At 44.9% G+C, this 71,665-nt stretch overlaps 1 protein-coding gene across 2 annotated transcripts; it reads left to right on the forward strand.

The window, feature by feature from the left end:
* On the forward strand, positions 6,458 to 51,758 carry ERICH1 (glutamate rich 1). Of its 2 annotated transcripts, XR_001297353.2 has the most exons (7): positions 6,458 to 6,556; positions 15,190 to 15,336; positions 26,658 to 26,792; positions 33,541 to 34,035; positions 36,399 to 36,593; positions 39,856 to 39,985; positions 50,928 to 51,758. XR_001297353.2 is itself a non-coding variant. In XM_013975370.2 (6 exons), the coding sequence occupies exons 1-6, from the start codon at positions 6,535 to 6,537 to the stop codon at positions 39,927 to 39,929; spliced, it is 1,068 nt and encodes a 355-aa protein (XP_013830824.2). In that variant the 5' UTR covers positions 6,458 to 6,534; the 3' UTR covers positions 39,930 to 40,337. The 2 variants fall into 2 exon arrangements, 1 of the variants encoding a protein (XP_013830824.2); XM_013975370.2 differs by lacking the exon at positions 50,928 to 51,758 and having other exon boundaries at positions 39,856 to 40,337.

Here is a 71,665-nt window from a genome sequence, read left to right on the forward strand (position 1 = left end):
CTCTCACAACCTGCAACGAACTGGAAAATTTAGCCATGTCGTCTATTTGGATAGCCAGGGGGAAGGAAAGTTACCACGGCCTAGCGTGAAGCCGCGGCACGGGTAACCGGAGACCACCTGGCTTCCTTCCCGCTTATGGCAGCGTGTTACCTGACCTTGGCAAGTCCCGGAGCCCGGGTTTCCATAAGCCTGCAAAACGAAGCTTACCACGTCTCTAACTGGGCTGTTGTGAAGTTTAAATGAGATTAAACAAACAAACAAACACGTGAAAGCTGCTAGAATAAGAGAAAACACCAAGAAGAAAGTTTATAGGAAAATGGACAGGAATTAGAATAGGAATCAGTTATCCCTTCCCCCTGGAGAAGGGAATGACAACCCACCCCATTATTCTTGCTTGGAGAATTCCATGGACAGAGGAACCTGGAGAGCTACAGTCCATGGGGTTGCAAAGAGTCAGACACGACTGAGCAACAAACACAGACAGAATAGGAATAGAGAATCAGGCGACCACAATTATTTGGGATAAGACTAACCAATCTTTTATGAAAATTTCAAGGTCTTTAAATAAGAGCACTGTCTCCATAATATTTCTTCATATAATTGATCACTCCCCTTAACCAACTGAAGCTTATCTTCACAGCAGAGTTCCAAATGCTGAGGGAGTGGATACAAGATGAACTAAGAAAACCTGCCCACAGTCACATTTCTACTTAGTTTTTATCTTCCAACTTCTCTCCTCTGTCAAAACCAATGAATTGTATGTCTCAAACCTCAACCACAAATCTAAATTCTAGATCAATTTTTTACTTTAAAATATACTTTCCCTTTAGTTCCCTCCTCTCCATATTTGTCCTCATCCTTTCATCTTTTTTAAGTGAATTAATTTTATATTGGAGTATAGTTGATTCACAATGTTGTTTCAAGTGTACAGCAAAGTGATTTAGTTATACATATACATGTATTTATTCTTTTTCATATAGGTTATCACAGAATATTGAACTCCCTCTATATAAGTAGGTCCTTCATCCTTTCATCTTAAAAAAATTCATTTATTCATTCATGCAAGAGCAAAAACAAAAATAAGAAGAGTGTGCTGAGTGCTCAACATGTCCATCCATATGTGAGCACAACAGAGAAGCCTTCTCTGGCCCCTGGAGCTTCCAATCACTTTTTTAAAATAACACAGTAACATACAATCACAAATTATAATTACTTTTCTAAAGGAGAGTAGAGGGTGCTATTCAATATATAAATGGCAATCACGCAGCTCTAAGATGAGAGGAGAACCTTTTGTGGAAATCTTCATTAAGGCTTTATCTTCCTCTGGGTTCTCTCACAAGCAGGTTGTGAGATGTGGCTTTGGATGCAGGTAGTTCATTTGGGAGGGTGATGCAGGAAATGAGAAAAGAAGCAGGAAGAGTGAGACAAGGAGCAAAGGAATGTTAATAGGATATGTTATCAAGCTGGCCATCCCTGTGGAGAGTGGGATCTCAATCTGGCTGGGGATCCCCAGAAGTGCCTGCCTTCAGTTGAAGCTGGACATTTTTCCATCTGATTTCCATCTGCCAATAATTGCCTGTTGCTCCCCCCACCCCAGGTTCCTTGACTGAGTAAGTCTCACAGCTTCAGAGAAAGACCTGTAGGGTTTACAGTGCCTACAGGTGAGTGCAAGGGTCTCTGCAGAAGAACCAGCATGCAGTCAGAAAGCCACTTCTATCAGAGCCCTGAAGAAGGAATGGGATTCAGGTAAGAAGAGAGCAGGGCAGGGATATGCTTTCAGATAGGAGGAAGAGCAGGTGTGACGACCTAGGGGAAGAACAGTCAGAGGGAGCAAGAGAGAAAATATGAGTGCATCTGGAGAACAAGTCAGGGGTGTTCAAAGGACACTTTAAGGACTCTGAGTTGTATCTTATATAAGGTGAAATTTGATGTAGGATTTTTAGCAGGGAAATAAGATGTTCTGCATAGGGAATCATGTCGTCTGTGGACAAAGTTGTATTTCTCCCTTATCAATTTATATACCTTTTCTTTCCTTTTCATGTCTTATTGCATTACCTAGGACCTCCAGTACAATGTTGAAAAGGGGTGAGAAGGGTATCCTTGCCTTGTCCCTGTTGGTGGCAGGGTGGCATCTAGTTTTTCACCATTAAGTATGATGTTGTTGTTGTTTTTCAGTTGCTGAGTCATCTCTCTTTGTGAACCCATGGACTGCATCATGCCAGGCTCCTCTGTCATCCCCTGTCTCCCAGAGTTTGTTCAAATTCATGCCCGCTGAGTTGGTGGTGCTCTCTAACCATCTCATCCTCTGCTGCCCCCTTCTCCTTTTGCTGTCAATCTTTCCCAGCATCAGTGTCTTTTCCAGTGATTGGACTCTTCACATCAGGTGACCAAAGTCTTAGAGTTTCAACTCCAACATCAGTCCTTCCGATGAATATTCAGGGTTGATTCTCTTTAGGATTGTCTGGTCTGATTTCCTTGCAGTCCAATGGACTCCCAAGAGTCTTCTCCAGAACCATTCCAGTATGATGTTAGCTATAGGTTTTCTGCAGGTGTTCTTTATCAGGTTGAAGAAGTTCCCTTCTCTTCCTAGTTTGGTGACAGTTTTATCATGAATTTGCGATTTTTACTGGATTTTGTCAAATGCTTTTTCTGTAGCTATTAATATGACCATATGATTTTTCTTTTAGTTTGTCAATGTGATGGGTTACATCCACTGACTTTTGAAGCACAATGAGATTTTTTAAAGGGTATTTTAACTGCTATGAGGAGAAGAGATGGAAGTGGGGTGGGAGTGAGGAAACAAAAGTGGGATTGTGGAGATCAGTTTAAAAATGCCTGGATAAACCATAGTGAGAGATGATGAAGACATGAACCAGGCAATGTAAGTAAGAAATGATGTGGGAAGGACACACTTGCTGTGATTTTTTCAGTGGGTCATGGGGGAGAGGCAAAGAGGAGAGGATGCCAATGAATCCCAGGTCTCTGCAGCTGGGTGGGTGGGTGGTGCTTCTGGGAGGCCACTGAATGGTACGTGGACACTGCCAAGTGTGGGCTAGCTCCGGAATGTGAGGTTCTATGACTTCAGCAAGAGCAGTTACAGTGGCGGGGGATAGAGACACAGCTGGGCAGCAGAGTCAACTGAAGGTTGAGACTGACCTTTGATGGAGGTGGGGACTGACTTTGTGGTCAACTCTTTTGAGAAGTTTGGGTGTAAAAGAGATGAAAGGAACAGGGCTGGAGGAGGAGAGATGGTTTCTGGGAAGATCTTGGTGTATGGTTAGAAAGACCAGAGCTGCTTGACACTGCTGGGAAGCTGAGGTAGAGAACAAGGTCATGATGAGACCTAATCAAGGACAGTATTCTGGACATTCCCTCTCTCATACACCATCTATTGTTAAATAGACTTAATTTTTTTAGAGTAGTTTTAGGTTCACAGAAAGATTGAGGGAAAGGTACAGAGATTTCCTATATGCCCTCTTCTGCTACATGTGCACATCCTCCCCTGCTATCAACATCCCCACTACATGGTCCATTTATTACAACTAATGAACCTATGTTGACATGTCACTATCACCCAGAGTCCTAGTTTACACGGGGCTTCATTCTTGGGGTTGTATATTCTGTGGGTTTAGACAAATGAATAATAACGTTTCCACCATTATAATATCAGAGAGTAGTTTCACTGCCCTAAAAGTCCTCTCTGTGTCTTCCCTCCCAACCCAATCCCTTGCAACCACTGATCCTTTTACTCTCTCCATAGTTTAGTGTCTTCCAAAACGTCATAGAGTTAGAATCATATACAATCTGTAGCCTTCTCAGATTGGCTTCTTTCACTTAGTGATATGCATTTAAGTTTCCTCCATGTCTTTTCATGTCTTTTGATAGCTCATTTCTTTCTAGCTGAATAATATACCATTGTCTGGATGCACCTCAGTTTATTTATCCATTCACCTGCTGAAGGACACCTTGGTTGCTTCCAAGTTATGGCAATTATAGATAAAGCTGCTATAAATATCTGTGTGCAGGGTTTTCTGTGCACATAAGTTGCCATCTCATCTGGGAAAATACCAGGGAATGAGATTGATGGATCATAAGAGTATGTTTCATTTTGTAAGAAACCCCCAAGCTGTCTTCCAAAGTGGCTGCACCACCAACAATGATGAGAGTTCCTGCTGCTCCACCCCCTTTATGTTGTCAGTGTCTGGATCTGGGCATTCTCTTGGATGAGTAGTGGTGTCTCATTGTTTTAAATTGCAACCTGTGATGACATATATAATGTGGAACAATACTTCGGCCACCTGATGCAAAGAGCCAACTCATTGGGAAAGACCTTGATGCTGGGAAAGATTGAAGGCAAAAGAAGGGGGCAACAGAGGATGAGATGGTTAGATAGCATCACTGACTTATTGGACATGAGTTTGAGTAAACTTCAGAAGATAGTGAAGGACAGGGAAGCCTGGCGTGCTGCGGTCCGTGGGGTCGCAAAGAGTCGGACACAACTTAGGGACTGAACAACAACAACCTTCAATATGCTTACTTATCATCTGTCTGTCTTTGGTGAGATGTCTGTTAAGGTCTTTGGCCCATTTTTAAATTGTGTCATTTGTATTCCATTATTCATTTTCAGTCTCAACTTAATCAGACCTCTCAGCACATAAATTTGGTGTGTACGGCGAGTGTATTTTCTAAACAACTCTCTTTCAATTATATGCGTGTACGTGTGTTCTGTCTTTACAGACCCTCCAGCTGCTGCCCCATCCTGGGTCCAATAGAGAGGTCTGCATCCAGTATCTTGCGTTTCTCTCCTGCAGTTAATTCTCTCTACTGAATTCCCAGCAAGCTTCTGCCTCTGCCACTTCAACAAAATGACTGTAATCAAGGTCACTGAGATCTTTCACTAGATGAGTACTGTTGTCTGTGATGGGTCCTCATTATCACTTCTGACCAGTGATGACATGGCTTGGCTTCAGGACAGTTCACTGTCCTTCCCTACCCCCTGCCCACTCCCTCCTCATCTCCCTACCTTGCAGGAGTTAGAACCCCTCAGAGCTGTACTTGAAATACTTCTCTGTCTACACTCCCCCTTAAGGCTTTAAATGCACCTGCAGCCGACTGGCCCAGCTGTCTATCCCATCCAGGTCCTTTCTGTTTCCTCGAAAATCACTCAACTGCCTGATCCATGCCCACATTCACACATCCAAGGAGCACCCCAAACTGCACGCCACCCAACAGTGACTGCCCCCCACCCCCAGGAGGTTTCTCAACTCCTGGGAACCACTCCAGCCTCCTGCCACAGCCACTCTCAGTCAGTCAGAAAACCTCTCTTGCCCTGTCTTCACACGAATCCAGATCCAACCACCTCTTCCCACAGCCACCACCCTGGCGTTAGCCACCGATGGCCTTCTCACTGCTGTGGACTCGAGGTGCCCCTGCTTTCTTCAGTCTGCTCTCAGCTCAGTGGCTCGGCCAGCTTCTTCAAAGTGGGTGTCAGATAGTTTCACTCCTCTGCTGCAAACCAGCATATCCTCCCCCTAATCTCCTGCACCTACACGACCTTGCCCAGCACTGCCTGCTTTCCTGTCTGAGGGCACTGTCACTGTCCCTCCTCCCTGGGCTCCTGTCGCACCAGTGCCTGCTGCTCCAGGGCTGGGCTTCTGCTGACTGTCCTTTGCCTGGACATCGCGAGTTTTGCTCTCCCAAATTACATTCGAGGAGGCCTTCCTGACCCCCTTCTACCCAGTCTGAAACCCCTTCCCTGCTTTTAAGGAGGAACCCCAGCTTCCACAGCAGAGCTCCACACAGACAAGCTCTCAGGAAATAATGTTCTCCAAGAAACGGACTCAAGGAAGAGGAGTAAACTATAAACCAAGGTCCCGGAGTAGGTGAGATGGTTGGACGGGAGCACAAAGCACAAATCTTAACAGTGGATAGAAGAGATCAGCGCCACAGGGATCCGGGGTCAGTGGGCGGCTCCCGGGTTCCCTTCTTCCCGGTTTCCTTTCTGCTTTTAGTCCCAGTTTCTTTCGCACCTCAGGGCCCTGGACCAGTGGGCCCTCAGCGGACCCTTCCTACTGCCCGCATCCCTGGGCAGCGCTGGGACCCAGAGTGACACTGCAGGCGGTCACCCAGGAGCACAATCCCGCCCCTCGCTGACCTCCTCCCAATGACCCAGTCCCTGACTCCCCTCCTGCTGACACCCCATCCACCTCCCGCTGACGTACCCACCCCCTTCCAGTGACGCTCTTCTGATGAGCCCATAACACCTCATCCCCTCCAGCAGATTCCCCCACGGTCCTTGTCAGCTTTGCCGGGTTCACGGCCTTCCCTCCGAGCATGCTCGGAGTACTGGGCCGTGCCGAGCGCGTCAGAGCCAATCCGCAGCCGGTGCGCGACTGATTGGCGTCCAGAGGGCAGAGGCTCCGGATCCTGATTGGGCAAGCCTGCTGTTGTGGGCGGGTCTACAAAGGCGGAGGCCGGAAGTGCAGCAGAGTTGGCTCCTGCCTGGGCTGGGGTCCCCGGGGGCGTGAGGCTGGCATGGCCGCGCTGCGAAGGCACGGTAGGCGGGACCGGGTGTGTCGGGGGACCGGTGGCTTTGGGGAAAGGGGACCCGGGGCTGTGGGGAATGGGGAGTCTGAGGCCTCGGGACTGTGGGGACCCGAGGCTGTGGGGACGGGGACTGTGAGGGACGAGGGAGTCTGTCCTCACAGATGGGAGCTATGGCGTGGGGCGTGGGGGTTGCTGTGGGGGTCGGGACCCGGGACTGTGGGGATGGGAGCTGTGAGGGACAATGGCCGTGAGGACTGGGGCTCTGAGGGACCCGGGACTGTGAGAGATGGGGGCTATGGCGCGGGGTGTGGGGGTTGCTGTGGGGGCCGGGACCCGGGACTGTGAGGATTGGGGCTCTGAGGACAAGGTCTGTGGGGATGGGGGCTGTGAGGAACACAAAGCTTTGAGAGGCGGGGAGGGGGTCTGTGAGGGACGGGGGCTGTGAGGCCTCGGGAGTGTGAGGACCGAGGCTCTGAGGATCCGGGGCTTTGGGAACGGGGGCTCCGGGCACCCGGGACTGTGAGGAACTCGGAGTCTGAGGCCTCGGGACTGCGGGGACGCGAACTGTGAGGATACGGGACCGTGAGGGATGGCGGCTGTAGGAGTCTAGGACCTGGGACTATGCAGGACGGGTGTGAAGACCTGCCCAAAACCCCACATTCAGACTCTCAAACCATTTAAGTGCAGGGACCCTGAATTTCTGGGGACATAACTAGTGTTTATTAAGTGATGGCATATTTTTAACCAGCATCAAAGGCAGAATGGGACTTTCCTAGTGGCTCAGACTGTAAAGAATTCACCTGCAATGCAGGAGAGGGGGGTTTGACCCCTGTGTCAGGAAGATTCTCTGGAGAAGGGAATGGCAACCCACTCCAGTATTCTTGCCTAGAGAATTCCATGAACAGAGGACCCTGATGGGCTACAGTCCTCGATGGAGTCCCAAAGAGTCAGACAGGACAGAGCAGCCAACACTCAAAGGCAGAATGGATACATTTAATTGGCTAACCTGGCACATGCTTTAGAATGAATGTCAGAGATACAGGGAACTTCAGACACCTCATGGAAAGCTCAGCGAACTTCAGACACCTTGTGGAAAGCCCAGCGAACTTCTCATTACCTAATCAACAACATTAAAATGAGAAAAAAGGGAAGGTTATGTTTTCCTCAGTTTTATTCAGATATGATCAATACACAGCACTGTATGGGTTTTAGGGGTACAGCATAGTGACATGATGGGCTATATATTACAAAGCCATCACCCAGTAAGATAACATCCATCACCTCATATAGTTACAAAATCCCTTGTGATAAGGACTTTTAGGACCTACTTTCTGTCTTAGGAAATATGCAGCACAGTAGTGTTAGCAGTAATCACCATGCTGTACAGCTACATCCCAGGACTTATTTACTTATGATTGGAAGCTTGTACCTTTTGACCATCTTTACCAATTTGTCCCATGCCTCAATCACCTCTGGTAACCATCAGTCTATTCTCTGTATCTGTGAGCTCCTTTCTTTTTTTTTTTTAAAGATTCAGCAAATAGTGAGATCTTGCAGTATTTGTCTTTCTTTGGCTTATTCCACTTAGCGTAATGCCCTCAGGATTATCTGTGTTGTTGGCAATGGCACTTTCCTTCTTTAGGGCTGAATAGTATTCCGCATCTTATTCATTCATCCATCCATGGACACTTATGTTGTTTCCATATCTTGGCTATTGTGAATAGCTTCAGTGAACATTGAGGTACATGTGTCTGAATTTTCAAGTTAATGTTTTCATTTTCTTTGGATAAATACCCAGATCCAAAAGTGGAATTGCATATCGTATCATAGTTTAATTTTTAATTTTGTGAGGATCCTCCAGACTCTTTTCCATTGTGGATGCACCAATTTTCATTCCCACAAGCAGTGCACAAGGGTTTCCTTTCCTTCACATCCTCACCAACATTTGTTATTTCCTGTCTTCTTTGATGATGGCCATTCTGACAGGTGTGAGATGATATCTAATTGTGTTTTGATTTCAATTTCCCTGATGATTAGTGATCTTGAGCATCTTTTCTGTGTACCTGTTGACCACCTGTATGTCTTCTTTGGAGAAACGTCTGCTCAGTTTCTTTGCCCATTTTTTACTCAGATTATTTGGGGCCTTTTTGCTACTGAATTGTATGGTTCTTTATATATTTTAGATATTAGCCCCTATCAGATTTATAGTGTGCAACTATTTTCTCCCCTTCAGTAGGTTACCTTTTCATTTGTTGGTGGTTTTGTTTTGCAGCTTTTTAGTTTCTTTTGTTTTTACTGTTGTTGTCTTTGCTTTTGGTGTCAAATCAAAAAAAAAAAAAAATCTTCACTAAGACTCCTGTTGTCAAAGAACTTTCGTATGTTTTCTTCTAGGAGTTGTGTGGCTTCAAGTAAAGGTGCAGGTTTTGGATATGCTTCTCATTTTACTTGGATTAGTTCAGGCCATGATTATTTTCTTTCCTTCTCTCCATTAAAACAGATGTGTTTTTGCCCTTTGAAAGGAAAAGCCCAGTGGCAACTATAGTTAATATTTGCATAAAATAAGGTAACTAATTTCTCTGTAAGGCAGAATATGGAGAAAAGTAGATAGCATTCCCAGTCTGCTTCCTCTGTAGGAGAACACTGCACCTCAGTAACAGTACTGGAGTAGAAGGAACGGGTTCTCTATCTTCAACTGTGATGAGGCAACTTTGTGAGTTGCCTTCAAGTGTCCCCTCAGCCTACCCTGCCGGATCCCTTGCATCCTTGCATCCGGGTATCCCTTGCCCTATCCTCGAATTCTTGTTTTGTCTTGGTGACAAAACAAGAGCAGTGTTTGCTCTCCGCACAAAATGATCACAGCCTTACGTGCACTTAAAATGTTTCAGAATGGCTAATGGAATAGTAATTGCTGCTAAAAACTGTGAGGAACAATTTTGGACAGAGTTTGAAATATTTTTAAGTGTTAAAGTTTTGTAAGAAACTGAGTGTTTAGAGTCTACTGCTTAGATGGGGAGGCCACCTCAGATCGGTCATGGCGTAGGATTCCAGTTATGTTCCATTTGAATACTATTTATAGTCTTATTTTGAGAACTAGTTTCCTCTTAATTAATATTTCAGAAAGCTTGCCAACTCTTGCTTAATCTTAGCTAATTGTTTTTCCATTTATAATTCTATGATGAAACTCATTAAGAAACTATCATTCATTGAATTTGCATATATATTGAGCTTCTCTTTCTTGTGAATTAATACAGTACTATTATCTATGTATTCTTTTATTCCTAGGCAGCCTTTTCATATTACAGGACAAAAAACCTGTATTGAATATTGTGGTGGAAAAAGCTATAGAGAGGTTGGCAGATAAATATACTCTTTACTGAAAATAGGAAATTGAAAATACTGTTTAAGATTCCAAGAAATACCTTAAACTTAAGAAAATTTAAAGTGTCTCTTAAGCTATACAGATATCAGGTGGAAAAGGGAATCATTTGCGTCACTGTTTACTGAGGTTGGGGAACTCTTCCTTTTTCTTTATGATTTTCTTGGTGTGTGTTTGTTTTGGGAGATGTTCTCTATCAAGCCAGGCTATAGTTGGGAGGCTGTCATCAAACTGGCCACTGGGAAACTTTCAATGAAATTCCATTTCTGATCTTATTTTCAGAAGTAGTTATTCATTTATATATGATTTCAGAAAGCCTGACAACTCTCATTTTAAGTTCTAGATAATCACTTCTCCATTTAGATAATCACTTTTTAAAGGTATGTCATAAACCTGTTCTGGTAGCTTTCTTTCATAATGAAAGATCTAGAAATCACATTTTTAAAGTTATTTGTTAATACTTAGGGTCTTCTTTATTTTTGTGTAATTTCCATAAATATGTGGCCTCATCAGTTTTACTGCTTTCCATTTAACATCCACCCTTGAAAATACAGTTTTTTGGCTAATTTTTTTCCTCATGTCTCCAGATTAGCTCTACACATGTTTTTTTGTCCTCTGAGAATTGTGCTTTTCTGAGAGACAGTGGTTCATAGGGATGATATGGCAAGAGAATCACAAATGAATCAATATCATTTCTATTACCAGAAAGCTCTCTAGTATAAATGTAATAAAAAGAAATGTGTAGTTTTACATCCATGTTAAATGAAGTATGAACGTAGATGTGAACATAGATGTTGAGGGAAATGTGTGTTACTTTACCATCAAAGTGAACTTTTTTAAGGAAAAGGAAGATATTTTTGATGTTGATGGGGTAACTTATTGGCCTCAAAGTTCAAGAGGGTTTTTGTCTTTAAACGCAGTTTTCATTTTCCTTTGTCTCTTTTTCAGAGTGGAACATTATGGAAGAAAAAGTTCTATTTCTGTTGTTTTTGTTTTTATGAGAGCCTTTTCTAATAGAAAATATGTTCACCCAGATCCCCTGATGAGGAGGCTTCCCCCTCTGGGAGGAGCGCTGGGAACCAAGTCCCTTAGGCAGGGACCTGTTAAACCCTCCTTCCTAAGACCACCGCAAAGGAGGCCTAATAACTTGAAATACTGCCACTAACACCTCTGTTAAACATGGAGCAAACCCCTGCCTTTTTTTACCCCCAGCTATTAGATTCTAAACATATAGCTGTGTGAAAGAAGAGGTCAGAATTGAATAGTTTACCACCAGCAATCAAGCCATCTATTTCCTTTTGAGGTACATGTATTCACAGTTCTTCCCAGGTATCTAATTTCCAAGGAAGACTTGACTGAAGATTTATTTTTCTTTGTCTTATGTCTTTAGCCTGAAACAGCAAGTGTGCATGACAGTCCTCTCTGAAAATCATATCAAAATGGCTTGATTCCCCTGTGACACAGAGACTTGATCTCTCTGTTTGGTATTCCACCATATTAACTTCAGACGAGATGGTTTTCTCCATGGTGACCTTTTGCTGTGTCTCTTGTGTCCTAACTCCAGGCGCCCATCTGCATAGTGATTGTACTCATCTCTTGTGGGCATCTATGTCCGTTCTTCTTTCTTATGTTCTACTGATTATTTTTTGACAGACACCAGAGTTTCAAGTTAGAACCTGCTCCTGCTGCTGGGAGAGGGGTAGGGGCACAGCAAGAGGATGAGGTGTGAGGAGGGGAGGAGCAGGCAGGTCACTCGGTCCCTGTGGTGACACAGAGCTGCCTTCCATAACCTGACCACCCAGCTCTTTTTTTGTTTTTGAGCTCAGTGTAAGTTAAGCAGAAAAGAGACTTTTAACCTCTAAATTGATTTTTAGGGCTACATTTGCAGTAGGCAACACACACAAACACTGATACACACAGTCACAAGGTGCATTTCAACAAACCAAAGGTGACAGATGCTTTTTAAAAATGATGCTTTACTGCATGCCAGTACCCTGAAAAAAGGAACCTGTCATTTCTGTTCTGCTTTTGACTTGAATCCCTACATAGCTGTGGCCGCAAGTCCCTATCTGTAGTAAACTGGTAGGCAGTTCCCATGCACCCATCTCCTCATAGCCCTAGAGACTCCAAGAAGTTAGAGTCCAGTGGCTCTACATTTCTTTTGGTATAAAATATTAATAGCTAGTGATTTCTGTTTAAACTATGAGCTCCTTCTGTGACTGCACTGGAGCGACCCCATCCTCTGTTTGAAAAGCAGATGAGCTGATGGGGGCTGGGGGTGGGGGCAGGTCCTTGCTGACAGCTTGTTTTCTTTAGAGGACAACGTTCGCGCATTGAGTGGTCTTATTCTCTGTTTTGTGAATAAGAAGTGAAATTCACTGTGGAATCCTCCAGCAGTATTAGCTGGTAGAAAGTATTACTTTAGTTTTGTTTGTTACGCATGGCTGTTTTAAAGTTGATTTTGGAAAATTAAAATCATATTATTTTTTAAAAGACTATGCTTTAAATTGTGACAGCTGAAAGTATTTAGACATGTGTTGTTGTTGTTTTGTTGCTAAGTCATGTCTGACTGTTTGCAACCCCATGGACTGTAGCCCACCAGGCTCCTCTGTCTATGGGATTTCTCAGGCAGGAATACTGGAGCAGGGTGCTATTTCCTCCTCCAGGGGATCTTCCTAACCAAAGGATTGAACCCTTGTCTCCTGCATTGGCAGGTAGGTTCTTTGCCTTTGAGCTGCCTCTGAAGCCCGTATGAGACATGTATATTTATCAGCTTCCAGAGCCAGGTGTGAGGCAAGCCTGAAGCACCCAGACCCCACCCAAGTCAGAGACCCAGAGCCTGGTCCCAGGACCTTAGCCCTGGAGCTCCCAGCCTCAACTCTGGGCTGAGTCTTTTCCCTGAGGAAGGACCACATATCCTGAACCTCCTGCAGGCCTGGGTCCACCCCAACACCCCAGGGTCATGCAGGGACACCGAAAGGCAGTGAGTGGAGACCAGAGGGCCTCAAGACCCGCTTTGCAGACAGGCCGCCAGTTAGGCCATAGATACACTGTGTGTAGGCGACACGCTGAATTCAGGGACAGTGCCACAGCCACACAGCCTGTCCGCCCATGGCTGGCCTGCTATGTGCCACGCCCTTGCCACTGTGTCAGGGCACCAGTGGAAGCAAAATTGTCAGGTGACTGGTTCATCTCAGTGTTTCCTGGTGACCGTGCCGGTTTCTCCCTGGGATTGCTGTGTATTTTGGTTCCTTTAGGCTGTGTGGTACTCCGCAGTGGATGCATGCGCTGCTTGGTGATGACCCATGTCTGGTTTTCCTGTAGTGTAGTCATGTGTTCACACACACGTGTATGCGGAGCTCAGCCGTGACCTCAGCGGAATGCCCGCATCAGCTGCTGCCAGCCCAGGTGGCTCTCGGGCTCCAAGTGTCCCCAAGTTCACTTTAGAGCAGGATAACTGGTTAGGGTTTTGTCAGCTGCTTTTGGTTCCCCCAGAAATTGCATCCGGTCTTCTGGAGTAGAAGTTTTTCCCCTCTGCTATTTAAGGAAATGCACGTGACCATTCAGTTTCTATTGGAAACTTGGAACCTGCCCTTTGGACAGGTCTTGGAGTGCTAGTCTAATGGAACAGACCACCTTCCTGTGACCCAGGTGCTGCCCTGGCCGTCCTCAGTGGCCTGGGGAACGTGCTCACAGGCCTGTGCTGCCCAATGTGGCAGAGCTGGGAGGCAGGGCCTCCGCGTGGCTGGGGAAATGAGGGCATCCCCACAAGGACTGGCTTCTTCCTGCAGGGGTTCCCGGGGGGTGGGCAGGTAGGTGACACCAGGACCCCATGCTCCCCCAGGCACCTGGCCAAGCACCACCTGGGCTTGAGTAGCTTCCTCAGGAGGCCTGTTGTGTATTTAGACCCAAATTGTGTCTTTTCCAACTAGCATCAATTGGAGGGGCTTACTTCTGCAGTGAGGGCCATCTGCGCACAGGATGAAAGGAAGAGCGGTCTATGCCATTAGGTTGTGCTCCCTCTGGGGGACAGCAGCCTGCCCTCCATGACCCACAGGGGGCTCAGCGACCCCGTCACACTTGACCTCTCACTTCTCCCTCCTCACATCACCACCTCCTTAATGGCCCTAATGTCTGTCCCCTACTTTGTCGTCTGAATACCTCAAGCCTGTCTCCAGAGTCCTGCTCTTGGTTTCTGCCCCATGGTGCTTGGTCACTAGAGCAGTTTTCTCTTTCTCTCTGTTGATTTGTTTCTAAATTTAACGAGGTTAAAACAGATTACCTGATGGCTCAGACAGTAGAGAATCCACCTGCAATGCAGGAGACCTGGATTTGACCCAGATCCCCTGGAAAAGGGAATGGCTACCCACTCCAGTATTTTTGCCTGGAGAAGTCCTTGGACTGAAGAGCCTGGCGGACTATAGTCCATGGAGTCACAAAGAGTCTACCACGACTGAGCAACTTTCACTTCAAAACAGATGCACTGGATTAACCTTTCCCCTCATCTTTCTTGGCTGCTCTTTTGAGATTGTCCCTGCTCGTGTTCACACTTAAATCAGGACAGAAATGTTTATTCACTGTGGCAGCGCTTCCCCTTCAGTCAGGGCAGAGAGTGCCCTGAGATAAGCCAAGTGAAGAATCTGCATCTTTGTGGGTGCTATGCCAACTATGCTGTCCCTGTGGGGGCCCCAGAGGGGGCCCTGGGGCTGCCCAGCCTGTCTGCTATGAACTGGCATGGACCCAGCCTTTCCCGGGCTGCTCTGCAGCCCAGGACCACAAACCAGGGTCTGAAAACAACTCATAGTCTGCTCTGTGTGTAAATTCAACCAGCGACGAGGTGGAGGAAGAACAGAACTGTGAGCCCACGTGCCCCACCAGTTCCCAGCCTCACCCTCCCCACCTGTGCTCACACCTGTGGGGGTAGCTAGTACAAGGACAGTGCTGGGGGGCCTCTGATGGACAATGCTATGGAGGTCCTGTGATGTGGACACTTCTGGGGGTCCCCTGATGCCTACAGTGCTGGGGGTCCTGTGATTGGGTCAGTAGTGGGGGTGCTGTGATGGACAGTGCTGGGGGTAACCCTCATGGGGACAGTGCTGGGGGTCTTGTAGGCACCACTCTCATTGTGTCCTGTGGAGGGGCACTTACTTATCCCTGAGATGGTGATGTCATGATACATCTTATTTTATATAAAATTCATTTGCAATTTAAATAAAACTTCAATCAGTAATACTTTCCTTTCTTTTGCAAATTGATTGCCTCTGTAGTGTTTGTTGGAAAAGTACTGAAGAAACTTTACCCTGAGGTTTCACACGGCCAAGAAAAGAAGGCGCCTGTGACTCCAGCCTCCAGAAACCCATCTGAGAAAGTGGCTCCTGAAAGAGAGAAGGGCCAGAGTGTCCCTCCTGAGACAGGTGAGCGCTATTTCCCTGGAAAGCGAATGCTGGCCTCAGGCCACTGTGGCACTACCACGGGGGCAACGGGGTCATTCTGCTCAGACTTTTTGGGGATGGTTACTTCACTTGTGAGGGAAGAAGTGCCCCCAGCTGGGGACAGGGTCAGGTTCATCACTGGTGTTGGGTTCAACTCCATGCTGTTTCTGGGTACAGTGACTGGGCCCTGCTGCCCCAGGACCACTGCCCACAGTGTTCCTGCCACTGTCCTGCCAGAGAGCCAGAGGTATAGGAGGGACTCTCAGCTTCTCAGCCCTGGAGTCACAGTCAAGCATAGTGGCTGCTGTTTACTGTGTTTTTCCCTTTCAAAGACAGTCCTGTCCTGGGCTGAACCATACCCTCTACAATTTATGTGTTGATGTCCTGACCACAGAACCTCAGGATGTTGCCCATGTTTGGAGATGGAGTGAAATGAGACCTTTAGGGTGTGTCCTAATCTAGGGTGACTGGTGAGATAGGAAGAGATCAGGACCCAGACACGTACAGCAAGATGACTGTATGAGGGCATGGGAGAAGATGGCCATCCACATGCCAAGGCAGGAGGCCTCAGGAACCAGTCTTGTGACACCTCCATCTTGGACAGCCAGCCCCCAGAATCGGGAGAGAATGAATAAGGCCCACCTGTGGTGCCGCCCAGAAAACTACCCTGACACCTGTTCCACCTGCAAGACACACGCTTGGTTTTGTGGGAATGCAACGTAGCTTAGAAGGGCAGGCGCCCTGGGGGAGATGTGCTGTGCAGCTGGAGTGGGCGTCCCTCTGCATTCCTGGTTATCTGTCCAAATGTGACTGAGCTGATGTTCTTAGTTTTTTTGTTTTTTTTTTTTCTTTAATTTGTATTTAGGGTTTATTTGAGTTTTCTTTCCTCTTCTAACCTGATGGTTTTAACAGTGATTATTCGCTAATGAGCTTTCCAGGTGGCTCAGTGGTAAAGAATCCACCTGCCAATGCAGGAGATGCAGGTTCAGTCTCTGGGTTGGGAAGATTCCCTAGAGGAGGAAATGGCAACCCACTCCAGTATTCTTGCCTGGAGAAACCCATGGACAGAGGAGCCTGGCGGGCTACAGTCCACAGGGTCACAAAGAGTCAGACACAACTGAGGACACAGACAGACACATTCATTAGTGCAATAATTTGGGCAGTGTCTTTCCTTAGAAGCTCCAGGTTGGATCACGTCATTCCAGCAGGCAGTCGTTGTTCAATATGAAGGCCCATGTGAGCCAGTGTGGTGCCGCTGGAGGCTAGGACAGGGTCCGGGGAGAGGTTGCATGGCCAGCATGGTGCCGAGGCCGGGAGAGATGCGAGGGCGCTGCAGGTGGGATTCAGCCGTGGTCTTGGTGTCTGCCCGTCTGTGTGCTTCTCAGACCGCAGACCCTGTATCTGAGTCATAGCCTCTGTGTACCCCACACAGGGTACACTGGTCACCTACCATGGCCTAAACTTGGGTGGGAGAGGGCGGGGGAGCAGTGAGAAGAATGCAGTGTGGCTAGGATGGTCTCATCAGGTCCTGGAGGGGCATCTGGTCCCTCTGTTTCTGTATACCCTGCCTTTCCTCCCCTTACATAGTGCCCTCTGGCCGCAAGGATCCTTGGATTGGGGGATGAGGGCAGAGTCTGGTGGGTAGGATCCCCCACCCTTCCTCATGGCTTCAGGCAATGAGTAGAGGAGGCATTTCTGGGAGTTTTCATTTTTGTTACAGATGCAAAGGAGCCTAACTTATTTGCCTTCCTGAAACTCCATGCAGTGTACAGCAGCAACATATTTTTTAAAAGATAAAATTCATTTAATCTAAAGTTTACCATAACCATTTCAAAATGTACAATTCAGTGATTGTTAGTATACTTACTATGTTATGTAAGCATACCAGTAACTCCAGAACATTCTTATCACCCCAAAAGAAACCCATATCCATTACAGTTATCCCCACTCACGCCTCCCTACTTTTTTGTGTCTTTAATTTATTTCATAATTGGAGGAAAATTGCTTTACAATGTTGAGTTGATTTCTGCTGTACAACAGTTAGAATCAGCCATAATTATACATACATTACCCCCCCACCTCAGTTATTCTTGCCTGGAGAATTCCATGGGCTGTATAGTCCATGGAGTTGCAAAGAGTTGGACAGGATTGTGACATTGACTTTCACTTTTCACTTTTGCCTCCCTCATGAGCCTCTCTCCCCTCCACCCATCCCAGGCTGGGCTCCCTGTTGTATAGTAACTTCTCATCAGCTATCTTTTTTATACATAATAGTGTATACAATGCTGATGCTACATTCTCCATTTGTCCCACTCTCTCCTTCCCCCAAAAGCCACAGTTGTAAAGGACACATGTACCCTGCTGTTCATTGCAGCATGATTTACAATAGCCAGGATGTGGAAGCAACCTAGATATCCATCTACAGATGAAGAGAGAAAGTTGTGGTACATATGTACAATAGGATATTACTTAACCATAAAAAAGAATGAATTTTAGTCAGTTCTATTGTGGTGAATAAACACAGCCTGTTATACAGAGTGAAGAAAGTCAGGAAAAGAAAAACAGGTATCATATATTAACACACATATATGGAATTTAGAAAAATGGTGTTAATGAACCTATTTGCAGAGCAGGAATTGAGTCTCAGATGTATAGAAGAGACCTCCCTACTTTCTGTCTCTTCAGATTTGTGTATTCTGGACATTTTATGACTGGAATTGCATAATAGGTGACCTTTTGTGTCTGACTTCTGTCAGTTCAGTTCAGTCTCTCAGTCATCTCTGACTCTTTGTGACCCCATGGACTGCAGCACAACAGGCCTCCCTGTTAATCACCAATTCCTGGAGTTTACTCAAACTCATGTCCATTGAGTCAGTGATATCATCCAAAAATCTTATCCTTTGTCATCCCCTTCTCCTCCCACCTTCAGTCTTTCCCAGCATCAGGGTCTTTTCAAATGAGTCAGCACTTCACATTAGGTGGCCAAAGTATTGGAGTTTCAGCTTCAACATCAGTCCATTCAGTGAATATTGAGGACTGATTTCCTTTAGGATGGACTGGTTGGATCTCCTTGCAGTCCAAGGGACTCTCAAGAGTCTTCTCCAACACCACAGTTCAAAAGCATCAATTCTTCGGTGCTCAGCTTTCTTTATAGTCCAACTCTCATATTCATACATGACTACTGGGAAAACTGTAGCCTTGACTAGATAGACCTTTATTGGCAAAGTAACGTCTCTGCTTTTTAATACTCTGTCTACGTTGGTCATAACTTTCCTTCCAAGGAGTAAGCATCTTTTAGTTTCATGGCTGCAGTCACCATCTGCAGTGATTTTGGAGCTGGAAAAAATAAAGTCTGACACTGTTACCTGTTACCCCACCTATTTGCCATGAAGTGATGGGACTGGATGCCATATTAGTTTTCTGAATGTTGAGCTTTAAGCCAACTTTTTTACTCTCCTCTTTCACTTTCATCAAGAGGCTGTTTAGTTCCTCTTCACTTTCTACCATAAGGGAGGTATCATCTGCATATCTGATGTTACTGATATTTCTCCTGACAATCTTGATTCCAGCTTCTGCCTCATCCAGACCAGCATTTCTCATGATGTACTCTGCGTATAAGTTAAATAAGCAGGGTGATAATATACAGCCTTGACATACTCCCTTTTCCTATTTGGAACCAGTCTGTTGTTCGATGTCCAGTTCTAACTGTTGCTTCCTGACTTGCTTACAGGTTTCTCAAGAGGCAGGTCAGGTGGTCTGGTATTCCCATCTCTTTCAGAATTTTCCACAGTTTATTGTGATCCACACAGTCAAAGACTTTGGCATAGTCAATAAAGCAGAAATAGATGTTTTTCTGGAACTCTCTTGCTTTTTCGACGATCCAGCAGAAGTTGGCAATTTGATCTCTGGTTCCTCTGCCTTTTCTAAAACCAGCTTGAACATCTGGAAGTTCACGGTTCAGGTATTGTTGAAGCCTGGCTTGGAGAATTTTGAGCATTACTTTACTAGCGTGTGAGATGAGTGCAATTGTGCTGTAGTTTGAGCATTCTTTGGCATTGCCTTTCTTTGGGATTGGAATGAAAACTGACTTTTTCCAGTCCTGTGACCACTGCTGAGTTTTCCAAATTTGCTGGCATATTGAGTGCAGCACTTTCACAGCATCATCTTTTAGGATTTGAAATAGCTCCACTGGAATTCCATCACCTCCACTAGCTTTGTTCATAGTGATGCTTTCTAAGGCCCACTTGACTTCACATTCCAGGATGTCTGGCTCTAGATGAGTGATCACTCCATCGTGATTATCTGGGTCATGATGATCTTTTTTGTACAGTTCTTCTGTGTATTCTTGCCACCTCTTAATATCTTCTGCTTCTGTTAGGTCCATACATACCATTTCTGTCCTTTATCAAGCCCATCTTTGCGTGAAAAGTTCCCTTGGTATCTCCAATTTTCTTGAAGAGATCTCTAGTCTTTCCCATTCTATTATTTTCTTGTATTTCTTTGCATTGATCACTGAGGAAGGCTTTCTAATCTCTCCTTGAGATTCTTTGGAACTCTGCATTCAAGTGGGTATATCTTTCCTTTTCTCCTTTGCTTTTTGCCTCTCTTCTTTTCACAGCTATTTGTAAGGCTGTTTTGCTTTTCTGCATTTCTTTTCCTTGAAGATGGTCTTGCTCCCTGTCTCCTGTACAGTGTCAGAAACCTCTGTCCATAGTTCATCAGGTACTCTATCAGATCTAGTCCCTTTAATCTATTTCTCACTTCCACTCTGTAATCGTTAGGGATTTAATTTAGGTCATACCTGAATGGTCTGGTGGTTTTCCCTACTTTCTTCAATTTAAGTCTGAATTTGGCAATAAGGAGTTCATGATCTGAGCCACAGTCAGCTCCTGGTCTTGTTTTTGCTGACTGCATAGAACTTCTCCATCTTTGGCTGCAAAGAATATAATCAGTCTGATTTCGATGTTGACCATCTGGTGATGTCCATGTGTAGAGTCTTCTCTTGTGTTGTTGGAAGAGAGTGTTTGTTATGACCAGTGTGTTCTCTTGTCAAAACTCTATTAGCCTTTGCCCTGCTTCATTCTGTACTCCAAGACCAAATTTGCCTGTTACTCCAGGGTTTCTTGACTTCCTACTTTTGCATTCCAGTCCCCTATAATGATAAGGACATCTTTTTTGGGTGTTAGTTCTTACAGGTCCTGTAGGTCTTCATAGAACCATTCAACTTCAGTTTCTTCAGCATTACTGGTTGGAGCATAGACTTGGATTATTGTGATACTGAATGGTTTGCCTTGGAAACGAACAGAGATCGTTCTGTCATTTTTGAGATTCCATCCAAGAACTGCATTTCGGACTCTTTTTGTTGACTATGGTGGCTACTCCATTTCTTCTAAGGGATTCTTGCCCACAGTAGCAAATATAATGGTCGTCTGAGTTAAATTCATCCATTCCAGTCCATTTTAGTTTGCTGATTCCTAAAATGTCGACGTTCACTCTTGCCATCTCCTGTTTGACCACTTCCAATTTGCCTTGATTCATGGACCTAACATTCCAGGTTCCTATGCAATATTGCTCTTTACAGCATCGGACCTTGCTTCCATCACCAGTCACATCCAACATAGGTGAGCAGTTTTACATGCTCATCTATGATGTAAGGAGTATGACTGCTTCATTTCTTTTTCTTGCGGAGTAATGTTCCATTCTGTGGATATGTAACATTTTGTTTATCTGTTCATCAATTGATAGATATTTGCATTTTTTCTACTTTTAGGCTTTTATCAATAAACAATGAACATCTCTGCACAAGTATTTGTGTGGACATGTGTTTTCAGTTCTCTTGGATGTAAAACTAGGAGTGAAATTGCTGGGTTACATGATAATCCTGTGTTTACTAGTTTGAGGAACTGGCAAGCTGTTTTCCACAGCAGTGTGTCATTCTTCACCCCACCTGCCATGTAGGAGGGTTCCAGTTTCTCCACAACCTTGCCGACACTTGGTGTTTTCTGTTTTCTTGATAACCATTGTAGTAGGTGAGGTTGCACCTCATTGATTCCCATTTCCCTGATGATGCGTGTTGGACATTTGTGTATCTTTTGTAGAGAAATGTGAGTATAAATCCTAGGCCCATTTTCAGTTGGATTGTTTTTCTTTTTGTTGCTGAGTTGTATAAGTTAGTTATAATGTGGACAATGGAGCTTTATCAGTTACATGGCTTACATATATTTTCTCCTGCTCCATGGATTAGCTTTGTACTTCCTCGATGGTGTCTTTTGAAGTATAGAATATTTTAGTCTTGATTAAGTCCATTGTACCTATTTCTTCTGTTGCCTGTGGTTTTGGTGTCATATTTAAGAAACCAAATCCAAGGTCACAAGCTTTACATCTAAGTTTTCTTCTATGAGTTTTATGGTTTTAGCTTTTACAGTCAAGTCCTTTATCTATTTTGAGTTGATGTTTGTATATGTTGTAAGGTAAGGGTCCAGATTCATTCCCTTGTCTGTGGATGTTCAGTCATACCAGCACCACTTGTTGGAGAGACTGTTTTTTCCCCACTTGGCACTCTTGTCAAAAATTAGTTAGCCAAAGACTCTATGCTCAATGCAGTAGGCCTGGGTTCAATTCCTGGTCTGGGAACTAGACCCCACATGTCACATCTAAGAGTTTGAATGCCCCAACAAAGATCCCGTGGACTTCAACTAAGACCTCATGAGGCCAAATTAAAAGAAGAAAAAAAATCAGTTAGCCATAGTTGTTTGGGTTTATTTCTAGGCTTTCAATTCTATTCCACTGGTCTCTATGTCTGTCCTTGTGCCAGTATGACACTGTTTTAATCACTGTAGATTTATCATAAGTTTTGAAATTGGAGTAAGAGTCTTCTGACTTCATTAATTTTCAAGATTGTTTTAGCTATCCAGTGTCCCTCACAGTTATGTATGAATTTTAGGATCAGCTTGTCCATTTCTGGGGGAAAAAAGCAGTTGGAATTTTGATACAATTTTGTGTTGAATTTGCAGATGATTCTGGAGATTAATGCTCTCTTACCAATATTAAGTTGTTCAAATCATGAATTTAGTCTAGCTTCCCATTTCTGTCATTTTTAACTTCTTTAAACAATGCTTTGTAGTTTTCATAATAAGACAGGTACATCCATGCTTGGTATGTCCATGCATTCTCAGTTGTGTCCAAGTCTTTGTGACCTTAAAAAAAGTTTGTCCCAAAGTATTTTATTCTTTTTGATACTCTTATAAATGGAATTGTTTTCTTTTTGGATTAGCTAGTGTATGTAAATACTAATAAACCCTTTGACCTTGGATTAGGTAATGGTTTCTTAAATATAGAAACACAGATTTTTTTATATTGACCTTATTAGCACTAACAGTTTGTGTGTGTGTGGAGTTTTCAGGATTTTCTATATATAAGATCTTATCCTCTGTGAGCAGGGATATTTCACTTTTCCCTATTCAGGTTGGACGCCTTTTCTTTCTTGACTATTGCCTTGTTTAGAACTTTGAGTGTAATGTTGAAGCAAAGTGGCATGAGTGTGAATTCTCATCTTTCCTGGTCTTAGGGGGAGCATTCAGGCCTTCTCAGTGGAGTGTGACGTCAACCATGTGCTTTTCATGCTTTCTCTTTGTCATGTTGAAGTTCTCTCTATACTAATTTCTTGAGTATTTTTTAATCATGAAAGAACAGTGTATTTTTTTGAAGCACTATGTCTTGGGAATTCTGAAGGAAAAACACTGTATTTGCAGCTAGAAAAAGAGAAAACTTTACTGAAGACAAAACAACAAAATCACAATCAAATAGACAAAAATTGTGTGCAGGTCAAATAAAAGGACATTTGAGAATTCCCTTGAAGGCTTGATGCCTGTGGAGGCGGCAGCTTGCTGATAATCAGAGGTGTAGATGTGCCAAGGTCTCTAGTGTTGGAAGAATCAGCCTAATGAGGAAAGGGCCTTTGTCAGTCAGCCCTTGGGTGAGATTGAGAAAATGTTCCCTGTACTGTTAAAAGACACAGCATGGTGATTCTGATAATTATTTGTTCACTTTTGGTTCAGTTCAGTTCATTTCAGTCGCTCAGGCGTGACCTACTCTTTGTGACCCCATGGAGTGCAGCACGCCAAGCCTCCCTGTCCATTACCAACTCCCGGGGTTTACCCAAACTCATGCCCATTGAGTCGGTGATGCCATCCAACCATCTCATCCTCTGTCGTCCCCTTCTCCTCCCGCCTTCAGTCTTTCCCAGCATCAGGGTCTTGTTAAATGAGTCAGCACTTCACATCAGGTAGCCAAAGTATTGGAGTTTCAGCTTCAACGTCTGTCCTTCCAGTGAACACTCAGGATTGATCGCTTTTAGGATGGACTGGTTTGATCTCCTTGCAGTCCAAGGGACTCTCAGGAATCTTCTCCAGCACCACAGTTCAAAAGCATCAATTCTTCGGTGCTCAGCTTGCTTTATAGTCCAACTCTCACATCCATACATGACTACTGGAAAAACCATAGCCTTGACTAGATGGACCTTTGTTGGCAAAGTAATGTCTCTGCTTTTTAATATGCTATCTAGGTTGGTCATAACTTTTCCTCCAAGAGTAAGCGTCTTTTAATTTCATGGCTGCAATCACCATCTGCAGGAGCCCAAAGAAATAGTCTGCCACTGTTTCCACTGTTTCTCCATCTATTTCCCATGAAGGGATGGGACTGGATGCCATGATCTTAGTTTTCTGAATGTTGAGCTTTATGCCAGCTTTTTCACTCTCCTCTTTCACTTTCATCAAGAGGCTCTTTACTTATTCTTCACTTTCTGCCATAAGGGTGATGTCATCTGCATATCTGGCATTATTGATATTTCTCCTGGCAATCTTGATTCCAGCTTGTGCTTCATTCAGCCCAGCGTTTCTCATGATGTACTCTGCATATAAGTTAAATAAGCAGGGTGACAATATACAGCCTTGACGTACTCTTTTTCCTACTTGGAACCAGTCTGTTGTTCCATGTCCAGTTCTAACTGTTGCTTAAAGAAAAGGACATGATCTGTAAATGGCCACAACCACCTGTGTGTGGTTTTTGGTGAATTTCTGTCACTCAAGAGTGCATATTGGACTCTATTTTTTTTGTTATTGCTTTTATTATTGTTTTTAACTTGCCAATTATATCTGCATATATTTTAAAGAGCCAAATAATCCCACAAGAGTTATAAAAAACATTGTCATTGTGCCTTGAGCCCGGCAACACAAGCACACCAACTTTGAAGGCATCAGCCAAGTCAGGAGCAGTCTGATGGTTGTGTCCTGGCAGAGGGCACATGTGTGCTGGTGGTAGAGGGGGCCCATGTGGACAAGCACAGTGCAGAGGGGAGTCAGAGGTTAGGAATGAAATCACACTCGAGTGGGTATCCTGCATATCAGACCCAGAGCCTGATCTGGTAAGAATGGTGAACCTCGATCAAAGCCAGTCAGCCACGGAGAGGAGTGCCTTTGAAGTCGCCTCTTCTGAAACCTTTTGGCCACGCCGGTGTTTCTGGGAAGGCACTGGCCTCTGTGAGCAGCAACGGGGTGCTAACTTGCCCCTACCAGATTCCTGAGCCTCACCCTGCAGCCTAGTGTAGGGGCGAGGGGATACCCTAGCCCTGCTGTCCCCTGAGCACTCAGTGGTGAACATGACCCTGACCACCATCCTGACAGTAAGCATCTGCTACCAGAAGAGGCGAGAGAAGCCAGGCCTGGATGTTGTGCTCTGCTCTGAGCCACCGTAACTTACACACGAGCAGATTCCCATGCACCGCCCACAGGCCTGGCCTCAGGGCAGCGCATGGTCAGAGCAGGAGCCTCACAAAGAGTTCTGCCCTCCGTGTCCAGCATGTCCAGCATCTGTATCCTTCATTCCAGGAATCACCTCCTGCCTCCCTTCCTTGGCATCGCCCATATTTATCCTGATAATTTGGTGAGCAATAACATTTCCAAGTTCTGTTTGATTTTCTTATTGAGAAAAATTTAGCCAATTAAAAGCTTCCAAAAATACTCTAAGAAAAATGATCAAGCGTTGATGTTGCCCAACAGGGAACAGTCTGCCTGGAAGCATGTCTCTTCTCTGCCCTCGATCCCGGCGGGAACGACTCAGTCGTTAATCAACCGGGCAGATAAGCCTAACGTAAGAACTACATTCTTGCACCGTAGCTTCACAAAAGTGAAATACACTGATGGCAGAAGCATTTGACAATGTTACAAGGCGTTTACAATTTAAATGTCTTGAAACCACACATTCTTTTATATGTGCACTAGTGATTTCTCTCAGTCCTTGTCATTGTCATTTATAAAATAAAGTATTCATTTTTCTTTGAAAGAGTAATTGGGATATCCCCTTGTGTTAGGTAAAGGTTGCTTTGCCATATTTTGAGTGAAAATATGGAGATGGAAGCGCTGATCCTACCCTGAGAAGGTGTGGGGAGCAGCACTGATGCTGCTCTGGACCATGCAGACCAGCAGCCCACTTCCAGGAGTTTATTTAGTGGAACCGTGAGGTCAGCTGTGCAAAGTTTTATATTCCCTGGATGGTCATGGCAGCCACTTCTGATAGTGAAAATTTAGAGTCAATTTCTGTATGCAAAATTTAAGACGGTGGTTAAATTACAGTTAAATTTGCCAATACCATGGAACATCATGTAGCCATTAAGAGCATATAGAGTTAAATGCATCTTAATATTTTATCATATTCACTTTTGAAAGATGTTATACATATAATATATACACGTATAATGATAAAATATGTGTTCAGTTCAGTTCAGTCGCTCAGTCATGTCTGACTCTTTGCGACCCCATGAATCGCAGCACGCCAGGGCTCCCTGCCCATCACCAGCTCCTGGAGTTCACCCAAACTCATATCGTGTGATCCTATTAAGTGTGTGTCTGTGTGGGTGTATGTGCAGACACATAGTACGTACATGGTAGCATTTACAGAGAAAAAGTTCCAAAAGGTTAGGCACCACTGTTGAGATTGATATGATAATGAGGGGTGTGTTATGTGGAGTCTTTTTGTTTTCTGCTTCTTGTTCATGAATTAATTATGTTTTTATATCATGTCATACAACTCAGAAATTTATATAATAAGTAACTTAATGTAAATTTAAATAATCATAGCTTGTTCCTTTTTCCTGGCTGGTTATATAGCTGAGTGGCTGTTCTGGCAAAATGCTCGGCTTACTAAAGTCGGCAGTTATGGCCGTGGCTTCCCGTCTTCAGTGAGTTTGGCTGGAGGAGCCGCTCGGCACGTGGACATCTGACAGCATCTGTCTGTGCCTCTTCCTGCAGGTGGTGACACTCGGGTCCAGCCCATGCAGCGGCTCTATACCGTGGGCCTGCCTCCTAAGGGGTGGGTGCCCCCTCTGCTGGAGCCACCGAGCTGCTCAAGTTCAGAGAGCTCTTCCAACAGTGAGGACACAGGAGGTAAGGTAGCAGACAGCCCTAAGGGACTTCCAGGGTCGCAACCTCATGTGAACTTTAATGGGGGTGAGTGTCACATGGCCATGTGGCCTGCAGTCATTACAGACACTTGTGAAGATGTGTGACAGCACCAACTCAGGTTGGGAGGGGACTCAGGTTGGGGTGTGATCTCAGCCCCATTGTTAACACATTACACATCAGGAGAAGTCTGGCGTTAATATGTCTAAACTTGAAAGTGCTTCTCTTGTTAAGTGAACATTTTTTCTTTACTTTCCAATTTTTTTCAAAATTTCCAAGATTGTTATCAGTTTTGTAATCATGGAAATAACTTAGGCTGCATGTCTGGTAGAAAACTGAACAATGCTGTCAGATGTTTTATGAGTGAAGGAGGTGCACTGGGGGTGGTACGGAGGCTGCATGTCACATTCATGCCTTAAAAATTCTCTGTTTAATTTATTGCTTTAAAACTTAAGAGGAATTTGGAATTTTCAGACAAAATTTTCCCCAGATGGTTTTTAACAAGTAATAAACTATGAAACTCTATACCATACGCCTTAATTAATTTGCATATTAAGCAAATATGATTTTCGACTAGATTGATCTTTCTGACTTCCTAAGAATCAGAAACCATAAAATCAAAAGTGAGATAGTTAAGGAGTGATATATTTATCTTTTTAAGCCCTGTTGAAAATCTTTGGAATATAATTATTGGAAAAATAGATTGTTTCAGTAGAAAATTAAGCTATGTCCTTATAAAGATAAATCGCTTTGGTGACATACTCGCTGTGTACCTTGGGTGTTTAATAACAAAGTGCGGACTTACCCTGGAGCTGCTACCACAGCGAGCTCCACCCCCGAGCCTCCCCAGGCGGGCCTGTGCATGGCACCCCAGCTGAGAGCCTTCCGGGTGCACTGCTAAGCTAGAGGGGTGTCCTTCCGGGAGATGAAAAGCTCCACAGTCTTGTTGCTGGCAATTTAAGCAGAGAGTGTGAGGACTGGAGTCAGAAGAGAAGAAAAGTCCAGTGGGACAGTGTCCACCATTTGTGTCCATTTGAATGCACAGCACCGTTAAGTCAGTTCAGTAGTTACTTCTAAAGAAGTTGAGGAGGAAGCGTCAGTGCAGGTCGTTGCCCCATATGTGCCCGCGGTGTCCTGCCTCCCCTGGCTCAGCCCGGGTACAGGCGGCAGGCCTGCTGGTGACCCCCAAGGCCAGCCCCCTCCTCGCCTCAGGCCTTGTCCAGACCCCTGGTTTGTCAGACCCTGTGCAGCCAGAGGCACATCCCTCCGCTGTAGGCATTCATGTCCTGCCATCCTAACAGTGCCTCAGCAGCTTTCCAAAGATCCTTTGTTCATCCTGCAAAAGAGGAGTCCCTGCCTGCCGCTGCCAGCAGGTGAAGTTCTGGGACCTCTACAGAGAGACGTTACATTCACATGTTCTACACAGAAATAGGAACCTCAACTTTCTTATGAACTGAAAAACAGGCCAGCCTCTAGGAAAGAGGGCCTTTTCTTCTCTGTTACACCAATCCTTTTTTTAAAGAAAAGTGTTTTTCTGGACTACAGAAACACTTACTATAGAAAAGTCGAGCATTATAGAAAACACACAGGAAGTAAAACATTACCTAAGACCACCTGGGCAAGATCTCAATAAACATTTTTTCAAAATTCTCCCTGTACATGTTGTATGTGCACATGCAGCTTTTATAAAAGTACATATTATACGTCCTACGTTATAAACCATTTTCCACACTTGGTGTGTTATGGAGATTTTTTTTTCCATTTCATTGCATATAGATATATTTATATCATTTTTTTTTAAGTAGCTGAAATCTGTCTTATGTAAGCAACTTGTTTATAACTAGGCTCCCCTTTCCCACACTGAAAGACATCTAGAACTTTCCCTGGTGCTTGATAAGCCCTTGGCATATGAACACTGTCATCAGTGCGACAGTTTTGCTCTCTGCTGGGTGCTGGCACCCTGGTATCTGTTTTCAGGTCTGTGGTTTCAGTGACTGTGAGGTGCCTCCAGGTGTCTTTTCTACACTCTCCCACCGCCTGCTGTCTGGGCCGTTTCCCGGTTCCTCCTTGCTAGGCTCTTATTTGGATCTTCCTCTGGAGATGTCTTCCTTTTCCAGATTTCCTACGAAATCTCCCTTGCTTTGGTTTTAATTCCTCTGCGGACATCTGTGGCGTGGTTTCTCCCACTCAGGGTTCTCAACGCCCCCCTCTCTCACTTTCAGCAGCCTCCGCTATGCTGTTTGTGACAGGAGTGGCTCCTGGGCCATGCGGCTCTCAGTAGAGGGCCAGCGGGCTCTGGTGGACACGGAGCTCCTCGCCGGGCTCCTGTGGGCTCCTCCCATGACCTCCACCCTGCCTGCAGAAACAGCCCCTGGGTTCCTGCGCCCTGGGCTCCCGTCTGCTCCTGCCAGTCCTATTCTTGCTGGTCAGTCCTGCTGGGGCCCAGCTGTGCAGTGGTTGGTGTCTCATTTGCTGACCCCACACATCCTGTGTCCATCTGAGATGTGCCACGACTGCTGTCACCCTGTTCTGACCTGCCCCCTGTGCAGCCAGCAGGCAGCATCAGGTGCCACGGCCCTCTGCCCTCTGCCTGGTTACCCCAGCGTGGGGGCCTCTCCTTCACAAGGTCCTTCCCCGCTTCCTCTCTTAGCCTTCTTGACCCCACACCCACCTCAGAAATGCAGGTGCCCCCCCCAACACCCACCTCAGAAATGCAAGTGCCCCCCGCTTGCCTTTCATTCAGTACGTGATTATTTCTACAACTTTTTGCTCTCGCAGCCTCACCTCCAACTCTTGGGGGCTGGAGCCCCAACTTGCCAGGTGGCTGGGGATGTGGGAAGGGCCTGGCGTCTGCAGCCCCACTGCTGAATGTATGTGTGGCCTTCCTTGCTTCTCCAACCTGTTTCCTTGACTACCTGATGGTAATAATCCTGCACTGGCAAACCCCACACTCGCCGTGCCAATCAGACTGGGTTTGTTGCAAAGCTTGTACAAATGTGAGAACTGCCAGCTCTTAATTCCCTAAGGCACTGGCGCCTGCTGGAGTTAAGTCTTCAGTCAATATTTGATGACCAAGTTGAATATTTATAAAAACAGCCAGTAAGGAAGCACCAGTCCTCTCTCCTCGTTCATAATTACAAGTGGTTTGACTGTATTGACATGGTTTTTGTGTTCAGATCAAGCTGCAGAGTCATTAAAATCAAGTCATTTTTATGGGAGGCTATTATGATTATTATTCTAATAGCAAGCTCCAATTGAAATAGTTATTAACTTTGTGGCTTTTGGAAGCATGAGCTCACTGCACAATTCTAATGTGGATTCACTGTGAGTTAAACAACCATCCTTTCAATGTGTTTTGACAGATTTAGGCCGCAGTTCTGAGGCAGATCAGTTTTCAGATCTTATTCACTCTGTCTGGGCTGAAGAAATCTTGATGCATGCTTTCCAGAGGTTCCCAGGTGTGGAGCAGAGCAGGCACTCTGTTTGACTGAGAAAGTTTGACTTTTACCAGATGCACGTAAAGGTGAGACAGAGTCCTAGGTGGGCTCTCAGTGTAGACTCTGATCTAGGGCTGCAGTCAGCATACTCCATAGTCACTCATGGGCCCAGCAGTCACACTCAAGAGCTATTAGCAGGTTTCATTCTTGTCTGGAGCCCTCATGGAGAGGCCCAGGGCAGCAAAGCACCCTGCTGCTCTGGGGCTGCAATTCTTGTCCCGGTGGGGGCCCCGCACTTGGTGTTCTCGGTGTCGTCTTGCCACCCTGGTTGCTGGGTGGGTGAGCTTGCGTCCTGCCTCTGTGTTTGCATGCTCCCCCACAGCGGGTCTGTAGGGCCTGGGGCTTTCTGGGCTCATGGAGGTGCTGTCAGGCTGGCGTCCCAGAAGCACCTCCTTCCACCTCTGACATTCCTCCTGCTCCTCTCTTGCCCTGCCGAGGCATTCTTCAGAGCTGGCAGGGGGAGGGCTTTTGTCACCCTCTGTCACATTTCGCATTTCCCCTCCGTTTCTAGTTTGCAACCAGTTTCCCTGATGCAGTGATGTTAACACTGATTGAGTCTTTCATGCGGCTGCAGTCAATCAGTTGATACTTTGTCTAGAAGTTGTGTTTCTCTAGTGTTGATACTTTGTCTAGAAGTTGTGTTTCTCTAGTGTTGACGTTTATGGGAGGGCTGGCCTGCAGGCTCCCCTTCCTGCAGAGTCCTCCTCCAGTTTTGAAACGAACACTGTGTTGTCTTCACAAAGCGCTGTCACTGTCACTGTTGCTATTCTCTGGAAATGTTTTGTGTGTGTGTGGCGTTTGTTTCTTTGTTAAATGTTTCCCAGACCTTAGGTGATTCCACCTAGGCCTGTAGCTGGCTGTGGGATTGCTCGCTGATATATCTGCACAGAGCTGTTCACAGGGTCATCTTCCCGGTCCTTTAGAGTCCACAGGCAGGGTGTTAACACATGCCTTCACCGAGACTGTTTACCAGTCCGTCCTGTCTTGCGCTGTTTGTCTTTCTTCACCGTGTCAGTGCTGGCTGCTGCCTCTCTGTTAGATTTTCCTTTCCTCTTCCTCTCTTTTCGGCGCCTCTTATTGTTGTTTCTTTTACTTTCATCAGGTGTAAGTTGTGTTTTTCCAGCTTCTTGCTTATATCATTGATTTTTAGCCTTTTTTCTTTCCTGACATATTTAAGATCATAAATTTGCCTTTAAGCAGAATTTAGTGACATCCCATATGTTTTCAGTTGTTATAATTTCACTAAGTTTAAAATATTCAATTTTCCTTATTATGAAAGCTGTATCTGCTCAATGTCTTACAGTTGGGAATCAGAAAAGTACAGTGAAGGAAATAACCTACAATCACAGCACCCAGAAACCACAGTTAACCCCCAGCATCTGGACCTTCACTGTCTTAGTATTGTATTAAGTTTTCCTCTTAAGAAGTGCACACCCACAGTTATATAAAAAAATATGATACGCTTACATTTTACAGCCTTTTTTGCCACATCCTCCTCCTTGGATCCCTGTTTTATAGTCAGAGTAGCAGGCTGATGGCTCACCATCTTCACAGGGCTGCCTTCATGTTGCGCTCTCACTGCTTGGAGAGAGATGACTGGAGGATAATGTCGGCAAATGGCTCGGCTGGACGGGCCTGAAGAATGCAGATACTGGGGAGAAATGAGAGCAAGTCCTTGGATACCACTCTTAGTAGACAGAGAGGATGCCCCCAAATGACTGCACACTGGTCCCCAGATGGCTTTACAGTGACATGATGGAGCATCCTATAGGTGACTATTTTCCAAATAAATAAAGGCAAGAATAGACCCTAATGAAGAGAAATCTGATGTTTCCCTTTTTTAACTGAACCTGGAGAATTAAAAAATTTTCATAAGCTACTGTCATTTTTCAAATATTAATATTTTACAAGACCAACTCAAGGGCCAGCTATTCGGAAGTTCTCGTGAATCAGCTGTGCCCTGTTACACTAAGCAGGTCCCTAATGTCAGTTAACATCACCTTTCAAATGAAATAGGAAAGTGCTGTGCTTAGTCATCCACTGTGATTGAGGAGAGCGAGAAAATACAGCTTGTGTGGGACTACATGACTCTCATGTCATGACTTTATGAGCAGTGATTTGGGCTTCATGCGAAGTTCCAGGCAGCAGCAGGTCTTCAGTTGTCACGTACATCAAGAGAAAATCAAGGACCAGGGCCGGGGAGGACTCTTTGCCTGTCTCTAGCAGCAGTGCCTGATGTGGCAACCACTCCTGGCTGCAGGGAGGGCCTCCATGTCAACGGGAGCGGCAGGGAGGCGTGCGGGCGCCTAGATGGATGTGGAGCCCAGAACAAGGGTGGCCATAGCCTTGGGGACCACAGGGGTGACCCGTGGGCTCTTGAGTCTCGAGCCCCTCATCGACCCCATGGCACCTTCCGTCTGGCATCAGTGGCAGATCAAGCCTCCTGAGTGGGACTTTGCGGGAGAGGGCTTTTCGTTCCATGGGGTGACACAGTGTTTCAGAAGTTTCACCATGACCTGTGATGGGCCCAGGGATCACCCGCAAGAGCCTCTGAGTATGGGTGGCAGCACTGCTGTCCTTGGTCTGCTGGAGCAGAGTGGGTGTGTGCTGAGTGTGCACTGGGCATGCACTGCCACCAGGGTGCCAAGATAGGATGGCCAGGGCAGCACTGGCAGGGGGTGATTCCTCTCAGGCCCCATGTCCTCCCACAGGCCTTGCTGCCACACATCTACTCCAGACCTTCAACTTCTCCGAGAGCCCAGATCTCCCCTTCATTCAGGTGTGACCCATTGCTGACTGGGACAGTTCAGTCATCACTTTGCTTCTCATCCCCACATACAAGTAACTCTTTAGAAGGTACTAAAGCACACTTAAAAAGCATAAGAATTCATGGTTTTTTCCCCAAAACTAGGAGTGAAATTTTACTCTGGATAAAATTGCAACAGCTCTTACATCCTTAAAATCACCATATGTCATGACTGCAATAATGAATAAATACAGACACACACACACCTATTTTGGAAGAACAAGTAGGTTGTTAATTTACTTTATGATAAATCCCAGGATCTTTGATAGTGTACTTGGTTTGAATAAAATTAATAATCACTGAAGTAAATGTCTTAAGTTCCTTTTCTACTAAATTTACAAAATCCTAATGGAAAATTTATTTAGCCTAGTGAGTTTGTTATGATTCCACTTTACAGAAAATTGTTGTATTTGAATTTTTGTTTTTATAGATCAGGATCTTCACAATCTGCCAAAGAGAAGAAGAATTAGAAAGCATAAATCAAAGAAAAAATTTAAAAATCCCAATAACACCCATGTAAAACCAGCAGAATCAGAGAAACAGCAGAGTCTTCTGCAAGAAAAATTGCAACCACGGCACACAGATGGCCCCACAATAAGCAAAAATAAAAAAAGGAAACTCAAAAAGAAACAGCAAATGCAAAGGAAGAAAGCAGCTGGCTCACTAACAGGAGCCTCTAGCGTGCACTTCATGTACCAGCCTGAAGAGACCAGCAGTGAGCAGGAGGATGTGCGAGCGACTGATGGAGAGAATGCTGGGGGTGCCACGGCGGGCGGGGCTGCGGGCGCTGTGGAGGAGCAGGTCCTGCCCCTTGAGGAGGGAGGAGTCCCGGATGCTGAGGAGGAAGAGGTGAAAAGTACCAATGAAAAGGCAGATGGTATCCTGAACTTTTTGAAGTCAACACAAGAAATTTATTTTTATGATGGTATGTTTTTTTCTGTTGAATAATGGCATCCACTCACTTGGAAAAAACGAGCAAATTTAAAATGTTTAAAATACAAAATACATTAAAATATTCAGTATTCAAAATAAGTTGTTAGTTTTGAGGCAAAAATGCAAATATTTAAATTCATCCCAGCAAAGATCTCAGCTCACCCCCTGCTTGAGGCTTACCAGGGTTAATAGCCAGCCCATTAGTGGTGTGGGTCCAGATGAGGGTGGTCTCCTCATCCTCATTTCTCTGAATATGTTGGTATTCTCAGCTGTATGTCTGCAGAGAATATAAATCCAGGTTGGACTGATGAACTCTTGCTCTTTTTCATCAGCTGGTAGAGTCGTGAAGGAAGTGTACACATTGATTTGCTCCCCAATGTATGACTCAGTGATTTGAGATTTTCCTGTGTTCAGGATACTTGAGCACTATTTGTACTGATATAGGAGATGAAATTTATTCTGGAGTTGGTTCTGATGGGTGATGATTCCTTACCTTTAGATAGAGTCTGACAGCAGCCCTAAGGATCAGGAGCCAAGAGCAGAGTGCTGAGTTACCTTCCACCTCCCCTGGTTCTGATCTGTTCCTGGTAGATTCTGGCAATCCAGTGGTTTAGTGTGTCCAGACTGTAGCACAAAGAGATGAGAAATGCTGACTATATAATAACTGGAGGGGTAAAGAATGGACTTAAACAATGATGCAAAAAAACTGTGCTTAGTGGATCCATTTTAACCAAGAAGATTAACCCTTTCTCTCTTTGCTTGTTTACCCACACTTTGTATTGACAATAAGTTGAAAACATCCTTAGCAAATATCCACATGACACTAATAGGAGGAGGAGGCGGATACACTGCAGAACAGAAATAGGATTCAGAGAGATTTCAGTAGATGATCTCTGCCTGAGAGAGTAGCTTCTGGCAGACGACCCTCCTGCCAAGGAGTCTAATGTGTAAGGTGAACTTGGGGTTTCAGGAGCTGCTGAGGAGGCCAAGGGCAGATCCCAGAGAAGGCACAGCACAGGCCAGGGAAGCCAGACACCTGCTGTCCTCCTCCCTCCAGGTGCTTGCCTTCCACCCCTCGGGTGTTTGTCCTCTGCTCCTCAGGTATTTGCCCGTCCAGACAGGCTCGAGTGAGGGTCCAGGGGAAGGGCCAGTGCAGCCCTGGGGAGCAGGGTGTCTAGCAGAGCCCTGGGGCTGCCCAGGTCTGGGAAGGAAGGTGGAGGGCCCAGAGTTGGCAGCTCTGTGACAAAGGAAGGTCAAAGATCAGAAGCAGAGCCACACTGGTCCCCTTTCAAGTCGTGGCTCAGCCCTGAACTGTGGGATGGGAGGAGGGCAGCCTTTGGTGTCTTGGGGACCAAGCAGGCAGGGCTAAACTGACCCTCCTGCACAGCATGCTGGCCACACGCTCAGGTGCAGCTGGACTTCTGCTGGCCATACATGCAACCCCCTGCTGTCAGCTCTGTCCATGGCTCCTTCTCTGTCTGCCAAGCAGAGGCAAGGAGAATGCCATGAGCTGAGCTCCTGAGATTTTCTCTGCATTCGATGGAGTGTGTGAGGTGCAGCAAGAGACAGGATGGCATGACCTAAACCATGAGGAACAGCGTAGTAGAAAGGGTCCATGGAGTAGAGACGCTGCTGTTACCAGATGGCAGATCTAAAACAGCTGTGACTGAGATGTCCAAGAAGTGGGGAGAAGGTGGACAAGGGTACAAATCAGAGACTTTCACGAGAAAATTTGAACCTATTAGGATAACCAAATGGAGCTTCTAGGCATAGCAACCACATAGGTCAGAAAGAGGCTCGCCATGGGACTGGGCAGTGGGATGGGAAGAGGTGGCAGCCAGGAGCTTTTCAGAGTTGGCAAAGGCCAGAGTCACAGGCTCTGGACATTCTATGAGTGCCAGCTGGGGCTAATGCAGAAACAGCCTCAGCACGCTGTGATGGGGAGGGCGCTGTGGCTTGTGAGCAACAGAAGAGCCACGGTCACCTCCTGGGCTTCCCCAAAGCATCACAGATGCCCAGCAGCTTTGTTGTCTGCAGTTCCTGATGCTGTCAGAGAGCTTGGTGTGGTGTCTGTCCCCTGTGCTCTGTGTGTGACTTCTAGGACACGGGACATCCAGATGCTTTATGAGTCAGTGTCTTAACAGACACCACGTTTCCACTGCCCTTCAATAATTGTATTTTGTTGCTTACTTTTCAGAGTTCTGTTCTGAATGTCCCTCATGGCGGCTTGTTTGTATCCCAAACACATCACTCTTAGGTAGAAATATACGTTTGAGGCTTTCTTTAAGAGATAAAAGCTTATCTTCAGTTTACAAGAGTAAAAATGCAATTCTCAGTGACCCTGTCTTTGTTTAGGTGTCTCCAAGGATTCTGATTCTGGTGTCTTTATGGAAAGCACCAACAAGCTATTTAAACAACTGGAAACTCACAGTGTGTCTCCCTCAGACGTGTTCATTCTGGATCACATGAAAACGCTGCTACTTTTGCACGACACCAAGAGATTGAAGAGTGCCCTGGACTTGTTCCCGGAACACTGCAGGATGCCACTCGGTATGTGCTCTGTTCATTATGCCCTTGGTTCATTGTGCTGCTTTAGAAACTTGTCTCGGGCTCACCTCTGAAAAACTTTCTTCACCGAAACAGTCCTGTATCAGAAAATGTAAGGCTGCACATATGCTTCAGGAGTAGGTTCCCACAGAGGGTTATGCACCTTGCATCTCTCTTGCTGTAAAAATATCTCCTGATATATGCAGACATGCATGTGCAATCTACTTTTCCAGACTTGTGAGCTCCACTCTTCGGACTGAATTTTTACTGGTTTAAATGGAAGTGGAAGAGTTCATTTCTTTTCCCTTTTCTTTTTCCTTTGCTAGATGTGAAGATGGTCCATTTTCTGTCCCCCAGGTATCTTGGTCTGCCTTCCTGAACCCCTGAAGTTAAAAGGGGGAGTTGAACCATTGGATGATTTCTCTTTTGTTTTCTTCCTCAACCTTTGTTGGATACCTGTTCCATGCAAAGTGTCAGGCGCTGGGGCTGACTGTGCTTGTGTGTTCACAGCGCCATGGGGTGGGGCCTTCACGTTAGCAGCTTGAAATGGGCCAAAGTCTGCAGACACTGAGGATCAAAGGATCGGGACTGTGTTTGGGAGCAGCGTGGAGCAGAGCCCCTGTCAGACCCAGATAGGCATAGGACAGACAGCCAGCTGAGTGGGCAGAAGCTCCTGCAGGTCACCTTAGGGCAGTGGTCTCCGAGTGAGTGTAGTGCACGGCTTTCCTCCTCGGAAACCTGAGTACAGCTGAGGAGTCAGACCGAGATGTTGAAAAAGCTACATGCCACGTTTCATCACATGAAATGACAGTAAAGCTGATAGTAAAGCCAATGGTAAAGCAGTGTGTCACTGATACAATTAGCAGGTGGATGGGCGATTGACAACACCCTGTGAGTCTGGGTCCTCAGGAGGACCTGCCTCCACTTTGATCCAGAGCTGATCCATAAGGGGCCTTAACTGCCCCACCTGTGACACTGGTCCCACCGCCGGCCCTCAGTGGAGAGAGCAGAGGAGCTCCCTGCCCTTCAGGGTCGTGTTCTTGTAGGGATGGGGAAGTCAGCGAGGTGTGCTTTGTACAGCTACGCCCCTGGAGGAGAGACAGGATGAGTAGGAGAGGGTCGGGGAGGAGCCAGGGCCTGGTTATGTCGGGCCCTGGTGGGCATGCTGAGTGTGTTGGCCCTTGTCCTGGGAGATGGGGCCACTGGGAGGCCCGTGGCATGTGGCTGCGCTGAGCAGGGCCTCTTGGGCCATTGTGCTCAGACTGGAGAACGGGTTGGGGGCAGCGGGGGCTTTGGTCATGCTCCCAGCAAGAGGGCCATCCCCAAGCGTGGTCAGATTTGGGCCAGATGTGAAGGTGGACTCGGGTTTCCCTGCTCCCTGGGTGAGAGCTCTCTTTGGCCTGAGCCCATCATGAGCAGGAGAGGCAGTCAGAGGGTCCGGGACCGGCTGGAGGTGCCTGTCCTTGTCCAGGGTGGGGCTCATGCGCCGGCAAGCCACTGCCAGTCCCCTTCACGGGGCAGTGTGGGGCCTGGGGGACAGGGGCTTTGTCCTGGTGGGATCTGGAGTGTGAAGCGGAGAGCTGGGGGGTGAAGATGGTGCCTTCGAGGGTGTATGTGCCAAGGAAGGGAGTGGGCGCACTTCTTATGGGAGCAGTTCCAAAAGGAGGTCCTGAGGTATGGGCCGAGTGCTTGAGAGCTGGGGTCCCACCAGTGGGGGGGGGCCCTGGCCGCTCAGGACCCCAAACCCATGACCCCATGTCTGCATTCTTCCTTCCTGCTGGTTGTTGGGCCCATTGTATTCAGTGTTTTAGCATTTTTACTTCCATAAGGAAGTTTTTGCAAAAGGCCAATTTTATTAAGTTAAACTAATAGAGTGTTTATATAAGATATGAAAACAAATGATTTATAGTCCAGCTGAGTTCCTCACACTGAAGGTGCTCCCCGCGCATGGCTGAGATGCGTCAGGGGAGCAGGGGGAGAGCTGGGGGCTTTAGTGAAAATCACTGGACAAGTTTTGCCTGGAAGCACTCATTTAATCAATTGATGGAACTAAAATTTAGGTTTGAAGCACTTCTCTGTGAAAATAAATTCCTTTTTTGTGTGTCTGTGTAGGATATGCATTAGAAGTGTTTCCATGTCATGCTACTTTATATAATAAAATCTTACAAATAGTGAAGCTTTATTTTCAAATATTGGTTCTGTCTAATTCAGTCAGCTTTAGAATTCTGAAATTGTTTTCTTTTTCATACAACTAGCTTATGAAGCTTAATCAGTAGCTGCATCCCTCCTGTCAATGGGATCAGCCTGGAAATAGTAGCATTTCAATAGCAGACACCGGGCCCTTTCTCTCTCTGCTGCCTCAGCAGTTAGTTTTCCTAGTTTGTGGGTGTTTCATTAACTGGGTGTGGCAGCATATCCATAGCCAGTGCACGTGTTTCTACAGTTGGTCTGACATACTGCATTCTGTCATCTGCATGTACATACAGTTACCATCTGTGGGGTTTGTATTGTTCTCTGCACATCATGAAGACCCTGTGGGCATCCCCGCCCTGAACCCTCCTGAGTCCTCTGTGTCCATATTAGGCATCATCATGCGTGAGGCTGGAGGGCCAGGGGGCTTGCCTGGGGCAGGACAGACCATGCATTTGGAGGCATCTTGGCACACTTCTGTATGGAGCACGAGATGGGCCCCAGCCCACAGTCCCAGCCTCTTCTCAGAAATGCATCTCAGCCTCAGCAGCAATCAGCTGTCCCAAGGGCACCAAGGTCTAAGCCTTGGGGTTGGAGCCTTGGACCTGGCATTCCCTGCCGTGAGCATCTTTACAAAGAGCAAGGCCTGAAACGAGGGGCTGTGCCCTCAGCTCAGGCATTTTGCTCAGCCGTTCCTGGGACAGTTCCTGAAACCTAAGTGCCATCCATCGCAGCTCGTTTCACTTAGAAGTATGCTTCTAACTTCCTGCTGCTTTGTCCACCTTTGGTGTAAACTTATGTTTCTCTTTCACTTCGTATGCAGTTTTTTCAAGCTCAGGTTTTAAGCATGTAGTATTGGGTGTGATGTTGTAAAGTGAAATACAAACATTCCAGACTGACCTATACTTTTGTGTGATTTACAAGTGTGCTATTAGTGTCATTTCAACTCCTAAGTTCTGTTTCATTTGATTAATTCAGGATTTACTTTTGGCCTAAGAACTAATAGTTGCAAAATAATAATTTATAATTTTTCTTTTTGTTTTATTTTTCGTTCTGTTGTCTTTCTGCTTTTCAGAATATGCCCAAGTAATCTCAGCTTTCTTTAATTACTGGATCACACATATCCTTCCTGAGAAAAACGATGAATGAAATCAGTGTATCTGTTTAAAAAGAGCTAATATTTGACAAGAAACTAGAAAAGACAGGTATGAAATGGTCTGAGACTTACTTCCTGTACACAGAGGAGATGAAATTCTCTTCTAAGCTTTCTTTATAACCCAGACCCTGGGAACTCTGAGGACGTTTCTGCCATATTATTTATTTATGTGTTTGTACATAATAGGTAAGTGTAATCTGAGACTTCAGGTGATAAATTGGGAAAAACTTGAAAATTTCTTTGAAATTTTGTATGTCTTAAATTTAAAATGGAAATTCTGTTAAACTGAGTAAACTGTATAGTTTGAAGCTATATATATATATATTTTTATAAAGTTTTAAATCACTTGTGTCTGACAGTTTAAGAATGTTGTCTGGGTATTAAAATGTCCATTTTAAGTAGTTTGATTCTACAGTAATTGAATTTATTTATTGTTTTCTTCTCTTTTTTCCTCTTCTCTACTTTGGGAATAATATCAAGAACCTATTTTTCCTATTTCCTCTTTTTTTTAATTTTATTTTTACTTTATTTTGCTTTATAGTACTCTATTGGTTTTGCCATACATTGACATGAATCAGCCACGGGTGTACACATGTTCCCAATCCTGAACCCCCTCCCACCTCCCACCCCATATCATCTCTCTGGATCATCCCTGTGCACCAACCCCAAGCATCCTGTATCCTGTATCGAACATAGACTGGTGATTCATTTCTTACATGATAGTATACATGTTTCAATGCCATTCTCCCAAATCCTCCCACCCTCTACCTCTCCCACAGAGTCCAAAAGTCCGTTCTAAACATCTGTGTCTCTTTTGCTGTCTCGCATACAGGGTTATCATTACCATCTTCCTAAATTCCATATATATGTGTTAGTATACTATATTGGTGTTTTTCTTTCTGGCTTACTTCACTCTGTATAAAAGGCTCCAGTTTCATCCACCTCATTAGAACTGATTCAAATGTATTCTTTTTAATGGCTGAGTAATAATCCATTGTGTATATATGTACCACAGCTTTCTTATCCATTCATCTGCTCATGGACATCTAGGTTGTTTCCATGTCCTGGCTATTATAAACAGTGCTGTGATGAACATTGGGGTACACATGTCTCTTTCAGTTCTGGTTTCCTTGGTGTGTATGCCCAACAGTGGGATTGCTGGGTCATAAGGCAGTTCTGTTTCCAGTTTTTTAAGGAATCTCCACACTGTTCTCCATAGTGGCTGTACTAGTTTGCATTCCCACCAACAGTGTAAGAGGGTTCCCTTTTCTCCACACCCTCTCCAGCATTTATTGCTTGTAGACTTTTGGATCGCTGCCATTCTGACTGGTGTGAAATGATACCTCACTGTGGTCTTGATTTGCATTTCTCTGATAATGAGTGATGTTGAGCATCTTTTCATGTGTTTGTTAGCCATCTGTATGTCTTCTTTGGAGAAATGTCTATTTAGTTCTTTGGCCCATTTTTTGATTGGGTCATTTATTTTTCTGGAATTGAGCTGCATAAGTTGCTTGTATATTTTTGAGATTAGTTGTTTGTCAGTTGCTTCATTTGCTATTATTTTCTCCCATTCAGAAGGCTGTCTTTTCACCTTGCTTATAGTTTCCTTTGTTGTGCAGAAGCTTTTAATTTTAATTAGATCCAATTTGTTTATTTTTGCTTTTATTTCCAGGATTCTGGGAGGTGGATCATAGAGGATCCTGCTGTGATTTATGTCAGAGAGTGTTTTGCCTATGTTCTCCTCTAGGAGTTTAATAGTTTCTGGTCTTACGTTTAGATCTTTAATCCATTTTGAGTTTATTTTTGTGTATGGTGTTAGAAAGTGATCTAGTTTCATTCTTTTACAAGTGGTTGACCAGTTTTCCCAGCACCACTTGTTAAAGAGATTGTCTTTACTCCTTCGTGTATTCTTGCCTCCTTTGTTGAAGATAAGGTGTCCATAGGTGTGTGGATTTATCTCTGGGCTTTCTGTTTTGTTCCATTGATCTATATTTCTGTCTCTGTGCCAGTACCATACTGTCTTGATGACTGTGGCTTTGTAGTAGAGCCTGAAGTCAGGCAAGTTGATTCCTCCAGTTCCATTCTTCTTTCTCAAGATTGCTTTGGCTATTCGAGGTTTTTTGTATTTCCATACAAATTGTGAGATTATTTCTTCTAGCTCTGTGAAAAATACCACTGGTAGCTTGATAGGGATTGCATTGAATATGTAGATTGCTTTGGGTAGTATACTCATTTTCACTATATTGAGTCTTCTGATCCATGAACATGGTATATTTCTCCATCTATTAGTGTCCTCTTTGATTTCTTTCACCAGTGTTTTATAGTTTTCTATATACAGCTCTTTAGTTTCTTTAGGTATATATATTCCTAAGTATTTTATTCTTTTCATTGCAATGGTGAATGGAATTGTTTCCTTAATTTCTTTTTCTACTTTCTCATTATTGGTGTATAGGAATGCAAGGGATTTCTGTGTGTTGATTTTATATCCTGCAACTTTACTATATTCATTGATTAGCTCTAGTAATTTTCTGGTGGAGTCTTTAGGGTTTTCTATGTAGAGGATCATATCATCTGCAAACAGTGAGAGTTTTACTTCTTTTCCAATCTAGATTCCTTTTATTTCTTTTTCTGCTCTGATTGCTGTGGCCAAAAGTTCCAGAACTATGTTGAATAGTAGCTGTGAAAGTGGGCACCTTTGTCTTGTTCCTGACTTTAGGGGAAATGCTTTCCATTTTTCACCATTGAGGATAATGTTTGCTGTGGGTTTGTCATATATAGCTTTTATTATGTTGAGCTATGTTCCTTCCATTCCTGCTTTCTGGAGAGTTTTTGTCATAAATGGATGTTAAATTTTGTCAAAGGCCTTCTCTGCATCTATTGAGATAATCATATGGCTTTTATTTTTCAATTTGTTAATGTGGTGAATTACATTGATTGATTTGTGGATGTTGAAGAATCCTTGCATCCCTGGGATAAAGCCCACTTGGTCATGGTGTATGATCTTTTTAATGTGTTGTTGGATTCTGATTGCTAGAATTTTGTTAAGGATTTTTGCATCTATGTTCATCAGCGATATTGGCCTGTAGTTTTCTTTTTTTGTGGTATCTTTGTCAGGTTTTGGTATTAGGGTGATGGTGGCCTCACAGAATGAGTTTGGAAGTTTACCTTCCTCTGCAATTTTCTGGAAGAGTTTGAGTAGGATAGGTGTTAGCTCTTCTCTGCATTTTTGGTAGAATTCAGCTGTGAAGGAGTCTGGATCTGGGCTTTTGTTTCCTGGAAGATTTCTGATTACAATTTCAATTTCCATGCTTGTGATGGGTCTGTTAAGATTTTCTATTTCTTCCTGGTTCAGTTTTGGAAAGTTGTACTTTTCTAAGAATTTGTCCATTTCTTCCATGTTTTCCATTTTATTGGCATATAATTGCTGATAGTAGTCTCTTATAATCCTTTGTATTTCTGTGTTGTCTGTTGTGATCTCTCCATTTTCATTTTTAATTTTATTGATTTGATTTTTCTCCCTTTGTTTCTTGATGAGTCTCGCTAATGTTTTGTCAATTTTATTTATCCTTTCAAAGAACCAGCTTTTGGCTTTGTTGATTTTTTGCTATGGTCTCTTTTGTTTCTTTTGCATTTATTTCTGCCCTAATTTTTAAGATTTCTTTCCTTCTACTAACTCTGGGGTTCTCCATTTCTTCCTTTTCTAGTTGCTTTAGGTGTAGAGTTAGGTTATTTATTTGACTTTTTTCTTATTTCTTGAGGTATGCCTGTATTGCTATGAACTTTTCTCTTAGCACTGCTTTTATAGTGTCCCACAGGTTTTGGCTTGTTGTGTTTTCATTTTCATTCGTTTCTATGCATATTTTGATTTCTTTTTTGATTTCTTCTGTGATTTGTTGGTTATTCAGAAGTGTGTTGTTCAGCCTTCATACTTTGGAATTTTTAATTGTTTTTCTTCTATAATTGAGATCTAATCTTAATGCCTTATGGTCAGAAAAGATGCTTGGAATGATTTGTTTTTTTGAATTTATCAAGGCTAGATATATGGCCCAGGATGTGATCTATCCTGGAGAAGGTTCCGTGAGCACTTGAGAAGAAGGTGAAATTCATTGTTTTGGGGTGAAATGTCCTATAGATATCAATTAGGTCTAACTGGTCTATTGTATCATTTAAAGTTTGTGTTTCTTTGTTAATTTTCTGTTTAGTTGATCTGTCCATAGATGTAAGTGGGGTATTAAAGTCTCCCACTATTATTGTGTTAATTGTTAATTTCCCCTTTCATACTTGTTAGCATTTGTCTTACATATTGTGGTGGTCCTATGTTGGGTGCATATATATTTATAATTGTTATATCTTCTTGGATTGATTCTTTGATCATTATGTAGTGGCCTTCTTTGTCTCTTTTCACAGCCTTTGTTTTAAAGTCTATTTTATTGGATATGAGTATTGCTACTTCTGCTTTCTTTTGGTCTCTATTTGTGTGGAATATCTTTTTCCAGCCCTTCACTTTCAGTCTGTATGTGTCCCTTGTTTTGAGGTGGGTCTCGTGTAGGCAGCATATATAGGGATCTTGTTTTTGTATCCATTCAGCCAGTTTTTGCCTTTTGGTTGGGGCATTCAACCCATTTACGTTTAAGGTAATTATTGATAAGTATGATCCCGTTGCCATTTATTTTATTGTTTTGGGTTTGGGTTTATACACCCTTTTTGTGTTTTCTGTCTAGAGAATATCCTTTAGCATTTGTTGGAGAGCTGGTTTGGTGGTGCTGAATTCTCTCAGCTTTTGCTTGTCTGTAAAACTTTTGATTTCTCCTTCATATTTGAATGAGGTCCTTGCTGGGCACAGTAATCTTGGCTGTAGGTTATTTTCTTTCATCACTTTAAGTATGTCTTGCTATTCCCTCCTGGCCTGAAGCGTTTCTATTGAAATTCTGCAGTTACCCTTATAGGAATCCCCTTGTGTGTTATTTGTTGTTTTTCCCTTGCTGCTTTTAATATTTGTTCTTTGTGTTTGATCTTTGTTAATTTGATTAATGTGTGTCTTGGGGTGTTTCGCCTTGGGTTTATCCTGTTTGGAACTCTCTGGGTTTCTTGGACGTGGGTGATTATTTCCTTCCCCATTTTAGTGAAGTTTTCAACTATTATCTCCTCAAGGATTTTCTCATGGTCTTTTTTTTTGTCTTCTGGGACTCCTATAATTTGAATGTTGGAGCATTTCATATTGTCCTGGAGGTCTCTGAGAGTGTCCTCATTTCTTTTAATTTGTTTTTCTTTTTTCCTCTCTGACTCATTTATTTCTACCCTTCTATCTTCTATTTCACTAATCCTATCTTCTGCCTCCGATATTCTACTATTTGTTGCCTCCAGAGTGTTTCTGATCTCATTTATTGCATTATTCATTATATATTGACTCTTTTTTATTTCTTCTAGGTCCTTGTTAAATCTCTCTTGCATCTTCTCCAGGCTATTTATCTGTGATTTCATTTTGATTTCAAGATTTTGGATCATTTTCACTATCATTATTCGGAATTCTTTATCAGGTCGATTCCCTATCTCTTCCTTTTGGTTTGGTTTGGTGGGCATTTCTCCTGTTCCTTTACCTGCTGTGTATTCCTCTGTCTCTTCATCTTGGTTATATTGCTTCGTTTGGGGTGGCCTTTCTGTATTCTGGTAGTTTGTGGAGTTCTCTTTATTATGGAGTTTCCCCGCTGTGGGTGGGGTTGTATCAGTGGCTTGTCAAGGTTTCTTGGTTAGGGAGGCTTGTGTAGGAGTTCTGGTGAGTGGAGCTGGATTTCTTCTCTCTGGAGTGCAATGAAGTATCCAGTAATGAGTTATGAGATGTCTGTGGTTTTGGAGTAACTTTGAGCTGCATGTATATTGAAGCTCAGGGGTGTGTTCCTGTGTGGCTGGAGAATTTGCATGGTGTGTCTTGCTCTGGAACTTGTTGGCCCTTGAGTGGTGCTTGGTTTCAGTGTAGGTATGGAGGTGTTTGATGAGTTCCTATCGATTAATGTTCCCTGGATTCAGGAGTTCTCTGATGTTCTCAGGATTTGGACTTAAGCCTCCTGCTTCTGGTTTTCAGTTTTATTTTTACAGTAGCCTCAAGACTTCTCCATCTATACAGCACCAATGATAAAACATCTAGGTTAAAGATGAAAAGTTTCTCCACATTGAGGGACACCCAGAGAGGTTCACTGAGTTACATGGAGAAGAGAAGAGGGAAGGGGTAGTTAGAGGTGACTGGAATGAGATGAGGTGGGATCAAAAGAGGAGAGAACAAGCTAGCCAGTAATCACTTCCTTATGTGCGCTCCACAGTCTGGACCGCTCAGAGATGTCATGGAGTTATACAGGGAAGAGGAGAGGGAGGAAGGAGACAGAGGTGGCCAGGAGGATAAAAGAGGGAAATGAAAAAGAGAGAGACAGATCCAGCCAGTAACCAGTTCCTTAGGTGTTCTCCACTGTCTGGAACACAGAGATTCACAGAGTTGGGTAGAGAAGAGAAGAGGGAAGGAAGAGACAGAGACAACCTGGTGGAGAAAAAGGAGAGTCCAAAGGAGAAGAGAGTGGTCAAGCCAGTAATCTCGCTCTCAGGTAAAATTGGGTACTGAAGATTGGGTTTTATATGTACAAAATTGACAACAGATACCAAAAAGGAAAGATTAAAAATCTAAAATAGAGGTTGCATTTTCAAATATATAATATTAAAGAAAAGAAGAAGAAGAAGAAAAACAAAGTCATGAGAATTATTAAAAAACAACAGCAACCACAAAAAAAATGTATATACGGCATTTGCTTTAAAAATAGGGTCTTTTTTTTTTGAAAAGTAATAGTAGGTTATAAAAATTAAAATTAAAGGAGAAATAGAGGACTTATAAATTTTAAAAAGTAAAAAAAAAGAAAAGAAAAAGAAAAGAAAAAACAACAACAAAAAGAGAATGGTCGTAAAAATAGTAAAGATATTTCTGTGATTTCCTCTGGTGATGTGGGAAGTGTGGGGTCACTTCCAAGGTGGTTCCCTCTGTTTAGCTTCTTCTGTTTGCTGGTCTCTTCAGTGATTTCCGCCCTGACACAAGGGGGGCGGTGGTGGACACTTCTTTTTTTAGGCTCACTTGTTCAGTCGTACTGTGCGGAGGGAGGGATGCTGCAAACAAATAACACTGGTGTGTGCTCGCAGTGTCTCAGCCACACTGGGCCTGCCCCTACACATGGCGCACACCGCTCAGGCTCTACATTGCTCCGCCGGGAACCGTCTGAGGCCGGCCCTAGGCTGCATGCACCTCCCCAGTCTAAGCTGCTCAGGCTCGGCACTCAGGTAGCCCTCAGAGGTGCAGATTCAGTTGGGCCTGCGTTTTGTGCCCTTCCCAGGACCGAGTAGCTCAGGTGTTTGGCGAGCGCAGTCGCTGCGGCTTATCGCCTTTCCCGTCCCTGCTGCTCAGTGTTCTGGGTGTGCCGCTGGCGCCCCTTGTCAGGCAGATGGTGACTGTCCAGGACCCCAAGAAGCCTTACCAAAGAAGCCTGCTTGCAGTTTGGTAGGTAAAGTCTCTCCAGGGCTGCGATCGCCCCCTTCCAGCCTTTACGGCTCTGGCTGCCTGTCACTGGAGGGGGTTGGTCTGCACCCGTCTATTTCTGTTCCATCCTTTGTTCTGTGTGCGGTCCTGGCTGTGTCTTATGTTAGAGCTTTTCGCGTGGTAGCTATCCCACAGTCTGGTGTGCTAGCCCAAGTTAGTTCGCTCTGGTTACACTCACGGCATTCTGGCCCGATTCTTAAAAAACACTGCAGCCCATGCCTCCCTGCCCAGCCCCCACTTGCTAGTGGTGGATGCAGACGTCTGCGCTGCTTTTCCACTGGGGGAGTTACCGTTGGGCTTGTAATCTGTTAGTTTTAATTATTTATTTATTTTTCTTCCCTGTTATGTTGCCCTTTGTGCTTCCAAGGCTTGCCACAGACTTGGCAGCGAGAGTGTTTCCTGGTGTTTGGAAACTGCTCTCTTTAAGACTGCCTTCCCGGGACAGGACTCCCTTCCTGGGATGGAGCTCCCTCCCTACCTCCTTTGTCTCTTTTTTCGTCTTTTATATTTTTCGTAGCTGTTTTTGAAGACAGTGATTTGCTTTTCTGGGTGCCTGATGTCCTCTGCTAGCATTTAGAAGTTGTTTTGTAGAATTTACTCAGCGTTGAAATGTTCTTTGGATGAGTTTGTGGGGGAGAAAGTGGTCTCCCCGTCCTATTCCTCCACCATCTTAGGACCGTTACCCTGTTTCCTCTTGTTGTGGAAGCCATCACCAGTTTTCAGTGAGGTTGAGTTTTCAAAACACCAGTCAATGCAGTATTATAGGACAACATTGTCTCTGTCTATAAAAATATACATTTTTTATTGTGGTAAAATATATGTAACATAAATATGCCATTTTGAAGTATGTGATTTAGTAGCATTAAGTACATTCATAGCATCATGAGGTCATCATGACTATCTTCCCTTGTTTTAGGCTGAACGATGTTCCTCACTGTTTATCTACCATCTGTCCATGGACACTGGGTTGTTGCCCCTGTTTCCTCTTATGAATAATGCTGCTGTGAACATTACGTACAAAATTGTGTGTGGACATTTTCTTCAGTTCTCTTGGGAGTGGAATAGCTGGGTCAGATGATAATTCTACATTAACCTTTTGAGGAACTTCCAGGCTGTGGTCCCCAGGAGGTGTGCTATCTTCATCCCCACCAGCCAAACAGAAGTGCTGAGTTCTCTGCGTCCCCACCAATACTTGTTATTTTCCACTTTTCTCGTAACAGTCATCCTCGTGGTTGTGTAAAGGCATCTCGTGGTAGTTTCAGTTTACATTCCATGTACTCATTAGCTGTTCTCCTCTTTGGAGACATGCTTGAAGTTATTACCCATTTGTGAATTAGATTATTAGCTTTTTGTCATTGAATTATGAGCTCTTTATACTGGGTCATATGGCAACTCCAGTTTTTTGAGGAACCTCCATACTGTTCTCCATAGTGGCTGTACCAGCTTACATTCCAACCAGCAATGTAGGAGGGTTCCCTTTTTTCCATTCCCTCTCCAGTAGTTATTATTTGTCGACTTTTTAATCAGGTCCATTCTGAGCAGTGTAAGGTGGTACCTTATTGTAGTTTTGATTTGCTTTGCTCTAATAATTAGTGATGTTGAACATCTTTCCATATGCCTGTTGGCCATTTGTATGTCTTCTTTGGAGAAATGTCTATTTAGGTTTTCTGTCCATCTTTTGATTGGGTTGTTTAATATTGAGCTGTATGAGCTGTTTGTATAATGTATTTTGGAAATTAAGCCCTTGTCAGTCATGTCATTTGCAGATATCTTCTCCCAGTCCATAGGCTATCTTTTTGTTTTATTGATGGTTTCTTTGCAGTACAAAAGCTTATAAGTTTGATTGAGTCCCATTTGTTTATTTTTGCTTTTATTTCTATTGTCTTGGGAGACTGAATGGTACAAGTTATGTCACAGAATGTTTTGTCCATGGAATTTTATGGTGTCATGTCTTACATTTTGAGTGTATTTTTGTATGAGGGTTTGTCCTTAACTTCATTGATTTACATGTGCATGTCCAGCTTTCCCAACACTGAAGAGACTGTCTTTTCTCCATTACATGTTCTTGCCTCCTTTGCTGAAGATTGACTATAGGTATGTGGATTTTATTTCTGGGCTCTCTGTTCTGTTCCATTGACCCATATATCTGTTTTGTTCTGGTACCATGCTGTTTTGATTACTGTATCTTTGTAGTTGGAGAAGACAGTGGCACCCCACTCCAGTACTCTTGCCTGGAAAATCCCATGGACAGAGGAGCCTGGTGGGTTGCTGTCTATGGGGTCGCACAGAGTCGGACATGACTGAAGTGACTTAGCAGCAGCAGCAGCAGCAGCTTTGTAGTACTGTCTGAAGTCCAGGAGGGTTATACCTCCTTTTCTGTTCTTTTTCCTCAGAATTGCTTTGGCAATTCTGAGTCTTTTATGGTTCCATATAAGTTTTGGGATTATCTGTTCTAGTTCTGTGAAATATGTCATGGGTAATTCGATAGCGATCACATTCAATCTGTAGATTGCTTTGGGTAGTATGGCCATTTTAGCAATATTAATTCTTCTAATCCAAGAATATGGGTTATCTTTCCATTTCTTTGAATCATCTTCAATTTCCTTTATTAATGTTTTATAGTTCTCAGCATATAAGTCTTTCACCTTCTTGGTCAGGTTTATTCCTAAGTTGTTTTTTTAATAATTAATTTTTTAAATTGAAGGATAATTGCTTTACAGAATTTTGTTGTTTTCTGTCAAGTACTTTTTAAATGCAATTTTAAAAGGAATTGTTTGTTTTACTTGGCCTTTCTGACATTTCACTGTGAGTCTAAAGAAATGCAACCAATTTGTATATGTTGATCTTGCATCCTGCTGTTTTGCTGAAATTATCAGTTCTAGTAGTTTCTGTGTGGAGTCTTTAGGGTTTTCTTATATGGTGTCATGCCATCTGCATATAATGATAATTTTACCTCTTCTGTTCCAGTTTATATACTTTTCCTTTTTCTTGTCGGATTGCTATGGTGAGGACCTTCAACACTGTTGAATAGAAGTGGTAGTAAGAGTGGGCATCCTTGTCTTGTTCCAGATTTTAGTGACAGGGCTTTCAACTTTTCACCATTGAATGTTATGTTGGCTGTGAGTTTGTTATAAATATCTATTATTATATTGAGATATGGTCCCATAAATGGAATTGTTTTTATTTTCTCTTCAGATTGTTCATTGCTGGTATACAGAAATGCAGCTGATTTTTTGAAATGCAGCTGATTTTTCATATTGATTTTGTATCCCACTAGTTTGTTGAATTCATGTATTAGCTCTTAACAGTTGTGTGTGTGTGTGTGTGTGTGTGTGTGTGTGTGTGTGTAATCATTAGAGTTTTCTTCATATAAGATCATATCATCTGTGGAAAAGATAATTTTATTTCTTTCCTTCCACCATAGATGCACCATTCTCCAGGGTTCCGTTTCTCCCTCACCTCACTGTGTTCTTAAGAGGTGTCTGTCCCACTAAGTGGAACCTCCTAGAGTCAGATGAATCAGCAAGGATGCCCTACTGGTTCTGGAGATCTGTCAACTTAAGACTGGTTTCTGTGAAGCTACCCAGGCTTAATAAAAGTTGGCAAGTGGAGCCGCAAACCAGGCCTGGACAAGGACAGGCCCAACCAGGATGTGCCACCAACCAGGACAGGGCCATAAGCCAGGAGAGGTGACCGACCAGGTCAGGTCCACTGACCAGGATGGGTCACTAGCCTGGACAGGTCCACCGACCAGGACAAATCCACCAACTAGGACAGGCCACCAACCAGGAGAGGTCCATCATTCAGGATGGGCCACCAAGCAGGATGGGCCTACTGTACCCAGGGGCTGCCTCCTTGAGAGTGGATGATGATCCATTTTCCCCATGGAGATGGAAAAAGAACACAGCCACACCCCGAAGTAGGAGCTGTGGCAGCTTCCTGTCTACACCCACAACAGCCTTCACTTACCCCTCAATGGAGACATACTCAGCTGCTGCCACTGCCTCTTCCTCTTTCCCTGAGATGTCATATTGGTGAGGTCAGAGGCCGGGGAATCATGTCCCCTTCACCGCAGGGTTGAGAGGTCACTGGCAGGCAGGTGATGTCAGCCTGCTGCCTCCTCTCCAGAACATCCCACTGCCTTGGGCAGGACACCTGGCTTTCTGATTCACCAGGTTGTAATTCTTCTATTAAGATGCCTCCCAATTAATGACACATTTGCTGGTATAAAAATAAAGTATTGGCTGATTCATAATTTCCTGTTATTTCTCCACCTCCAATTTGCATCTTTTAGTTATACACAATTTACATCTTTTCCATGTCCAGCAGGTGGACACACTGTTGATGGATTCCAGGGAAAACTTATTTGCAGATAGGACTTGACCTTTACTTGATTCTTTCTGGTATCAGCACAGAATCCCTGTAAACCCTTCTATCAGCTCACTGGTAGACCAGGACAGGTCACCAACCAGGCCAGGCCACCAACCAGGACGGGCCACCAACCAGTACAAGTCTCTCTGACCACACCCCAGAGGTACAGAGGAACAAGGGTGTAACTGAACAGGTAGGGTAGTTGGGGTTAATCAGTTTTGTGGATCATCCTAATTTCAAGAAGAAAAATGCCTCGTCTAGAAAACAAATAAATCATGTCTCTGTGTCAGCATAAATACAATAATCTGATTCTCCCACTGTGATTGCAGTTGGATGATAATTAGATCAACTTATCTTTTACAGTCATGCAGGATGCTTATTCAGTCCGTGCCACTTGTTTTCTGTAAACCATACCAATTAATGCAGACAGAGGAAGCTCTCAAGAATATGAGGAGTGCTCATCAGCTTGCTGACAGTGAGGTGGGTGTGCCAGGCAAGCCCCCAAGCTTTCCTAAACCCCAAAGCCTCAGTGAGTGGAAGAGGTGGCCGAGTCTCGCCACTGTCCCCCAGAGCCGGAGGCTCAGTGTTTTCAGAAGAAATTGTCCTGGGTTCATTCATCCCCACTTGGCCGGCTCTGGGTTTTCCTGTCAGTGCCCAGTTTTTCTGTGGCGCTTGTCTTCTCATTCAGAGAGTCTGGTGAAAACTTGGGTCCCCTCCAAAGTATGAAGGGTGCACAGAGCTTCCCCACCACACACGGAGACACTGCACAACTCGAGGAGTTGCAGGGTCCCCAAAACCCACTCCACATGACAGACTACCACAATTTTAGTGGCTAAAACAGCATCTTTCATTGCATCCCAGTGCCCATGGGTCAGGCCCAGGCTTGGCCAGCTGTGTCCTGGGTTTGGGACCTAGAGGCTGTGCACAGGATTCTGTTCCTGTGGCTATGGGACCAAGGTCCTGGTTTTCTTGTTGACTGCCCGTGGAGGCTACTCTCACCTCCCTGAGGCCCCCACAAGCCCCAGCTCCCCCTGAGCCTCTGCCCACCTGCCAGCAATTCCTCGGAGGCCAGTAGACCTGGGAAAGACCAGGGTCTGGAAGGCTTCCCCTGGTAGAGTCAAGCTGCCAGGATTGTCTCCCTTCTGCTTCATTTAAAACCAGCTGGTTACAGGGCTTCAAGTCCTTTGTCCTTGCATGCAGCCACTGGCAATGACCCTTCTGGTACCATCTTGGCCCATAGCACCTGGCACAGATCTTGCACTGGTCACTAAACAGGCCACTTAAGGTGACCACTTAGGTCTTCCTTCCAAAGGACCTGCTGTTAGTGTGGTTAGCTGCTGCCAGCCCTTCAGATCCATGTCCTACATAGACCAGATGTCTTCAGTCACCAGGGTAGACCAGATGCCCTTGGTCACCTTCACCTTCTAGGCCCCATGGATGTTCAGATGGAATCATTCATCTCCTTTCATTTTGCAAGAAAGAATTCTCTCTTGACCAGAGAATTTAGGGGACTTGCTTAGTATCACACAGCACTTTTAAAGATAGAAAGTAGAAAGTGAGATGAGCAAGGTGTTGGTGAGAATGTATAGGTGATACGTTATCAGAATTAGATAGAGAGAAATTACCTTCGTGGAAGAATCAAGAGAGAAAGAGGGCTTCATAAAGGTGATACCTGAGCTAAAAGAGATAGGACGAGGATGTCTGGAAATACAGGAGGAAGGCAGAAATGCTGGGAGGTGACAGCAGATGAAAGAGGGAGGTGCTTCACCTTGTGGCTATCTTCTGTCTGCACCAACAAGGAGATATTTCAGTCAGCAGCTATGCTGTTGGTTCAAAATTTTGATACATTTCTACTGGCAGTTATGCCCAAGAATATCTCCTCTTCAGATTTAGTCACCACTACTCTTTCTAGGGCTTCCCTGGTAGCTCAGTGGTAAAAGAATCTGCTGGCCAATGCAGGAGACTCAAGAGACGTGAGTTCCCGATCCCTGCATTGGGAAGATCCCCTGGAGAAGGAAATGGCAACCCGCTCTAGTAGTCTTCCCTGGGAAATCCCATGGACAAAAAGGGCCTGGTGGGCTACAGTCCATGGGATTGTAAAAAGTTGGACATGGCTTAGCAACCAAACAATACCCTTACTAGAAATGTCCTAAAATAATAAATGTTTTAACTGATAACAACTGCCAGGAGTCTGCCATCAAGGCAGTGATCACAGAACCAACATCAAGTAAATATGTCTGCAGAAATCAGAGGGCAGCCTCATCAACTCATCCTCACAGACTCCACAGTATAATCCATTTTTTTCTCTGCAGTATTCTCATTGCAGATTTAGGTGCTCATCCAGTTTTTTTTATTATAATGGAGAATGAAGAAGAGGGGAACTAATATTTATTGAGCACCTACTGTCTGCCAGGTATGTGATAAATCCCTTACATCTAATATTCTTCTGTTCTCACAGTCTATCAAGAATTTAACAGTTATTATCATCCCTACTTTGTGGATGAAGAAATGTTTGCTTGACCTTAATTGACCATGAAAAACAGACTGGTTCAAAACTGGGAAAGGAGTAAGTCAAGTCTGTATATTGGTCACTGCTTATTGAACTTATTTGCAGAGTACATTATGTGAAATGCCAGGCTGGATGAATCACAAGGTGGAATCAAGATTGCCAGGAGAAATATCAACAACTTCAGATATACTGCATATGATACCACCCGATGGCAGAAAACCAAGAGGAACTGAAGAGCCTCTTGATGAGAATGAAAGAGGAGGGTTAAAAGCTGGCTTAAACTCAACATTCAAAAAACTAAGATTATGGCATCCCATCACATCATGGCAAATAAAAGGGAAAAAGTGGAAGCAGTGACAGACTTTTTATTTTCTTGGGCTCCAAAATCACTACAGATGGTGACTATGACCATGAAATTAAAATACTCTTGCTCCTTGGAAGAAAAGCTATGACAAACCTAGACAGGGTATTAAAAGGCAGAGACATTACTTTGCTGACAAAGGCCTGTATAGGCAAGGCTATGGTTTTTCCAGTAGTTATGTATGGATGTGAGTTGGACTATAAAGAAAGCTAGTGCTGAAGAATTGATGCTTTCAAACTGTGGTGCTTGAGAAGACTCTTGAGAGTTCCTTGGACTGCAAGGAGATCAAACCAGTCCATCCTAAAGGAAATCAGTCCTGAATGTTCATTGGAAGGACTGATGCTGAAGCTGAAGTTCCAATACTTCGGCCACCTGATAATCTCATGTTTCTAGTCAACTCTCTAGAAAAGACCCTGATGCTGAGAAAGATTGAGGGCAAAAGGAGAAGCGGGGGACAGAGGATGAGATGGCTGGATGGCATCACCTACTCAGTGGACATGAATTTGAGCAAATTCCGGGAGATAGTGGAGGATGACAGCCATGCTGATGGTTGGGAAGAATTTTATAGTAAAAGACTCAAAGGAAGATGGGCCTGTTAAAACTAACAGGCATTACATTTCCTTCTACTTGATTCAATAAGTAAAAGGTTGTATATTCAAGAGAAAGACTGAAACCATATTAAAGGAGGTGCTGAGCTTGGCAAAAACACTTCTCCCGAAGAATATAGTTCCTAAAGGTCCTTACAGTTGTTCTCTCTGGGGGGCCAAACTCCAAAGAGGAGCCTTATAATTTGGGGAACTCTGGACATCAGAGAAATCGGGTGGTCAGTTGGCATTAAAGGAGAGTGGGGGAACCAGCCCCCATGCTGGAAGTCCATCCTGCAGTTTCCCCAGGTGGCACCTGACCTGCAGGTGTTCCAGCAACAGGTATGCAGGTGAGAAAGCTGTTTACCCCATCTGAGCTCAGTACCACCTCTGTTTCACGTATGAACACAAGGCAGTTTTCACACAACTGCAGTGTTCCCTGCAGGTTTCAAGATTGCCACGGTCTATCATACACATGGCGCATGTAACTTTTGTACCAAGAACTGTTCACCTTCTCTGCAGATCAGTCCCCATGGCAACTTGTGTTGCTAAGTCACCATCAGGTGGGGAGGGGAAGATACCAGGAGAGCACAACTGAAGTAGGAAGACAATTGTGCTGGATGCTACAGACAGACAGATCACCCAATGCATGCAGATGGCCCATCCTGTGTGGGCTGAGCTCCCTGGTGCTGGCCCATCGGGGCAGCCTTGGGGATCCCACACCCTGTAGACCTTGAGGAGGAGTGTCTGTGCTGCCTTTTTAGGGGAAACGTCTGCTTTTAGGCAGAAGCTGTGCTTGTTTGGGTGGCACTGTGTGGAGGGTCAGTGCTACATGGGGTGACTCAGGTTATACGGACCCTGACCCTTGGCCCAGGTCCAGAGCTAAAGGGTGGAGCCCAGGTCGCTTATCAGGCCCACATCTCCAGCACCGCAGCCGCCAATGAAATGCTATAAGAAGCCCTCCTAAAATGCCACGATTCCATTTCCTGATTATCTGTCCCCTGAAGGCTGAGTGTGAACCCCAAGAGGCTATTGGTAAACACCCCACTTCAGCTCCTGTTACCTGATGGAGTTAAGCATCTCAATCTGGCTGAAGTGTGCCTTGGCAAACTGTCAGTAGGAAAGGGGGTTTCCTGCCTGCCCAGGTCATCAGTAGAACTTGGCCCACATGTGATTACTTGGTGTGAGCAGAGTGGTGGCCGGTGAAGATGAGGAGGTGGCACAGCTGGAGTGAGGGGCTGGGGGCCAGTGGGCAGCCCTCGGGACACCTCACCAAGAGCCATGTGCACCTGCAGCTGCACGATGTCAGGTGGATGCTGACCCCTCCATCCTGGAGACCGGAGTCCCAACCCAGGCCTGCTGGGTGCCGAGGGCCTCTGCCTGGCCTGCAGGTGCACCTTCTGGGTCTCACCTGGCCTTTCCTTTGTGGGGAGAGGGGAACCCAACCCCGTCAGAGTAGGGTCTGCCCTGTGACCTCCTCTGACCTTAATCTACTCCCAAAGGCCCAGCTCCTGAGAAGCCCACCAGGGCGAGGTCTCCCCAGGTGTGTTCACCTGGGGTTTGTGGGGAGAACAGAGAAGAGAGAGGTAGAGAGGTGAGGCTCAGGAGGTGAGGAGGGGCCTGTGGAAGAGATGTCTGGTCCTGGAGGTCGGAGAGGCTCGGAAGAGCCCCGGGTACCTTACACAGGTTGGAGAGGGGACACAGGTGCTTCTTGGTGCTGGCCCCCACACTTCTGGGGCCCACGGGTGGCAATGTGGCGCCCCCAGAGGTCAAGGCAAGCCAGGCTCGTTCTTCCCACCTTGGGAGGCCTGTGCACCCTGGGCCCGAGGAAGCACAGCCCCTGGAGGTACGGTGAGTGCCCCTCTCCCTCCACATCCATGGTGTTGTGAGGGGGATCGACCAAGGGCACAGGCTCATCTGCCTTTAGTGCCTGGTCTGGGTCCAGGGGTGTGGGGTCAGGGCCTGGGTGGGGTGTGGAGGGTCAGGGGTCCCAAGTATCTGCCGTTAGATCAGACGCGGCATTCCAGGCAGAAGACTGAGAAGTGAGGGGTAATTGTGCTCTTGGGAAGAAGAGGAAGGATCGGCCAGCAGCATTCCGTGCTTCCTCCAGTCCTGAGCAGGAGAGAGGTCACAGGGGCAGCAGGAGGGATGAGCCCTGCATGTGGACGTAGCTCACCTGACTGCGTTCCGGGCCAGACACTTGTGTCAGGATGGACGCAGCCCCCAGGCTGGAGGGCTCGGTGCGCTCAGGCCTCCCAGCGGGGCAGGGCACAGATGCTGCGAGAAGGCTTGTTCTGTTCTCAGAGGTCTGAGCCTCTTTTAGCCCAACTGGGCAGCCTAACTGGGCAGCCTCTTGGTGGAGGGTCGCATTGGTGTCATCAACACAGATGAGAAGGAAAACGATAAAAAACGAAGTCGCGACAAGTTTTTGGTTGGCTGGCTGGGTGAAGGGAAACACACAGAACGAAAGTGCTTGAACTGTCCTCCCAAGTCAGGTTACAAAGAAATTCAAACACTTCACAACAAACAAAACTTTGCCAGTAAAGCTGTGAGGGAAGAGAGGTGGCTGGTGGGAGACGTGGGCACCACGGAAGGTCTTGAAATAACCCAGCAAGCCCTCACCACCTGGAACCCAGCCAAAGTTTCCATCTGCAAAGGTTAAAGACAGGTTATACAAACACATGTATATATGTATATATTTATGTATGTACCCACATGCATTGCATGTCATATGCAGTACTGTGTATCACATGCCATGTGTGCAGTGTTACACGTTGTGTGATATATACAATGTTATATGTTGTGTGATATATAATACATACTGACAGTACTTGTAGCCTGTGACAAAATTCAGATCTTTACCTGAAAACTTGAATGTGACGTGATTCTCATATTCCAATTACAGCCAGCCTTTAAGAAACTTCCACTTGTTGAGGTTGGCTGTTGTATAAAAATTACCCATAATTATCAGGAAAGAATATTAACATACTCCTCTCTTTTCTCATTCTATAGTAAATTTGCTAAAAATTTTGTTTTTAAAATTGTACTTTTTACTTGTGTATTATTCCTGTTAACATATGAGGGGTTTATTACTGTTCGTTTAAAATTAATAAATGTATTTTAAAATTTCTATTTAATTTCTAGCGTGGTAAATGTTGATACACACAAGCACAGCTCACAGTGTCCTCAGCACCTTTCCAGTGTATCCAGGACCCTGAGAGGCAGAGTTAAGAACCGCTGCCGCCCCCACTTCTGCCTGGTTAACCAGGCTCCTTGGAGAAGCAGCCAGTTCCAGGTGTGGAGACAAGTGTGAGGTGGGTGCGGAGTATCTTGTTCCTGAAGCAGGTAGATGCTCACAACTGTGAAAGGACATATCACAGTGACAGCAAAGCAGCTTCAAGAGTCTCCCACTCAGCAGATTGGGACTAATGTAAATTTTCAAGAGAACAGTGATATAAACAGATGAATAGTAATACCAGTGGCACTAAGGACAGGATGGGGAGGCGGGCGAGGAGCTCTTTGCTCTCCTCAGGGAGGTCAGGTTAGGGCTGAAAAGCCCAGCCCTCTAGTCACAGGACGGTCCCATGGCCACCAGCCCAATCGTGCAATCCTGGGTCCTCACCAAGAGTCACCTCCTTGCACATAAAAAGTCACATGTCATACTGGAGAATCCAGGGTCTTGGAGGCTCTGTGTCAGGAACCTGGAACGGAAACCAAGTTTAAATTACATCAGGGTCACCACCCCAGCAGCCCCCGCCTTCTTGGGCTCTGGGGCAGGACAGACCCATGTGACCAAAGGTCAGTATCAGTTTCCGCCCTGCCCTCGATGTAGAGAGAACAGAGAGGGTTCCTTCTCAGAGCCAGGCCTGCTTGAGGGAGTGTCGCACGATGGGCTCCCCCTCTCAGGGGATCTATTCTCACAGGAGGGGCTGCTGAGAGGCCTGATTGGATGCCAGGTGTGAGGATGACTGGGTCGTGATCAAGGTAGACGTGAGCATCTGGTGTAGCAGGTGGACCGGTCAGCTGCACTCAGTACAGACACAAGGCTGCCAGGAATAGGTGTTGCAGAAGGAAGCTAGGAAGGAAGCTTGGAAATGGTGTTCAGACAGCTCCCCCTCCCTTCTCTTCCCTCCCCATTCTGAATTCCCCACCCCCCACCCCCACGCAAAGCGCAGTGAAGAGGCCTTTTAAAGGCACGAATTCATGACCTACAGCAACGGGGAAGGCAGAACTGGAAGCTCTAATTCTGGTCTATTGGTACAAGAAATGGGAAACAACACGATTTACCTGGAAGAGCAGCCAGTGTTGTGGACTGACGTTTGCTCTCCCCCCACCCAAATTCATCTATGCGTCTCGTTACTGTAACTTATTATGATCTGTGACCCTCCAAAAATCCTAAGCCCCAAGTGATGGTTTTGGGTGGACACCTTTGGGAGGTGATAGGGTCATGAAGGTGGGGTCCCCATGCATGGGATCATTGCCCTGATAACAGACTCCACAGAGCTCTCAGGCCCTCCTCCACATGAGGACGCAGTGAGGAGACGCCATCTGTGAACCAGGAAGCTCTTAATCACTATACCTTTCCGACACTTGATCAGGACTGAGAAATAGATGTCTATGGTTTACATGCCCACAGTCTGTGGTCCACTGTTACATGGCCTGAGCAACTGACAGCCCATGCTGACCAAGCCCAGATGCTCAGGACTTGGCCACATCAGGTCCTGCAAAGAAGGTGAAGGTCATGGCTGAGATGAGGATGAGTTAAGAAGCTCTGAGCCCTGGGTCCTGCCCAGCATCTGTGCCTTTCCTGGGTCTCTGGAGAAGATACAGTAGAGGTTCCATGGATGGGGCCAGGTGCAGCTCGAGCAGGACTCCCCTCCCAACAGTGGGTGTTGGGGGTGTCTGCCCCATTCTCTGCTCACTGCTCATCCCTCAGGCCACTTCCTCCTCACACCTCTGGGCCCCCAGCTGGTCCCCAGCTCTGCCAGCCCCTGAACTCATCCTTCTTGGCTCTCACCATTCAGGCTAGCCCGCTGCGTGTCTGTGTGACCTGTGACTGAGCCCGCCTGCAGGTTCCAGGACTCTCCAGGAGGGCTGGGAGTGTGTCACCTGCTGTTGACATTGTGTCCTCAGCAGTGGGTCGGGGCTCGGTACACAGTGGGACTCAGTGAATGCTTCCTGAGTGGAAGAGTGGATGATGGCCAGGGACTCAGTGCAGGGCGAGAGGAGGGAAGGCAGGTCTGAGGCTGCTATGGACCAGAAGTGAGAGACGGGAGTGCCAAAAACAGGATGGGCGGTTGAGCCTGGGAGGACCCCCAGCTTCCGAAGCACAGGAAGAAAACTGCACAGGGGCTCCTACGGTGCAAATGTAACCCCCCCAGAGCTGAGCACACAGAACTTCTAAGTCTTGTGGGAAAACAAACGAAAGCAACCAGGAGAGTTTGGAAAGCAGGCTCAGACCAGGTGTTGGAGGAAGTGTGGGCAGGGCAGCCAGTCTGGAGAGGACCCAAGAACCACTTTAGTCAAGCGTGGGCCTCACTTGTGGCTCTGCAGCTCTGCTTTGGGCATATTGCTCAGGGAAGTTCACACAGGTCCTCGAGCTTGCCACAGAGGTCCTCGTGTCAGCATCACTTGTGGTGTCTGCAACCAGAAGGCTGCCTGGTGTCCACCTGTGGATGGGGATGTAGTGTGTGTGTTAGAAGCAGCAAAATTAGATGGACATGTAGCCTCACAGGTGCAGTGCTAAAAGAACATGCTCAGAGGGAAAGTAAGAAACATGATGGTGACATGGCCAATAAAACATTTTCACAAAAATCCATGCCCATAAAACAATAGAAGAAATTTTGCAAGAATGTATTCATGTAAAAAGGCCATGGTAGAAAGACTGCCTGTGGCAGAGAGAGGGGAGAGGGAGTAGAGAAAAGAGGATGAATGAGAATAGAAAGCACACCAGAGATCAACCATGTGCAGATCAGGAGAGGTCATTTGGGGAAAAGTGAGCAGCACAATTAATTCAGCAGCTGGGATGGTAAAAGGACCAATCAACCATGCAACTAGCTAAACCCATCGGCAATACAGATACTTAGCCCTCCAGCTGCTCAATAACCAACCCCCAAACCAACGACTCCGCCAACCACACAACCAATGAAACCAGTCAACAACACAGTTACTTAACCAGCCAATCACTCAAACAACCAACCCAACCACACAACCAACTAAAGCAATCAATAACACAGCCACTCAACCAGCCAATCACTTAAACAACCTACCACACAACCAAATTTACAATGAACTAAACCAACCAACAGCACAACTACACAACCAACTGCACAACCAACCAACCTCAACAAAGGAAAGACTAGCTACTCAATGTGGGTGGGTATTTGGTGCACCAGAGCACTTGTAATTGAAACATGAAATCCATACTTTTGTAAAAATTGAAGTCCATGTGAGCAAAGGGCAAAAGAACACTAATGAAATTCATGCTAGATTTTTTAAATGTCAGAAGATCATGAGACTCCTGGCTGTGCTAACACACACATACATTTCTCTGCAGGCTTCATTATTTGCTATGTTTGATGCCCTTACAGCATGCCTACAGCTTTGGGGTTTGAGTGTGAGAATAAAACAGGGTTTATCACTGTAAGTTGTGGCGTGTCATCTCCTGTCTAGAGACCACAGAGGCCTTGTCTGTTAGAAGGTCTAGGCCTGGAGGAGAAGCAGGCCAGCGCTGCTTGTCGCCCTGAAGACGAACACGTGTCTGGCAGGGCTCCTGCCGCAGCCCAGGTGTAGCCCAGGCTCTTTGGGGACCATGAGCAGATTGCATCTGCTTTCCTGGTTCCTCTGCCTTCTCAGCAGCTGCTGCAACCGTGGGTGAAGGGAATCTGTAACTAACAGTAATTAAAACACCAAGTTGGCCAAGTTGGTAAATTGTTGACTCTTTAATTTCCTTCAGATGCCACTCATGTTTCCAATGTGCATTCTTATTTTTTTTAATAAGATATGTTTTATCTATGCACATAACTTTTTTTTTTTCTGCAGCAAGTGGGATCTTAGTTCCCTGACCATGCTCCCTGCATGGGGAGGTCAGAGTCTTAAATATTGGACCACCAGGGAAGTCCCAATGCTTGAATTTTGAATTAGTCCCAATTTTGAATTAGGAGATTCAACCTTTATTCATAAAATTACTAGCCAGCATTGAAAAGGGGAGCAAGGACCCAGGCTTCAGTGCCTGAGCAAGAGGGCAGAGTCAGACGTTGCAGAGACGTCTTGTTGGGAGGCCCAAGTGAGCTGGGTGGCTGCACTGCATCCTGGGGAGTCCTTCCCGAGTTTTCTGAGCTCTGTGCTGCCTGCTTTCCCCTCTCATCCGACTTGTAGAGGTTTGCTTGGTGCTCCAGAAACCTTTCCTGCACTTGTTCTGTGTTAGCCCTGTTGGGGCGGAGCCTGGGGAAGGCCTCGATGGAGGGGAGGGATCACAGAGGATGTGGGTGCGTTTGGGTGGCCGTGATAGTTGGGGAGAGCTGGAGTCAGGTCTGGGCATTTCTGTCCTGCTTCTAGAAAGTAGGGAGGGGAGCCACTGCTCCCCAGTCACCTTCAGCTCATGATGGCCCTCTTACCAAAGAGGCGTGGGTGTAGGGGACAGGTGTGTTCTGCCCTGGGTCTTCTGGCTCCTCCTGGGCTGTGTCTGCCCTGGAGTTGGTAAGGTGGAAATGGGAGAAGGCAGGCCTGGGGCAGACTGGGGTGGGATCCTGGGGCCATGAGTCTGCACTGCCCAGCATTCCTCAGCCTTTACAGAGGCCCAGAGAACTCTGGGCAAAAGACAGAAACTTAAGGTAAAAGAAGCAGTATATCTTCTGGGGAAACCAAAGCTACAAGGGGAGCCTCTTGGAAAAGCAGGAGCTAATGCTGTCAGAAATGCAAGTGAGCCTTTGTTCCCTCCATCAATCAATCATTCAGCAGGGATGTGGGCAGGACCAAGGAGAGCAGCGCTGGGCCAGAAGCAGAGGGAAGGCTCCCTCACACAAAGATGAGGAGGTATGAGGCCCAGCTCCCTGGTGGAATCCAAATAGGTGCAGACAAGACACCTTCCCCCTACAATTAGTCAGAGAGTATTATTAAATTATCATTTGAACAGTATTTGTAGATGTAGGACAGGAGGTACCTTTAAAGAGATACTTTAGGGTACAAGCTATTAACTTCTACAGAGTCAGCTTCTACAGAATCATAAACCACCAAGTTATGACTGCTGGTACATGTAACAGTGCTCTCCATGCATTTGCAGTTCACAGACCATTATATTTACTGTGGGGAAGAATCTCTTATAAGAAATGGAGTAGCCCACATAGTCAAGAAAAGAGTCCGAAATGCAGTACTTGGGTTCAATCTCAAAAACAACAGAATGATCTTGGTTTGTTTCCAAGGCAAATCATTCAGTATCACAGTAATCCAAGTCTGTGCCCCAACCAGTAAGGCCAAAGAAGCTGAAATCAAATGATTCTGTGAAGATCTACAAGACTTTCTAGAACTAATATCAAAAAAAGATGTTTCTTCATCATTGGAATGCAGAAGTAGGAAGTCAAGAGATACCTGCAGTAACAGGCAAGTTTGGCCTTGAGTACAAGATGAAGCAGGGCAAATGCTAACAGAGTTTTGCAATAAAACACACTGGTCATAGCAAACACCCTCTTCCAACAACATAAGAGATGACTCTACACATGAACATACCAGACAATCAATGCCGAACTCAGATTGTTTATATTCATTGCAGGTGAAGGTGGAGAAGCTCTATACAGTCAGCAAAAACAAGACCTGGAGCTGACTGTGGCTCAGATCATGAGCTCCTTATTGCAAAATTCAGACTTAAATTGAAGAAAGTAGGGAAAAACCACTAGACCTCTCAGTCATGCCCGACTCCTTACAACCCATGGACAGTAGTCCATCAGGTTCTTCTGTCTGTGGGGTTCTCCAGGCAAGAATATTGGAGTGAGTTGCCATTTTCTTCTCCAGGGGATCTTCCCAACCCAGGGAATGAACCCAGATCTCTTGAATTGCAAGTGGATTCTTTACCATCTGAGCCACCAGGGAAGCCCCAGACTTTTTAGATATGACCTAAATCAAAACCCTGATTATACAGTGGAGGTGGCAAATAGATTCAAGGGATTAGTCCTGGTAGACAGAGTGCCTGAAGAACTATGGACAGAGGCTTGTAACATTGTACAGGAGGCAGTGACCAAAACCATCCCAAAGTAAAAGAACTGCAAGAAGGCAAATGATTGTCTGAGGAAGCCTTATAAATAGCTGAGAAAAGAAGAGAAGTGAAAGGCAAAGGAGAAAGAGAGAGATAATACCCAGTTGAAGGCAGAGTTCCAGAGAACAGCAAGGAGAGATAAGAAAGACTTCCTAAGTGAACAATGCAAATAAATAGAGGAAAGTGATGGAATGGGATAGACTAGAGATCTCTTCAAGAATATTAGAGATACCAAGGGAACACTTAATGCAAAGCTGGGCACAATAAAGGACAGAAGTGGCAAGAACCTAACAGAAGCAGATGATGTTAAGAAGAGGTGCCAAGAATACACAGAAGAACTGTACAAAAATAGCCTTAATGACCCAGATAATCACAATGGTGTGGTCACTCACCTAGAGCCAGACATCCTGGAGTGTGAAGTCAAGTGGGCCTTCGGAAGCATTACTATGAACAAAGCTAGTGGAGGTGATGGGATTCCAGCTGAGCTATTTAAAATCCTAAGTGATGATGCTGTTAAAATGCTAAATCCCGCTTGTACAACTTCAAGTTCTCTGTTCAAGTACTACTGAAGTCTAGATAGAAGAATTTTGAGCATTACCTTACTAGCATGTGAAGTGAACAAAATTGTACGGTAGTTTAATAGATAGAGTGCCTGATGAACTATGGAATGAGGTCCGTGACATTGTACAGGAGACAGGGATCAAGACCATCCCCATGGAAAAGAAATGCAAAAAAGCAAAATGGCTGTCTGGGGAGGCCTTACTAATAGCTGTGAAAAGAAGAGAAGCAAAAAGCAAAGGAGAAAAGGAAAGATGTAAGCATCTGAATGCAGAGTTCCAGAGAATAGCAAGAAGAGATAAGAAAGCCTTCCTCAGCAATCAATGCAAAGAAATAGACGAAAAGAACAGAATGGAAAAGACTAGAGATCTCTTCAAAAAAATTAGAGACACCAAGGGAACATTTCATGCAAAGATGGGCTCGATAAAGGACAGAAATGGCCTGGACCTAACAGAAGCAGAAGATATTAAGAATAGGTGGCAAGAATACACAGAAGAACTGTACAAAAAAGATCTTCATGACCCAGATAATCATGATGGTGTGATCACTCATCTAGAGCCAGACATCCTGGAATGTGAAGTCAAGTGGGCCTTGGAAAGGATCACTACGAACAAAGCTAGTGGAGGTGATGGAATTCCAGTGGAGCTGTTTCAAATCCTGAAAGATGATGCTGTGAAAGTGCTGCACTCAATATGCCAGCAAGTTTGGAAAAGTCAGCAGTGGCCACAGGACTGGAAAAGGTCAGTTTTCATTCCAATCCCAAAGAAAGGCAATGCCAAAGAATGCTCAAACTACTGCACAATTGCAATCATCTCACATGCTAGTAAAGTAATGCTCAAAATTCTCCAAGCCAGGCTTCAGCAACACGTGAACCGTGAACTTCCAGATGTTCAAGCTGGTTTTAGAAAAGGTAGAGGGTCTAGAGATCAAATTGCCAACATCTGCTGTGTCACGGAAAAAGCCAGAGAGTTCCAGAAAAACATCTATTTCTGCTTTATTGACTATGCCAAAGCCTTTGACTGTGTGGATAACAATAAACTGTGGAAAATTCTTCAAGAGATGGGGATACCAGACCACCTGATCTGCCTCTTGAGAAACCTGTAAGCAAGTCAGGAAGCAGCAGTTAGAACTGGACATGGAACAACAGACTGGTTGCAAATAGAAATAGGGGTACGTTAAGGCTGTATATTGTCACCCTGCTTTTTTAACTTCTATGCAGAGCACATCATGAGAAATGCTGGACTGGAAGAAACACAAGCTGGAATCAAGATTGTCAGGAGAAATATCAATAACATCAGATATGCAGATGACACCAGCCTTATGGCGGAAAGTGAAGAGGAACTAAAAAGCCTCTTGATGAAAGTGAAAGTGGAGAGTGAAAAAGTTGGCCTAAAGCTCAGCGTTCAGAAAACGAAGATCATGGCATCTGGTCACATCACTTCATGGGAAATAGATGGGGAAACAGTGCCAGACTTTATTTTTGGGGGCTCCAAAATCACTGCAGATGGTGATTGCAGCCATGAAATTAAAAGACGCATACTCCTTGGAAGAAAAGTTATGGCCAACCTAGATAGTATATTCAAAAGCAGAGACATTACTTTGCCGACTAAGGTCTGTCTAATCAAGGCTATGGTTTTTCCTGTGGTCATGTATGGATATGAGAATTGGACTGTGAAGAAGGCTGAGCACTGAAGAATTGATGCTTTTGAACTGTGGTGTTGGAGAAGACTCTTGAGAGTCCCTTGGACCGCAAGGAGATCCAACCAATCCTTTCTGAAAGAGATCAGCCCTGGGATTTCTTTGGAAGGAATGACGCTAAAGCTGAAACTCCAGTACTTTGGCCACCTCATGCGAAGAGTTGACTCATTGGAAAAGACTCTGATGCTGGGAGAGATTGGGGGCAGGAGGAGAAGGGGATGACAGAGGATGAGATGGCTGGATGGCATCACTGACTCGATGGACCTGAGTCTGAGTGAACTCCGGGAGTTGGTGATGAACAGGGAGGCCTGGTGTACTGCTATTCATGGGGTCGCAAAGAGTTGGACATGACTGAGTGACTGAACTGAACTGAACTTAAACATTCTCTGGCATTACCTTTCTTTGTAATTGAAATGAAAACTGACCTTTTCCTGTCCTGTGGCCACTGCTGAATTTTCCAAATTTGCTGACACTCAGCATCATCATTTAGGAAAGGACATTTGGAGTCAACTCATTGGAAAAGATCCTGATGCTGAAAAAGATTGAGGGCAGGAGGAGAAAGGGGTAACAGAGGATGAAATGGTTGAATATCATCACCAACTCAATGGACATGAATTTGAGCAAATGCCGGGAGATAGTGGAGGACAGGGAAGCCTGGCATGTTGCAGTCCATGGGGGTCTCAAAGAATCAGACGCAACTAAGCTACTGAACAACAATATCAAGGTTTTAGTGCATTGGTGATTGATCCCTCATCACCAGTAACAAGGCTTTGAAAGGGAGCCCTGACCAACTGTCTCATCAGAGCAAAAGGAATGACTGAGTACGTGGATTTAGTCATGGGAAAATCAAATGCCATTAGCTCTTTTATAACCGGCATTGTCTGTGTGTGCTAGCGTACTTGACAAGGGAATTTCCCTTGGGAAATTTCCTAAGGGAATGAGTAACCAATCAACTCATACAAACTGCAACATTTTCAATCCAGTTGGAGTTTTATTCCACCCTGGTAACCTCTTAGCCAATCACAGATAAAGAAACAAAGGCCCAAAGAAGTGAGGTGTTATTTGCCAAATGTTTTATGATTTTTTTATTCATCACTTTTGACTAAGATCTTATCATTTACCTTTGTATATTTTTTCCTTTTTACACATTTACTAGATTGAGTCTCATTAATATTTAATTTCTGTTTAAATATTCATTGTATCTACATATATAAAATTCAACAACTTAGGCATTCTTACACCTTAAATTTTCTCACATAAGCAAGACTAATACATTTAAAATATACCTTTGATAAATAAAATAAAAATTTAAAAAACAAATAAAATATACCTTCGGTATAACATTTTGGCTTTACCTAATGAAAAATACTCTGTTTCACATTTGGTATATTTTCCACTTCACATATATTTTATCTGTGTACTGAAGTTCATGATTCATTCTTCAAATAACAGTTTCTTTTGTGCATTCTATAGATTTTGTGCAAGCATATGCACAAACCTTTACTGCTTTAGAGATTACATTTGCTGTTATCTCATTTTAAGTTAAAATTGGAAATTATATAAATACAAATCTTATTACCTAAGTGAGTGAACGTTAATAAATGATTTGACAAACCTGCAATCATCCATCTTTCAAACTCTGCAGTTATTTGTCAGACAAATAGCTGATTCATGTTTACGTACCTTGTTCTCTCAGTGCCCCCTCCCCCATGTCTTAGGGGTGAGCACTGAAATGTGCTGCTCTGTGTTGTTAACTCTTTATTAAAAGTACCTTGGAAAGTACCTTGGAGTCCTTTTGTTTAGAACAAAAAGCTTGTACTTCACACTGACTGGGAAGATCATACCTGGCTTATCCACATGATCTCCATTGATTTTAATGTATTCCTTTTTCTCTCTTTTGATCGTAACAGAGTTGAAAGAGAAAAAATAATGATAAAACAAAAGCATTTTCTTCTTTTTTTTTTTTTTAAGGAGTGAGCGTCTTTGTGCTGCAGATAAAATTGTTCATTTTTCACACCTATTGGGATGAGCAATTTAACTGGACCCGGAATTTCATTCCTGTGACGTTCAGTGGGTATAGATAGGCCTTACTCATGACCACCAGCTACAGTAGTCAGTTGAGACCCTTCCTGCCCCTGACAGCAGACTTCACCCAGGCTGCTTGGAGAAGCTTGGAGGAAAAATCTGCCTCAGTACCGACTTTCCCCAAATTCTTACCCAGCATGCCAGTGCCACCTGTCACTCAGCCCTCAGAGTTCTGTGGGACCACGTGGGTTGACTGGCCATGTCTTAGTCCATTCTGGCTGCTGTGAGAATGCCCTGACCTGGGTGCCTGTAAGCCATAGGGCTCTATGTTCCTCAGTTCTGGAAGTGGGACATCAGGATGGAGGCGCCGGCATATTCACTGTCTGGTGAAGCCCCTTCCTGGTTCACAGATGGCATCTCTCTGCTGTGTCCTCACGAGGGGGAAGGGTTAGGGGCTCTGTGAGGGCTCTGTCATCATGGCACTAATTCCATGGGAGTCCCACCCTCATGACCTAGTCACCTCTCAAAGGAAATGGGGGTTAGATTTAGTAGGCTGAAACAAAAACCAGAACTGCACAACCTTAAATTTGAGAGTTATGTTTTTTGGTGGACAGTCTTGGGATGTTAAGCCTGGGAAACAGCACCTCAGGTAACTGGAAAAGTGCTCCAAGGAAGCGAGGATAGAGTCAGGACATATAAGAGTTTTTGCAACAAAAAGCTAGGTAGTGGGAACATCAAAAGATCACTGTTACTAAAGGAAAACTAGACATGTCAAGGAATTTAGTGCTGTCCATATATGGGAGGATGCAGGAGTCTGAGCTCACTGACTTCATTCCTCTGACATGACCTCAGCTGCCTGAATCCAATGTCCTGTGCTTCTCATCAGAATCTCCTAAGCTGCACCTGAGCTGGCGTGGCTGCAGTGGGTCACTGTAAGAGGAAGGGCATTTATTGTTTCGATCCTGAGTTCCCTCAGGACATACCTTCAAGGTGGATGCAGTTGCTGATCACTGCCACACCCTTCATTTACTGACAGGGCAGACAGCACTCTTAGTCCACACTTTGGACACATAGTTGGGGGTGCAAGCGCTTCTTTATTCGAGAAAAGAAACAGACCTGGAAGTGATCGATCAGAAGCAAAGCCAAGCCACCAAAGGGTTTGACAGTAACTTACACTGTAAAATCTAACTTTTCTGAGGCAGAAAAGAGGCTTTAGAAAGCAAGTTTTGATTTCCTGGTTCACAGCATGATTCGGACGAGTGTAAAGACACAACCTGGGCACTCAGATCCTCCTGTGAGAACACTGGCTTGGAACACAGAGTTCTGTGAAGAGAGAGTACTCAAAAGTCTACCTAGCCTGCTTAGGTGAAAATGTACTCTGAGACGACCCTCTAATAAGGAGTTGCAAGCAGCTTGCTTTGGTTTCCAAAACCAACAGGATTTGACCAAGAAGTTGTGGAACCGAATAACGCAAAAGTAAGCAAAGTGTTTTCCAAGTAACTTTCAATGTAAAAGCACCTAGGTTTTGGATGCAGGAAAGAGAGCTTTAACTCAAAGCTGGGGTTCAAGGATTACACACAGCATGTTTCTGAAGCATGTGAAGACACAGAAGGGCTGAGTAGGGCTGAGTGGAACCTTCTGGGACAATCATTGTCTGAGCAGACAGTTAACTATAATTAACCTTTCTAGGTGGACTTGACCTCTGAGAAGAACTCCTACCAAGGCGTGACAAGCAGCTTCTTTCAGAAAGCTCAGGGATTAAAGTAGGAAGTTGTCAATCTGAATAAAACAAAGGTGAATAAAACCAACTAGATTTCTGATTTGGAATGTACAGCTTGAGTCAAAAGCTTGGTTTGTTAGGTTCCCACACAGCCTGATTCTGAAGCAGGGAAAGACAGGGCACTCTGGATTCCTCTCTGGGTAGACTGGATTGAGAAGAAAGTTCTGTGACTTGCTAGTTCTCTACCTATAACTAACCCGGATAGGTGAAAATGTACTCTGAGATGAGCTCCTAGTGAGGAGTTGCAAGCATCTCATTCAGTTCAGAAAGCTTGAGGATTAGAGTAGGAAGTTGTCAATCTCCAGAAAACCGAAGTGAGACGTGTTGGAAGATGCTAGTTGCCTGAGGCAGGAAATAGAGCTTGAACCAAAAACTTGGTTTCCAAGGTTCATGCACATCATGTTTCCAAATCAGAATGTGGAGACACAAACAGGGCCCCCTGGGTCTTCCTGGGAGAACACTGAGCAGAATACTTCTCTCACTACAGCTCAGTTCTCAAAGATACACTTCCGCAGCCTGTTTCCTCATGGGCAGTCCCAGTATGACCTAGGAATGGGTTCACAAGGCTTGGAAATGTTGGGAAACATACTGACTGTGACTGTGGAAATTAGGGCCTCTGTGCAAACCTGGAGTTCTCACATCTTAGAATCAAGACTGTTGCTTATTGACAGATGCCTGGAAAACATTCTCTTATTTTGGCTTTCATTCACTGAAGGAAAATAGGTTTCCCAGAATTCTGTTTGCTGAGAGTAACACACTACTTGGAAACCTTGCTTGGAGGTTATTTTTTAGTAAAAATTTCCCCTCAGCTGTGTTACAGTAGGGAAGGCCCCATGCTGCTGCTGCTGCTGCTGCTGCTAAGTCGCTTCAATCATGTCTGACTCTGTGCGACCCCATAGACGGCAGCCCACCAGGCTCCCCCGTCCCTGGGATTCTCCAGGCAAGAATACTGGAGTGGGTTGCCATATCCTTCTCCAATGCATGAAAGTGAAAAGTGAAAGTGAAGTCGCTCAGTCATGTCCAACTCTT

Source organism: Capra hircus, chromosome 27 (genome assembly GCF_001704415.2).
Source record: "Capra hircus breed San Clemente chromosome 27, ASM170441v1, whole genome shotgun sequence".
In the NCBI taxonomy this organism is placed as follows: domain Eukaryota; kingdom Metazoa; phylum Chordata; class Mammalia; order Artiodactyla; family Bovidae; genus Capra; species Capra hircus.

Excerpts from the sequence above, each read along its gene's own strand:
- ERICH1 (XM_013975370.2), top strand. The coding sequence starts at position 6,535 with ATGGCCGCGCTGCGAAGGCACG. Across the intron at positions 6,557-15,189 it reads GGCCGCGCTGCGAAGGCACG|TGTTTGTTGGAAAAGTACTG; the intron begins GTAGGCGGGACC and ends TTGCCTCTGTAG. Across the intron at positions 36,594-39,855 it reads ACACTGCAGGATGCCACTCG|AATATGCCCAAGTAATCTCA; the intron begins GTATGTGCTCTG and ends TCTGCTTTTCAG.